Genomic DNA, 60,948 nt, shown 5'->3' on the forward strand with positions numbered 1-60,948 from the left:
TAATATTTGGTTGATTTTGAATTGGTCTTTCTATTTTGTTATCATATCATTAAAATAAAAAAAATTATTGAACTCAATAGAGTCTATAACTCAAGTCATGAGTTTGGTGAATTTACTCAAGTTGACTAGAGTCAATCTAATATGTCTTCATCTCAATGTTTAGAAAACAGTATCATCTTGATTTTTAAAAAACTCAAACCATTTTTTTACCGATCATGTAGGTTGCCTTAAGATTTGCGCACTTGGAATTTATTTTTGGCATTTGTTTTTTTTCTATAATTTTATTTTTTGTTCAATCCATAAAGTCAATTGAGTCATATCAAGATAACTTTGATATATTTTTATTTGAAACCCAGATTAGATAAGAAATTGAGTTGGTAGTTTTTAAATTTAACTTGGACGGGATTTAATTATAATGTGAATGAACTCCTTCACCACTTAAACATTTCTTTTATGTTTAAAGTTTTTTACTATCACTAGCAGCGTTGCACAACTAGTATGTGAGTGTGAGTGTGTGTACACTAGCTATTTGACTCGCATGTTTATGCATGATAAAATAAAGTTCACCTGTATAAAATAAAAAGAATCATTCAAAAATTAAATACAAAAGAAATTATTAAAAAAAACTTTATTCAAAAAAGGTTTGCAAAACCTACAATGTAGGCTATGAGAACATGATAAATTGATAGAGAATAAATTAAGGATAACCACAAAATCTTCAAAGGCCAAAGGATGAAACCAAAGAAAAAAACCACACAAAAATTATGATTAAAAGAATGAGGGAGAAAATTGAAATAAAAAATAAATTAGAGAGCATAAAAAAAAAATTAATTTTGAGGCTTAATTTAAAAACAAATAAACTATAACAAAAGGAAAATCAAATCAAAACAATGAGGGATAAATTTAAAAGAATAAAACAACATAAACTTTGTTTGGATGATGAAATTAAAAACCAACAAAGTTTTAACAAAAGAGCCAAAAGAAAAAAAAATCAGAAATCAAAGAGAATATGGATTGAATTGAAAAAAATAATATATGATAAATTATAATCTAATGACAAAATAAAAAAAACTTTTGTAATAGAACCAAGGGAAAAAATAAAGAATAAAAAACACAAAGATTAAAATCTGCAAATATAAAGATAAAAGGACGAACATACACTTTCTCTAGAAGAGAGATAAAAAAAAAGAAAAAAAAAGAAATGATTGTCAGTAACAAACCTACCATCATCCACAACTAAGGACACGATAAAAAGACAAGTTTGGCCACCAGATGACGCCCCACATGCCACCCAAACACCACAAACATAACTCGCTCGTTGACGCGTAAACGACACACACCAACAACTTCTTCAAATAAAAAGAATAGTTTCCCAACTTAGGGAAAAAAATCAAAATGCATTTCAAGAACATGAGAATCACAAAACAAAAAACCATCATGAAAATACACAATACCCCTAGACACATGGGTTGATTTTTATATTTTCTAAGGGTATAATCATATTTCTACTGTATTCTAAAATGTAAAAGAAAAAAAAACTTTTGGTTAACAACTCTATTTTTTTTTTGTTTTTTTTTATCTTAGGGGTAAATAAATAGTCTAACTATTTTAAAATTTTTGATAAGACTAAATCACCATTTGCTAACAATTTAAGAAACTTACAACTATTGGGGTAAAATCTCATTTTATTTATAAAATTTTTTGGAAAATTCAAACATATTTCTAAATAACTTTTTAATGGCTAATGGATTTGAAAAAGACTAAATTACTCCAAGACACTTTTTATTTTAATTCAAGGGTAAAGTAATAATTTTAGAGTAGTCTTGTGTGGTACAGTGGAAAACCCTAACACTATGTATTTTTTTTTAATATATATATATAAGGAATACGATGAGGTGGGGTATCGATGGGCCTTGGGCAACTATCTGTGTCTCCCACTGCACATGACTTGTCACGCTAGCACATATTTATATTTGGACGATTAATTCGATAGACTCGACTCTCAATCACTTCAGAAACTCGTCATTACTATTACTAAATGTGTAGTTTTTATGTAGAAATCCAAGGGTAAAGTTCGAATACGTGACTTGTCCATTAACATGCACAAAAGATAAGAAAGATTGACAGTTGATTTGCCCTAAGCACCACCCAATCAGGACGCATAGGAAAAGAAATAATCAGACTTTGGACCACAGAGTCGTCCAGAGACTAGTAGGTTAGGGCATGTGACACCGGGGAACATGTTCTTGATGTTTGTAAAGTGGCAGAAATCACCAGCTTTTTCATGTTGAATCAAGATTTTAATACATGTAAATTTAATTAATGCCTGGATTTAATTCTGAGGATGACCCATCATGGAGATGATTTTTATTCATTCCCTCTTCCAAGTTGCGAAGATCAAATCTTGTAAATTGAATCCGCCCAGTTCTTTCCCACCTCAGACTAACTATTTACATCATCAGTTTTATTCTTTCTTCTTTTATTTTTGGTAGGAATATATGATCATCAGTTTATTTTATTCTAAGAAAAAAAACCCATTTAAAATTAAAGATAAGAAATGCAAAGGTTATTACTATTTAGCAGCAATAATTATTCTCCTCGCTAGAATGTTCCCTTGCCACAAGTTTCTAAAGGGGGATAAAGACAGAATAGTTTGGCTTTAACGTCAGGAATTATCATGCTCCATTTGCAACTTGCCAAGAAACATGGAGAAGAAGAGCAAAGCAAAGATTCAAAGCAACCCTCAACCCTCAACACACATCTCTTATCCTTATTATTACTGTATTATTAATATTTCTCCCTTTCCGTAACCTGTCAACATACAACTATTAAGATGGGGCGCCGGTGGGTTGCTATGCTTTGAAAATATTACTTTTTTTCTATTCCAGCTGAACCTGGAAAAAATACCAAGACCCTAGTACGTGTCAGCACCCCGGATAATCCTTTCCTTTATCTGTCATATGAGATTAGGTTTACTTAAGAGAAAAAAGACCTGGAACTTCATCGGCATGTCCATCTCTGTTTCCTGTGCGAGTTATTTCGATTGTTGTTTCGGTGTTTTTGGTGGGTTTTGCTCCATCCCACTGAGGTTTGTATCCTAAGATAGAAGGAGGGAAAAACTGGGAAAGGAGAGGGAAAAAAAAACACAGGATTGGATGGAATATATATTATATTATACCCCAGCCATGCCATTTTTGGGGAGTGGGAATTCTTGAGGTTTGTGCTTTCCCCTTTTGGATGGAATGCAAGATATGGTGGTGTTTCCAGTGAAGGAGTCGTCTCTCCTTCTCTATCAGTCAAACAAAAAAAACCCATATCAGAAGTATCATTTAGTATTATCTCGTAGAAAGCATCTTTCTGCAATAAATAAATAAAACAAAAAACACTTTATTTAAAAGACTTGGTGAGTGCTCATGCTACGCGAGCTTGGGCAGGCGTTTAATCCACGCTAGCTGCAACCACATGAAAACATATTCCATCCTTTTAGTGGAGGAGGTTCCGTGATCTTGTTTCTTATCTGCTATGAATTCTCAAGTAATAAGAGACTATTTATGAAAACAGGCTTTTCACTTGTTTTCAATACAGGAAAATTGTTTTTATTTCGGATAGGTGGGAAATAACCATATGGGAAATTAATGTTCTTATACACACATGCACACACACGCACACGCACATAACGCGCAGACACACACTAACCTTTATAAACCATTCTTTGGATTTTATCTATATCAATTAAGTAGTCAGAAATTTGAATTTTATCAGCAACTCCTTCTTTATTTTAATTTATTGAAATTCTATTACAAAGTAGTGGAGATTTTATAATATAAGTTGAGAGCTAAGACTTTCATTTAAGAGATTATATTAAAGAATATATACATATATATATGACCTGATCTATTAAGATTTGGATTGAATGGTTCTATTACACTCTCATGTATTAACCTTTTCCTATTTCCTCCAACATTAACATTATCTATTTCAAAAGGGCTCACTTTCTCCTTCCTTTTCCTCTTTAATTATATGTTATTATTTTTGTTGATTATATTTGGAAAACCTTTGTTGTGGTAATTTTTCTTGAAAGAAGTTATATTTATTATTATAATGTTATATTTTTTTTTAAAATAGGATTTTATTGTGATAATCAATGATGATGAGCTGATGATAAGGATGGATGTGTTCGTGATGATACATTCAGAGATAGATAGAAATTTAAGTTATTGATTAATGAAGGTGGTGATTTTGTTGTTTTTTAGATTATGGTAAATTTAAAATCTTAAAATTAATTGATCATTATGATAATTGGTTTCCTCCTAGATATCATGGTACGTATTTATTATATAATTGGTGATTAAGTTTTCAATATATTTTTTGCATTAAATTGAAAAATTATTCATTAATATATTGAGAATATATTTGTTATTTATTTATTTATTCTTGACAGAAATACTAATAGAGTTGTTGTTGTTGTTTTGTTTCCTCTAAAATATCATTTTTAAAATATAAGTTTTTATTATAATAATTATTAATTAGTATTATTAGTTAGTATGGCTGTTTTCTTAATTATATCTTTAAGAAAGAATAAAACTTTAAATAATTATTAATTAGTATTATTAGTTAGTATGTATGTTTCAACGAAAAATAGTTTTTTTTTTAATTAATGTGGATGTTCAGGTTAACTTGTGTGCACCTCGACTAATTTCACGACGCTGAAGTTAACGACCATGTAAACCTCTAATGATTCTAAGATTTGTAAGACTCGAACTGATGATTTTTAAAAAATAAATTTAAAATCTAACCAGTTAGATACACCATTATAATTAAAAAATAATTTCTTAATACTACTATGGAAATCCCATGGGGATCCATTAACGACCTACCATTTTCTTATGGTGATTCTATAGAAATTTATGTATGCATGTATGCATGTCAGGAGGTAATAATGAATATAAAAGTCGAGAATTTTTTTTTTATTCTGACTTCTTGGCGACAGACATATCTTTGACCGTAGCTAGTTGGTCGTGGAATTACATGAGATCTATTCAAAGATAAAGTTTATTGCTTTTTTCAAGCTATTACAATGCATCAATTTTTTATTCTGACTTCCTTTTTTTTTCTTTTTTTTTTCTCATAAGCTATTAGAAACCAGATTCATTGGATATCTTAAATTGTCTTTAATTAGTATTCCATGAAAAAAGCCATAGATATAAATAGAGAAGAAAAGTGTGGGTCAAAAATAAATATATAAAATATTTTTTTTCTTGGATAATTTATTTTTTATCTCTATTATTTTTATTTTTTTATCTCAAACCAATAATGCATTATAAATGTTTGTGGGATATTATGAGATATTAGTTAGCATGTAGGTCATTGCATACACTCTACCAATGTATCTAGGGTATTTGACATATCTTTTATTTTTATTTTTAACTTAAAAATATTAAATTGATTTTTTTTACAAGTTTAATGTGTTGATATAAAAAAAAATTAAAAAAATATTTTAATATATTTTAAAATCAAAATATATTTTAAAAAACATCACATATTACAGTCTCACAGGGCTGCTTATTGAAGTCAATCACGAAGGAATGTCAAAGGATGTGAGAAAAAAAAAAAACCCAAACAATGCGAATTCGAATCAATTCTCGTGCAGCTTTTGTTAATTTCCATGCAGTGAACCAATATGTGTCATCCAGAAAAAGAATGGCAAGTGATGCCAAAAAGTGCCCAGTTGATCTAAAATGATATGAGATTACTTTTGTCAGAAAAGAAAAAAAAATCGATATAATTTAGATAATCTTTAAATGAGTTTGAGTCTTTTGCTATCCATAGATAATCTTTAAATGAGGTGTCACATATCTACCCAAACAAATATTAATAATTACTCCTTAAATACAATAAAATTTCTCATTTTAAAATCCAATGTTTGAGAATATACGCTATGTTTGGTTGAAAAATAATTTTTTAATAAAATATATTTATTTGTTTATAAAGTTCATTTTTAAGAATTTATGTATAATTTATTACAAGATTACTATATGTTGCAGTGAACATCTCAACAAACTATATATATAAAAAATAAGAATAAGAAAGAGTCGTCTTATTATCTAATTTTACAATAACTAAAAGATCCTAACTAGTTTTTTAAAAATTTTAGGTAAGAAATTGGTATGTCATAGTGAAGTTAACAATCACCATGTGTGTGTATTCTACTTAAGTAAATTGTTCTGTCGCGGGTACGCGGCGTCGCGGCGGTTTTCCCACTTTAAAATTTAGGAAATGTGTATGGTATCTATCTGGCAAATGTGGGGAGACAAGAAAATATTGTCTTTTGTTGGTAGAAAATGGAATGGGAGTCGCCACCTACTATTTTGGTCACTAGGAACCCTAACTGGTCTCAGAGATCGGGCACGGGGACTGGTTGCGTAAAGGGAAGGTATTAGCACCCCAAATAGGCCATACCTAAGGTAAGCTGCATTGTTTATTTGTCTGATAAAATTCAAGGTCTCGTTGTGTTTCCTAGTTGTTGGTCCGTCTATGGTTTAAGAAAAGTCCTCCTCAATAAGGAGGTCCTTATCTTATCGGGTAAAACCTAACCGTTCTAACGTCTATGTAAAAAAACCATATTTTTAATATCAGGAATACGTTTTACGTATAAATTCGTAATCCCAAATACTAAAAGAAGACAAAAAGATTTTTTTAGAATTTTTGAAATATTGGCCTAGTTCTCATGGCTTGAATAAACTGGTTATTAAAGCCAAAATGCATGCTAATACATATATTGTTTTGAAATTTCCTTTGTTGTGTGAAAATATGATGTTATAATATTTATATATATATATTGGAGAGACTAGGCCGTATGCATGAAAACAAAACATTTTTTCTTATTATTTTTTTATGTCTTGACAAAAACCGGGTATTTTAATACCGGATTTATATCTTTACAGTATAAAAATACAAATTGATATTGATTGAAATACAATAATAAAATTACAGAAAAATCACAAATTCTTTGAAATAATTTTTAAAGAAATTTTATTTTTATTATTTTTTTATTTTTTGGGTCGGACCTAGCTTGACCCATGTGGCTGGGCTGAACCCAACAGGCCTTACCAGGTCGCGAATTATATTTCACGTGAACAGTGAAATAGCATTTCACTGCTCACGTGAATTATTTTGACATGAACAGTGAAATGCGAAATGGTCTATGCACAGCGACGAGAAAGGGGACAAACCTGGTGGTGGAAACAATGTTGAAGACGATGGCGAACACTCCTAGTGATGCTGATGGCGATGGTGAGGCAGCCAACGAGGTCTTCTGGTGGTTCTGACGGTGGTTCCAGGCGGCAGCTTCTCCTCCTTTCTCCTCTGTTTCTGCTTTTCCTCTGTCTGTCTCTGTTTTTGCTTCTTCTGCTTCTTCTCACAGTACAGGGTTGTTATCAATGACGGGGAGGGAGGCAGCAGCTGGCAGTGGCTCTAGGGTGGCGCTGGTGGCGGCGGCCTGGGGAGCTGATTCTGGAGAAGGGAAAGTCTATGATGACGCCGGTCCCCTCGGCTGGTTCCTGGTTCTGAAGAAAGTTGAAGTTGATGATGCTGGTGTGTTTTCTTCTTATTTTTCTCTACTGGGTGGACGTCTTCACGCCGGGTTCTTCTTGCTTGGTCTGGCTCCTGTCTGTTTTTCCAGACTTTATTCCCTCATGGCCCCTGTTTCTCCCTTTTCTTGTTCGTTCTTCCTCTGTTTATATTTTTTGTGTGTTTTCCTTTCCCTTCTGCCTCCTGTCTCTATCGTCTCCCCCTCTGTCTATCTCTCCTTTCGGGTTTTTTTTTCTGTTCTCCCCTCTCTTTTGTTCAAAAAACTTTCCCCCTCTTTTAGTTTTCCAGCCCTCTCTCTCGTTCCCTCAAGAAAAACTCCCCCCCTTTGTTGCTTGTGTTGAGAGCAGTATTTATAGGCTAGAGGGGCGCGGGCTGCTGTTGCGTGTGGGGAGCAGGGCACGCGGCAGCTGGTCGGCCAGTGGGCGCGACTAGCAAGGCGCGCAGCGGGTGGTCGGCCAGTGAGTGCGGCTCCCTCGATTTTGGCAGCATGCGGGAAGAGGAACAGTGTCAAAACGACACTGTTCAAATTCTTTTTTTTATTATATATTTTTTTATTTGTGTGGACCCAAAAATGGGTTACAACAGATGCCCCCTATTTATAATGTTTACGGAGCAGCATGGGTTTTGCGTAGTAAGTTTTATAAAGATAAACCCAAAACGGAACTCCCGAAACTGATCTGGTTGAAGCTTGATTGATCTGAAACTTGTCTTTTACATCAATCTCAACTTGGAATCCCATCTGGCGATTCCTTTTAACCAACATGAAATGTGAGGTCCCATCTGGCGACCTCCTTTAACCAATATCGAAATACGAGATCCCTTCTGGCGATCTCCTTTAACAAAAAATCTTAGAATCCCATCTGGCGATTCCTTGTAACCAATGTTGAAATACGAGGTCCCTTCTGGCGACCTCCTTGGATGAATATCGAAACACGAGATCCCTTCTAGCGATCTCCTTTAATCAACTTGGAATCCCATCTGGCGATTCCTTTTATTCAAACGAAATATGAGGTCCCATCTGGCGACCTCTAAATAGCGAAATACGAGATCCCTTCTAGCAATCTCCTTTAATTAACTTGGAATCCCATCTGGTGATTCCTTTTTTAACCAACATGAAAAAATGAGGTCTCATCTGGCAACCTCAAAATAGCAAAACACGAGATCCCTTCTGGCGATCTCCATCAATTTGAAATCCCATCTGGCGATTCCTTTTATTCAAACGAAATATGAGGTCCCATCTAGCGACCTCCAAATAGCGAAATACAAGATCCCTTCTGGCGATCTCCTTTAATCAACTTGGAATCCCATCTGGCGATTCCTTTTTTAACCAACATGAAAAAAACGAGGTCCCATCTGGCGACCTCCAAATAGCAAAACACGAGATCCCTTCTGGCGATCTCCTTTAATCAACTTGGAATCCCATCTGGCGATTCCTTTTTTAACCAACATGAAAAAACGAGGTCCCATCTGGTGACCTCCAAATAGCGAAACACGAGATCCCTTATGGCGATCTCCATCAACTTGGAATCCCATCTGGCGATTCTTTTTATTCAAAGTTGAAATACAAGGTCCCTTCTAGCGACCTCCTTTGACCAATATCGAAATACGAGATCCCTTCTGGCGATCTCAAACAACTTGGAATCCCATCTGGCGATTCCTTATTACCAAAGCTAATATCGATGTCGTTCTTCCTAATGGCAGGGTTCAAAATTTTTCATTTTCTCTCTTTTTCTTATTCTTCTCGTTGTTCCAGAATCCACTATGGTTCAAAACCGTGATTCTTTGCTATCATCCGCTATGATTCTTTCTTCGTCTCCAATCTTGTTGGAATGCATTAAGAACTCCTCCTGTAATGATCCAAAAAACATATATGCAATGATTTATGAGTAGATGCCATGCATGCATTCGTACCTGGTTTTGAAATATAGGCCCCATCCTCTTCTTCTAGTTCATGAGACTCCCTCTTAACATGAGCTTGCTTTTGAAGTCGTATGCTGGATTCATCTCTCGTGTTGCCTCCTATCATATTCTTGGAGAAGAAGTCTCTGACTTTCTTCAAGTAGTCCTTTTCCCAAAATGTATGACTTGTCATTGCCTCTTTGTCATACTTTTGTCAAATGCTTTAGCTTGGTTTTCAAATCTATAGGCTTCCGTACAAATTAAACACATAAAAAAATTTCATGAAAACATCTCGTATTGCCCCCAGTATAGGGGGTGATCCTAGTCTGGGCTTTTATATAGAGGAGAAATTCCTTCAGCCAGTGATAAACTTTTTAGTGAGTGATGTGATAATAAACAGAAATGCACTGTTGGAATTAATGCAAAAAAATGATTGTTTGTGAGATCAATGCAGAAAAAAAGAAGTTAATGGCCAAACTTTGCTTTATTGATTTAGGAGCATAATATCTTTTTACAGAGTCAGAATTCACAAGTCGAGCTAGGTCTTCTCCATCCATTTTAGCCAACTTCAGCGCTCCTCCTGAGAATGCCTTCTTTAGTACGTAAAGACCCTCGTAATTCGGTGCCCATTTGCTTTGATCATCTCCAGGTAGTGACAAAAGTTGTTTTCGCCTTATCCTCCGGAGCCATTTTTATCTGGTTGTATCCTAAAAAACCATCCATAAAGGAATATGTGGAACTCCGGGCAGCGTTGTCCACTAAAACATCTATGTGTGGTAGAGGAAAATCATCCTTGGGGCTAGCTTTACGCACACTCTAATCTCCCCTTCCTTCTTAGGCACCACAACAATGTTAGATACCCATTGTGGATATCTAAGTACTTCTAGAAAGCCAGCATCCCATTGCTTCTCGAGTTCTGCCTTGACCTTGATCCAGACATCTGGGTGGGCCCTCCTCAGCTTCTGCTTGACTGGCTTACAACCTTCTTCCAATGGTATCTTATGTACTACAATATTTGTATCCAAACCAGGCATATCTTCATAGGACCAAGCAAAGACATCTGAATATTCTTGTAATAGGGTGATCATTTTTATGCTTAGTTCAGCATCAATTAGGGTACCTATTTTCAACTCCTTCTTGAACTGATCACTGCCTACATTGATGGTTTCGAGTTCTTCTGCGGCGGGTTTCCAAGTCTGTTCCTGTTGTTCTACTAGCCTGGTGAATTCACTGATATTGCTTTCATCCCACTCTTCTTCTTCCATAGTTATCACATGTTCGTTCAAGTTTGGCCATTTATTTTTTATGCTGAATGTATGTGATGTTGTAGAAGATCCGCTTTCAGGATTCCTGAAAGCGGAAAGTGTTTGGTGTAAATGCATAAAAAAAAAAGGCAATTTATGAAAAGTGCATGATCTCACAATTTATTTAAAGAAAAGGTAGGCTCCATGACAAACACGAAATCTAGCTGACAATTGAGCCTTGATTGTCGACTAGAGAAAATAAAAGCAAACCAAAGCAGTGACAAAAGCATGTTAAGACAACCAAAGTAGGTTTATATTTTAAAAACTACTGGAGCTTCTTGGATCACCCAGTTCTGAAACTTCTCGCTCTGAGCCAACTTGCGCACAAAGATCTTGGCAGAGACTTCTTCTAGGGTGTAGACCGTTAGTTGTGGCAGTGTTTCGTCTCCCTTTCTCGCTACCATCTTCATGTCATCTCTTTCCACCTTGTTTTCCCCAAGGTATTTATGCTCATATTTGACAGCTTTTGATCAAGGCTTTCGGCTTCTTTATCATGTTGCATTATGTATGCAGCTTTTGGGAATGACACGCTAAGGGGAGGGATTTCTAGCTTTTCTTTTTCAGGCTCTCTTCCTTTAATTCTAGCTATTCTTCTTTCCCTTCTCCAACCAGCAGCCCACCGATGATCCTCCTTGTTAGGTTTATATCCTAGCCCAAATCTTTGATCAACACATGTCATCTTTGCCGAATTAACACCTTCTGGTATCCTGGTCTCTCTTTCTTTGATCGAATCCCTTGGTTTCTTAAAAAGAGTTGTCCCCTGTCTGTATCAGTCGTCTCTATGGCAATCTTTCTTTAAGCAGAAAGCGTGTTAAAGCTAGATACCCAAGGAGCAAAAGAGAAATGGCTTTCGGGCTAGGATCTCTTGAAAGTGCTTTTCCTTTCCTTTTAACTAAGACAACTTCCCCTAACTCCCAACTCCTAGCTGCCTAGCTCCTTAGCTGCTGCCACTGTTGCTGACTGACTTTGGCTTCCTTCTTCGTGAACTGTGTATTTCTATTCTACGTCCGGTTCAAGTTTTTTTCGACCTCCCCTACTACTTATTTTGTTTGATTCAAAAGGGGAACAGCCCACCCCAACTAGTCGTATGGGGTGGGGTGCTTGTGGTAAGCTGCCTTGGATATGAGGAATTCCTAAAAAAAAGGCAAAGTCGGGTATTTGATGAAGATCTTCCTATCAATAGATAGGGATTTTTGTTCGATATAGGGGACAGTTATGGACACTGCTATTTCTCTCTCCATTTTTTTATATCTCTAAAAAAAAATTCTTTTGATGATAAAAAAAATAAGAAAAGGATACATAGACATCTAAAGGGATGTCTATTCTATTCCTCTTTTTGTTTAGAGAAAAAAAAAAGATATCTCGTTCATCTATCTTTTGTCTATCTATCATTGATTCTATCTATGAATCAAGTCGAAAGACTTTGTTTTGGGGTTCCCCGAAGCCCCTGGATCGAATAGGGTTATATTGAAACGGGATCCCGCGTTCCAAGAAGCATTGAGTTGCCATCCTTGCTGCTTCTGAGATCCTTGGCCTTCTCAATACTATGTTCTCTGGCACCCAGTCAGTGTTCACAATCTCAAAAGCATGGATATTGTTATCTTTGCAATCATCTGCCTCTATAAAAGGTACCGCCACATTCTTTATCATGGATATTGTTTCTTCAGCTTTGACAGTTACCAACATCCCATTCATGATATACTTTAAGCATTGGTGCAATGATGAAGCTACGACCCCCGCTGCATGAATCCAAGGTCTTCCTAACAACATGCTATAGGAAGGATGGATATCCATAACTTCAAGTGTTACTAGGAACATTTGTGGTCCCACATACAGCTCCACTTCTAAAGTCCCAATTATTGGCCTAGGTGAGCCATCGTATGCCCTAGCCATCATAGTACTCGGCTTCATATGAGATTCATCGATCAGCATTTCTTTCATAATGTGTTTTGGCAACACATTAAGAGCCGAGCCATTATCAACGAGTACTTTTCCTATGATGCAATCCTTGCATCTAACCGTAATGTATAAGGGCTTATTATGTCCGGTACCTTCAGCATCAAGCTCGTCAGCCGTGAAGTACAGGTAATTAGTTGTGTGGATCCTCCCCACGAGATGCTCCATGGTTTTGTGTTCAATGTCTTGGGGTACATATGCCTCATTCAATACCTTTTGCAAGGCATTTCGGTACGGCTCAAAGCTGAGTATCAAGGACATAAGGGAGATCCTAGCTGGAGACTTTTTTAGTTGATCCACTATGCAATATTCGCTATGCTTGATCAACTTCAGAAATTCATTTGACTCCTCTTCCGTTATCGGCTTATTAACTTCTAGTGCTTTGTCAAGATCTACTACTTATTTGCCCTTTGCCTTCCTCAACTCCTCGGGCGTAAAGCAACGACCACTCCGAGTCAAACCACTAATCTCAGTTTGGAACAAGGGAAGTGGAGTTTAAACGTTAGAGGCATAACCATAATTGTAATGCATGGCATTGTGGTTTCCTTTTGTGCAGGAAGGTTTGACCAAGATTAGCCTTGGTGGCCCCTTAATTGTTTGTTGGATCCTACATACTCCTGTCATCTCATCTTGACCTTCCATCATACTCACCTCACCGCTGCTCTTCATGGGTTCAATCCTCAACTCCCCCATTTTTAGCATTTTTGCAATCTTTTCGCAAAACTCGATGCAATCCTCAATATGATGTCCATCTCTTCCATGGAATTCACAGTAACCACCTCCCTCCGAATGGCTTTCCATATTTGCCTCTAGAAAACTGAAACAACTAAAATGTCTTTCGATACAAATTTTATTTTATTTTTATTTCATGATTAATGTCCAAATAAACCCCTGTTTACTGAGGGGGTTTGTTTATTTTTTTTTCTTTTCAAAATTGGTCGAATATATATATATATATATATATATATATATATATATATATATATATATATATGAAGAAAGTAATCTCAGATTTTATGTATTAAAACTTAAATATTTTCTTGGTTTGAAGTTCTAAACACAAAAATGCATTTATAAATAAAAAATAACATTACGATGTATTGAAGAATTGAATTTATTCCTCCATGAAATTCGATAATTGTAGTTCTCAAAAGTATTGAAACCATAATCTGTGTTGATTCCTCCATATATACTGTTGCATGACATATTCTGAAAGCCACGGAATTGGAATTAATTTCTTGTACGTGGCACTCTCCAACTCGTAATGTACACTAATAAAAAAAAATCATTATACTCTTTATGATGGTTACATATCACTCTTTATTTAAATAATGCACTTGAAGATTATGGAAACAAATTACAATTAGAAAATACTTGAGTTTCTTTAATCTTATCTTGTTGGGATTTTAATTACTCCTCAAATCTACGAAGATTTAAAATAAATCAATGAAATTAACTAGTACTAAAGATCTTAATAAAAATGATAAAAAAAAAAAAAAAAAAAAAAGAAGAAGGAATTGTCCTAAATGGACTAAGTTCAAGGGGGGAGTACCTCCCTGGTATGGTTCAAAAGTAGCTGCACATAGAAAAGGGTAAAGAGTGTATAAGGTTGGGCCGTGTTTGGTAGGATTTTGTGAATTGAAGATTTAGACCTAAAACCCATGGAGCCCGCCATCAAGTATATAAATAATACTATGGAGTAGCAATAACATTGACTACCACCTTAAAAAAAAATAATAAAAAAATAAAAAAATAAAAAAACCTTGAATCATGAAAAGAAATACGACGAGGGAATTATGTGGTTTCGCTCTACTGTTTTAATAAGGGATTAGAATTAGGATAAGGATTGTTTTTTTAAAGTAGTTTTAATTTAAAAATATATGTTTTTAAAATTTTTAAAAAGTTATTTTTGATATTAGTATATTAAAATAATATGAAAATATTAAAAAATTAATTTTAAATAAAAAAATAAAAAATATTTTTTTTTATAAGTTAAAGATTTTGATTCACTCAAGTGTGTATTCCTATACACAAAGAATTCTGATTCCTTACGCTATATGATATCAATTTCATATATATATATATATATATATATATATATATATATATATATATGGGGCTAGCTAATAAATTATTTCAAGAGAAGTTTCCAGAACTGTTATAGCAGATGATAAACAGAAATCACAATTCGAAACCCATTAAAAATAATTTGAACATGCTCGACTTCAGAGTTGTAGAGGCTTGTGAGGAGTGATTATTTTTCATAAATTAAAATTAAAATTGAAACCGAACCGGAACCGGTTCAAACCGACCGGTTTTAGTTTGGTTCTGTTATTTTAGAACAAAAACCGGTTAAAACTGATTTGGCTCGTTTTTTCCGGTTTGGAGTTCGGTTTTTTCAGTTTCAGACTTATAAAACCAAAACTGAACCGAACTAGCTGTTTTTTAAAAAATTCTAATCGATTTTTTTTTAAATTAAGTTTTTTTAGTTATTTATTTTTAATTTAATCAGTTTTTCAAATTTTTTATTTATCCCTACCCTCAAAGTGTCTTCTTGTTTGAAATTGGAGGAAGAGGCAGGCTTGGCGAGCGTCGTTCGCTGCCTAGTTTTCTCAGGCTTTAGCTCTGCAAGAAAGCCCAGCATCTTCATGGGCTTAAATTAATTATATGAACGTGAAGATAGTCAAGCTGTGGAACAGTAGTGGTTTTTTGTTTTAAAGTAATATATATTTTTAAAAATTTATTTTAAAAACTAATACATCAAAATAATTTAAAAATTAAAACAAAAAAAATATTATTTTTTTAAAAGTACTTTTTAAATATAAAAACAAATAGGTTCTAATAACAAAGTATTGAACAATGTAAGTCTACAGTAAATTTCAAATCATGGATTTTACTTGGGGCCCATTTGTTTAAGCAAGTGCATCCTCTTAAGCACAAACGACCACCAACTTTTAAATTTCAATTGGGTAAATTTCATTTTACCGCCTCATGTATATGGATTCTATCAATAAGGTCCTTTGTTTGTCTCAGTTGGGAAAACTAACCACAAAAAAAAAAAAAAAAAACCCTTTTCTTTTGTAAGATGAAATTTCTCCAGATAGTGTATGCTAGTTTTGTAGCACGAACTTGTCAGATAATTTTGTTTTCAAGCGCAAGAAAAATAAATGTGAAAGTGTTGTTTACACCAAAAAAGTTTATAATCACAAATAAAAAAAATATTATGCATGTATTTAATTAAATAAATTAAAAATAATTTATGATAATAATGCAAAAAAAATAAAAATTGATGATAACTATAAACTAAATTAAAAAATTAAAAGATAAATATGTATCAAATATATAATTATGGGCAATAAACTCAATTGTGTTAAATAACTTTGTTTTTTAAATTTTTTTTTATGAATCGGATAATAATAATAATAACATCCAAGCATAATTAATGTGTTTTCTTAAAAAAAACAAATCATAATTCAAATCTTAACACATATTGGACGACTTTTTATATATATATATATATATATATATATATATATATAAAAAGTATTAAGATAACATCATATTTTATTTATTTGGATAAAATTAAGTTAATTAACGAAATCTACAACTCAGATCATGAAACTAGAATAAAACAATAAAAAAACAAATCTAAATAAGTTACCTAATTCTCAGTCAATAACTATTGGAGGAAAAAATTGAAAATAAAAATATTTAATTTTAAAAAGAAACCTTGAGTTAACTTATGTTAACTTATCAAACTCATAACTTATATCATGTACTCTATTTCATGTAACCACCTTTTATTTCTAGATATTTTTTATTTATTTCTAGATATTTTTTATTTAATTACATGCCAACCATTTGCATGAGATTTATTTTTTAATATTAATCAATTTTTTTAAAAAGAAAAAATAAAGGTGGTTTTTGGGACTGAAAAAAAAATGATGATTTTTTTTCATGTTTGATAAAAAAAAGCATTTTTTTCAAGTCAAATACAAATAAAAAAAGCCTTTAAAAAACAAATAAATGATGAAATGATTTATTTTTTTTAAGTTTAAGGGATTGAAAACACATTAAATGAAAAATATAAAAAATAAAAACAAAAGGTGAATAAGGCCTATATATATATATATATATTGGAGGGCAGCAACATGCCTTTCCTCTTTTTTTCAGATCATGTAGTGGAAAGGCCATGGAGATTGCATAATGCTGTCTTTTCTAGCAGTAAACTTAGTTCTGTAAGTTTACTATCATAATTTTGTGATTTTGTGAAGGTTTGCAACTTTTTTTATAATGAAAACTATCATTTTTTTTTCATATTTTAGAAACCTAAAAATTATTGAAAATAGACTTAGTAACTCAAGACTAATCCAAATCAGACATGAAAAGATTGTCTGCCTAAACACTTTAAAGTGATAGATAGATCCACATACAGCATGGTTTGTGGGCTAATTAATTAATCTAAGTTTAATTAATTTGAACTTCATTGTGTGAAAAGAAACTTCAAATTGAAAATGATCAGAGATAGTGCTGGATTTGCTCCTTTATTATTTAATTTGGAGTTGTTAATGTTCAAAGGAAAATCTTCGATGGATAGAATAAGGGAATGGAATGAATTTTCTCGATGATGGAGACCTTTGATAAAAAAAAATACTAAATACTCTCATAAGTTTTCTTTGAAATTTGTAAATACTGTTTGGAGAGCTATTAATTTTATTTATTTTTTTATTAATATGAGTGTCTGAACTAACTTGTACACATATCAACTAATCTTATAGGCCTTGAAGTTAACGACCATGTAAGTCTCTAGTGGTCCTGAGATTTGTAAGACTCAAGCCGGTGACCTCTGAGGAGCAAACTCAAAGCCTAATCAGTTAAGTTACACTCCTCAAGATTGATATTGATATGAAAAGTTTTGGAACCACGTCGATTTGCATTTCTAAGTTAGTATGGTAATAAATAAAAATAAATTTTATATATCTTATATAAATTCATGATATCCATTATTTCAACTCTATATACCACTTAATATTCAATTTGGAAGTGTTTTCGCCCCCTCAAAGTTACTTTTAAAAAGTTATTTAGTCCTTAAATTTAATATTTTTATAAATAAGTCCACAATTTGGAAGTTTTTAGTCCTCAGAGTTAAAAAAAAAAAACTTTAGTCTTGATGCTAAAATACACTTTGCAATCAAATCCCACGAGTTTTACTATATTAAGATCAATAGAGTGAAAGGGTGTATAGAGACCCACCTTTTGAGTTTTTATCTTACGTTCTTAAATGTATTAATTTGTTAAATATTTTCACTTGTACATGGATTATATAGCAAGCAAGGGTTACACTAGAATGGCTTGATAGAGGAGTAGTTTTGTAAGGAAGCACAGCCGCCTGGCTTGAAAGGAGAAAATGTTGTGGTTATTTGTTGAACATTTGAGTCGAAGTACCGAAATCACCAATTTCATTCTTAAATCATATATAGTGCTTTGAGTAAGAACTAATCACCCTCAAATTCTTCTATTTTAGCCCAATTACAACCACTTTCAAAAGTAACACTCTGAGTGAGAGCTCTTGTATCATTATTTATTCAATGAAAAATATAATAAATTAAAATCCACAAAAAAATTTATGATTTTATCAAAATAAATAAGAAAAATTACATCAAGTCTTCTATGGTTTTTTTTTTTTTTCTCTCTGTATATTAAAAAAATATGAAGTCATTATTTTTTCTTCTTCTTGTTTTTCTTCCTTTTTCCTTTCCAATCCTCAGCAACCCACAAGAAATAACTGAAGTTATTATGCTTGAAATTCAAGTGAATCATCACTGCAACTGAATTAAGGTCTCATCTACTAAACCAACCCAACAAATGTTGGAACCGAAAAGATTAGACATGGAATCAATCTTTTTGGGCCAAACAGCTGCACATTCTATATGAGTTTGTAGTGACAGTTCCCTCAAGAGAGAAGGGTATGCTATTGCTCGCAGCAAGGACATTTGAAATGAATGATAAAGCATTCCCCTTTCTCAACACAAACAGATTCTTCGTGTAATCTTTTATTCAATCATTATGCATCAAACAAATGATGAATTACTTTTTGGATAAGTGTAATTGTATTAAAGAAAAAAGCTATAGAAAAATACAAATAGCATATCACAAGATGTACCTTAGATTATAGAAAAAATACTAAAAGCTAAATAAAACTAAAAATAAAACAGCAAACAAGACTATATGGATAGTAGTTGTTAAACCGTTGACTGTTCGTGAAAAACTTAGAATCAGTTGACTAGTTCTACAAAAACAGCAGATATGATAAGTGGGACTCCAAGGGCAGCAAACTAGAGGTATCTCATGACTCTTGAAGACACCATATGAACCTAAGAGTAGCTAGAATTTGGCATTTTGGTTATAGCTTAACCAACATGGACATGATAAGCTCAAAGATTTTCTCACTAACAACATGATGAGGATAATGTGCCTGGTGAAAAACATAATTATCCCTCTCATACCAAATGAAGTAAATTGTGGATGAGAGTATTAACTATGCTAGTAGATGCAAGAACTTCATCTTCTGCTTATAGTACATGTATGTCCACTAAAGCAAAGGTCATCATGTCAAATAAGGCCAACTCATAAAAGTCCTGCTCGTGATAGCCCCTCGTACCGTAGTAATGAAAGGACACTGAAAGAACATATGGTCACGTGTCTTGATATACAAGCCACAAAGGATACATATCGAAGAGTCGATGATCTGATAAGCATGAAGTATGTCTATGGTATGTAAACAACCCATAGAAACAAGCCATGAGATAAAAGAGTATCTTAGAATATGACCTAAAAACTAGAGGAGGTTATGTATAGAATCTATGGGTCTCATGTCTCTAAAAACCTCACATGCCTAGTCAAAGAGTTAATGATCTGATAAGCATGGAGTTTGTCTATAATGTGCAGACAATCATAGTCTGTCTATGGTGGGTTTCTGAGATGTTTGAACCAGTCGACTAGTTTTTGCAAAACTGTTAGTCTGGGGTGCTGGTTTTATTATGGCAGTTGTATTCAAATGAGATGTAACCTCATCGGGAATAATTATTAAGGAGTTACATATATGCAAAACATCACTTCCATTTTGAATCTTCATTATATCCTCAACATTTCCTTAACTGAAGCATTACAAGAATGCCCAAATACTTTGTAAGTGTCATAGGCTTGAGGTTTTCATTCATACCCAACCATGACTATGATAGGGTCTGAAGATAACCTGTATTTTAGCTGAAATTATGAACCATGGGTAACAACGCATTTAGTTCAATACAGACTTTGGCATAGTCAAACCTGATGTTGTTAAGTGTTTGTTCATCACAAGCTAAAGGTTTTCCAACTATGTTAGCAGCCATTCCTAAGCCCATTTCATTCTAAAAGGGAAAAGGGAACCTTTGGAGGTGAACTCATGCAGTTTAAGATTTTATTCTTGTAAAAAAAAAATTAAATGTGCCACATTTGGAGGATAATGGTATTTCCCCCAAACATCCAATGCCCCTTTTCCATAACTGGGTGGGCATCATCCTCTATCTTGATAATGGAAAATTAAGAAACCTTATTATATTGTCATGACACTTTCAAGACCACAATTATTCCATACCCATAAGGAAATAGAGTTGGCCATATGGTAAGGAATCCTATATCTAGGGTCCCATCAAGCATTGGTTCCATTTTGGCATACTCTCATCAAAGACATTATCTAGAATTTTCAAAATACTACCAATTTCTTATCGTGTAAAAGAGGTTTCTTAACTCAAGTTGTTGAGTTTGACACTTTCATTCTATTAGCTCATTAGGTGCTAGGGGTGAAGGTGGTGGTGCTGATGTTCTTTAGTGTCATGGTGGCAATATAGGTGGTAGAAGGGTTTTTTTTGTGGTTTCGATTTAGAGATAATTTTGATGTTTTGAGGAGGTTGAGGGATGTTTAAGGTGTTGGTGTTATTTGGGTTAGTGTTTGTCACATGTGGGCGAGAGGCGTCGGGATGTCATTGGAGTCGCCACCTAATTGTTTGTTATAGGATCACTAGGAAACTCGGGTGTATCAGTTTTATCACAGATTCTAAGGCTAAGCGACTAGTTGTGGTTAGGGAAGGTATTAGCACCCCTAGCATACCTTACTTGAGTTAAGTTGCATTGTATGGTTTTGAATGTGGTTAAAGGTTTATGATGGGTTTCTAACCGGTAGTCTATCTATTAGCTTAGAATTGAGATTTCTTCGTATGAATAAATCTGATATTTAAGAATTTATTATGGGCTCGTGTATCCAAATAAATTCGTATGAAAAGGGTTTTTTTTAATTGATATTGCGGTAGAAAGAAAAAAAAAATACTCCTAATTAAAATTGATAAATATTTAGAATAATTCTGAGAATTTTATGGTTAACTCCTGATATTCAAATACCAGCCTTACTCATATGTCCAATATTCTATACCAGAATATTGACCATTGATTCTCATGAATTAAAAAAATTAGATATTTGAAATATTGGTCAAATTCTTATGGATCCAATAAAGTAATTATTAAATTCAAAATACATACTAAAAAAAAACCAAAAAATGCCATGTATTTTATTTATTATATTTTTCTTAAAAAAGATATGATTTTTTATGTATAATTTTTTTTTAGAGAAGTGGTCATATGTAACATGTGTGTGTGTGCGTGTGTGAAATGAAAGCTACCCAAGAAGTTTAAAATGCATTTATCAAACACACCCTTAAACCAATTAAATATTCAAAATCAAACCAAACAAAGCCTAAGGATTGACCCAGTTTTGACTCGACTGAGTTAACCCTATCAGGTTGACTCAGAAACAAACTAGAAAAGAAAAACAAAAACCAAAGCATATTAAACTCAACAAAAACATAAAAACTAAAAAATCTTTCAAACAAAATGATTTTGTTTGCGATTATTTACTAATAATCAAGAATATGAATAACATTCATCGAAAATTCTATAAACACAACTTTCAAACCATACCAGATCTTGAACAAAAAAAGGTATGATTTTGTTCATGATCATGCATAAAACAAGAATTGGGAATTCATTTGCTTCAATTATCATCAAATCTACACGATTTTGTTAATAATTGGTTTCGGTTCAAAACCAAAACCTTATGATTAAAACCCACTTAAAGATGTTATTGATGTATAAAACTCCTAGATTATTTACTAATAATGACAGATGAACTCGCACAAACTAGAATTTAATCAAAACAAGCTCTAAAACTAGTAATTAAGACAAACTTTATGGGATGAATCTTTAGAAACCAAAACCCATAAAAATGCTAGAAAACCAAATCAATCTCAAAATGATCATTTTAGGCCTTTAAAACATGCTCCTTTATTCCCACAGACCACATTGTCAATGATGAGTATATTGGAATAAAAAAAAACAAGAAAACAAAAACAAAACTAAAAAAATGCATTAATTTTCAATCTCAAAAACTACCAACTCAAAATAAAAGGCATGCTTGAACAATTTGGGCTTCAAAATTCATCTTGTCATTCCAAGGACTAAACCACAACTCTAGAACTTGGAACCATGCCTTCATTAAATAGAAAATACCCTCCTTGCTGCTATATTTGGCATTTATCAAACAAACAAACATGTAATATAATATATAAGAGCAATCATTAACATGTCAAAACATTCAAAACATTACATTTAAACACAAGAAATCAATTTAGCAGGTCTCATGGACTCCACTTTCAAGGTTTGAATGTATATACCCTCTAAGCTTGAAACTCTCCAAATCATAATCGATTTCTGATGTTGCCTTTCTTTCCCTTTATCTCCAAACCTAACCAAACAAAATTGAAGCTTTGAAATCCTACTAGATTGGATTTCTTATACCTTAGCCAAAGTTTCTTTCTTTTTCTATCTTTCCCTTCTTTTCCTCCTCTTCTCCTCCTTCTTACTCCTGGTTACCTCTCCTTTTACAGGTAGATTCAAAGCTTCTAGATGGATTTATTACGGTTCTAACAAACTAAAACTAAGCTGGTTTTACCATAGAATCAATGGTTTTGGGTTTAGATGGTTTTGTAGCAAACTTGAAAGCCAAGGTGAGGGGTTTTCAAGTGGGAATACATGAAAGAGTTAGATGGTTTTTTACAAATAGGTGTCTCAATCAAAGTTGATTGGGTTGGTCACTTTAGTTGCTTTGCCAGAACAACTTCGACATCAACGTTACTTGAGACCATCTGAACTAGGTAGAGGGGGTGCATACCTTTCGATTAGATCCGTTCTTGTTTAATTTGGAGATCTGTAGCTTCACATTCATCCATTTAAAAGCACCCACTCAATTAGTGTAACAATTGAAACTACTGTGTTAGCTTACTAAGGACAAGATGTTATGGAGATCAATAAAAAATATGGGATATAAACGTTTGATTTCAAAGACATGGGGTTATAGAGGGGTGTTTCTCAGTTGAATGGTGATAGTTACAGCCTTCGAAGTGGTCGGAAATGCTATATTCATTCGCATGAAAGCGTCCACTCGATCAACCAAAAACTAAAAAAGAAGATGCATAGTATCCTGAATGATGTCATATTGGTTAAACCCTACCGATTAGGATTTTTTTGATTTAGGATTTAGCACTTTTCAATTTGATCCCTATTCTTCTAATTTCGTTTAATTTTACCTGTAATCTCCCACTATACTCCTAATTTCATGCATTTGCATCCTTGCTAGATTTAATTGCCAGTCTTAAATTTGAGTTTCTTTCACAAGTTAGTCATTGGTCTCTAATTTATTCAATTGGACCCCCAATTGATCATCAACAAGACTATCATCGAAAATATAAAAATTTAAATTTTCTTCTAAGTCAATCGAAGGAGCAACTTGATATGGTTCAACCAACTCACTAACTTGAAAGACTTCATCTCGCATACTTGCGTCTTCGTTCTCATCCTGAACAACCTCGACACAACCCCTGGGTTTTGTTTTTAAAACGGATAACCAATCAACTCTTGATCAGTCCTTTTTAAAGGAAGGGGTGTATGTGTAAGAAACTTGTTGACATTACGTTGCAGAGTCTAGCTTTTGAGTTGATTTCCACCAAACCATAGTGAGCTGATTTCTCTGTCAGCGATGCCATACCAATAGCATTAGAATAAAAACACTCTATTCTGCTCGCTATGATATTGCAATCCGACGATTTCTTTTTTTATCATAGTAGTCAACTTCAAACTCACTACAAGTCGATCCCTTAACAGAAACACCATTGTTATATATTTTTCTTCCATGCCCGTATTCTTCAATATGAAACATATATCCATTGACAAAATACTCGTTGTAGCACTTAACTTTTCTTTTAGGACCCAGATTTAGTAAGGACAATGAAATAGCAGCACTCCTTTCCATTTGATAAACCTTGCATATTAAGTACAATAATGAACAACAAATGAGAATTCTATAATGAAATACAATAACTTGCAAGAGATAATAAGTTTGTGATAGTACTTATATGTGTTTTGAACCATGTGACAAATTGTTCATCTTGTAATCGAAAGATTTGGGATTCGATCACCTGTGAGTTATTGGACAGTAAATATTGTCAATGTTGCCTACAAGGTTTTCAATATTATATGAGTTTATGATATTACAATATATAAATAGTATATTTTTAACAAAGTTTAAGTAGTACATATACTTATTGGATAAAAGGTCTCAGCTCATCATAATTAAATAGAATATAATTGTGTGCTTGTTTGAATTCTATCTTAGACAAATATCTTCCCCTTATGATATTTTTAGGTGTGAGTCGTCCAGAATTGGAGAATATTAACAAGTTTTCATTGGAAGGCACTTCACCATCATCATCATATTGTGGAACGCGGTTGATTCTCACTCTCAAATGAGGTTTGAAATAATACGAGATAAATGTTGAGGTCTCCTCAACAATATAGGCATCATATATCGAAGCCTCAACATGTGCATTGTTCTTAACCTTTTTTTTAAGATTGAACAAGTACCTGCATAGAATTAAACAAATATTTTTCAATTAAAAAATTGAAAATGCTTTATAAATTACATTGCATCTATAATATCTAACCTCTTGAATGGATACATCCATCTATATTAGACTAGTCCTCCAACTTTTGCCTCATACAGTAGATGTATGAGTAGATGCTCTATGGAGTCAAAAAATGATGGAGAGAATATCATCTCAAGTTTGCATATTGTCTCGATGATATTCATTTCAAGATGTTCAATGTGATTTGTATGCAAATTCCTGGAGCATATATCTTTAAAGAAATGATTAATCTTCGTGAGTGCATCTCATAAACCCTTTGGCAACAAATCACGATAAGTTAATAGAATGAGTGTTTGCATAAACACGTGGCAGTCATGGCTCTTCATTCCATATAACTACACTCTTCTAGATTAAGCAACCTTGATATGTTCGAGCCATGTCCATCGAGAAAACACAGACTCTTAAGCCATTGGTAGACTAGTTGTTGTGCATTTTTCTCTAACACGAAGCTTGCTCTAGGTTTTGCGACCCATGACCCATCAAAAACCAACTCTATATTTTTACGGTTATAGAACAATGTTATATCCATTCTAACCTTGATGTTATCCTTTGTCTTCCTCTTCACATCCATGACGACCTACCTTTCTTTTTCAAATCATTCATTGATGTGGAAAATATTCTCGAACACGTTTTTTTCTATGTGCATGACGTCGAGATTATGGCGGAGGAGATTGGTCTTCTAATAAGAAAGCTCCCAGAAAATGCTTCACTTTACCCAATTGTGGGTCAAACCAAAACCAGGAAACTTCTGCTTACTAAATTGGAAACCAAACATAATGGCAGCGTACTCTAATACAAAATCATGCAATTCTTCACTAAAAAGACGCGGGGGTGCAACATCATTTTCAACTCTGCTAATAAATATTATACATTCATACTACAAGATTGTTTGAGAAATAACAATAAAACATGAACATACACTAACGAAATACATATACTAAAAAAATTAAATAATAAAAAAATTGATAATTTAATGTTAAAATTAAAAAAGATAGATTTACTTAAAAAAATGATAAAATCCATAATAAATTAGAACATGGATATTATAACTACTAAAAATAAAGAAGGATGATTTGTGTTGAGAAGTTTACTTGCAGTTTGGAAGGGAATAGTTTATCTAGATGTAGGGATGAAAAAAAAAAAAATAGAGAAGAAAAGGATCGGTAGCGTGGGTAATATATTAATTTTCACCGATGGTAATTCTACGAGAGTCACTTTTGAAAAGATGTTGAATGAGCTAGAAAACTTGACGCTTAAAGAATTGGAAGGTTTCGACAGAGGAAAAGTTCAGGCAATATCTAGCCTTGTTCAGGCAATATCTAGCCTTGTAGGGACCACTTCCGGCAATGTTTGAGCGCAGGGATATGGTCGCTAGTGTGGGTGCCACCGCGTCTATAGATAGGTTGCGTAGGTGCAGGAAAATATTTCCAGAACTGTATTAGTTTGAGAAAAAAAAATAGTCCTCGTTTTGCTATCGTTGAAAAAAGAGAGAAAATCATTGTAAAAAATACATGACATTTTGGCTGGAATAATCGTACTATCCTAGCAGTTCGTAAATGTTTCTCTCATTTTTTTATTTTTATTTTTTAAAAAAATCATTGTTATTTAATTACGAAAGTCAGAAGTGCACAAAAAACGTGCTGTCTGCGTGCACAACTTTGAAGTGATAGATAGATCCACGCAGCACAGAGCATAGTCTGTGATGATCTAATTAATTTAGGTAATCACGTTTTACACCTTATTTGCGTGAAAAAAGAAGCTTGAAATTGAAAATTGTCTGAGACACCTTTTCCAAACCCATGGATGAAAATCCCCCTCCTGTCACCACCTCATGCATGCAACACGTGGGAAACTATTAATGAAAGCGGCATTGAAAACCAAGGGCGTTAGATTATCGATTATTGTAGTGAGCAATTCTCTATTTTTGAATGACAAGGATGTTCTATTAAGTTTGCTGTTGCTGTTGATGATTTATTTTTTTGATGTTTTTAAATTTATTTTATTAAGATAATTTTTAAAATATAGGTAGTGTTGTAATTAAAGTTTTGATGTATTTTCAAGATTTTCTTTTTGTTTCTCTCCTTACTATTTAATTAAATTGAAATAAATTACCAAAATTACTCAAACATTGGATTTAGAAAATCGATCAACAAGTTGGTTCTTTCTTAATTTTATCCTTTAATCTAAATTTATGATATTACGTTTTGATTTTAATTTTTGTCTTGGTCATTTTATAAAAAATTAAATTTATTTTGAATTTCATCCTTCAATCTAAATTTATGATTTATTATTTTTACCAATTTGGTCCTTATTTTTTTATTTTTTTCTTTCGTTAAAGAGATTTTTCTTTTCAATTTCAACATTCAATTAAAAGTTTATTTTTATTTTTATGTCAATTTTGATTCCAATTCTTTTTATTTTTTTTTCTTTTGCTAAATTGATTTTTCTTTTCAATTTCACCATTCAATCTCATATAAAATTTATTTTGTATTTCAATTTTGATTCTTATTTTTTTAATAACTATTTATATAATCCTTTTGTACAATTGAAATTATGTTTTGGGAATCAAGGTTCATGGTTTTTCTAGATATGATGCTTCGAGTCTAATACACAAGTCACAAGTTTAAAAAGTTAAAATAATTTGATATTATTTTTTGAAAAAAAATAGACTTTATAATTCTTTTTATTGTTTCTACCAAATTATTTCAATCTCATGATCTAAACTGCGAGTTTGGAAGGATCGATATACCGAGTTGACTTATCCCTTATAACCGAGATTATATGTTTATCATGCTAGTTCAGATTGATTAGGGCCGGATTTTTATGTTCTTCTTTGACCTTATATTGTTCTTTCATATTTAATCGCTAGGAGAGTCAACCCGATAAACCCAAGGGATTATATCTTGATACCTCATTGCATAATTGTTTTTTCAAAACAAAGTTATTTCATGCTTTTTTTAAAAAAAAAATGACATTGTTACGTAATTTTTTTTTAAAAATAATAAATTAACATTGGTCAGCCCACCTGACCCGTAAACTATACCTTTTGTTATATATACAAAACTCAAGTCGGATATTATAACTATGTATAAATACTAAAAATACTAAATAATTGCCTAAAGGAACAATGCAATTCATTATTCATATATACACATAACATTTCATTTCTATTTTTTTTTCATTGCAGTCATTAGATTTTACTTTTTTTATAATTTTATCCTTCTATGTTATACTACCGTGGTTTTATTTGTTGAGTTCTTTTTAAATTTGCATCTCAAACAATACGTCTTATTACCAATTTTATCCTTCCATTTATATATAAACTTGCTTTTATGATTATAATAATGGTTTATTTAAAAAAACAATGCTTCTTATTAAACAAAATACATTTTTTCAAAAACAAATACAAGAATAAATAAATGGAAAACCTCAAGTAATATTCCCACCACTACCTTTTCGATAATGACCCTTCAAATGTGACTCACGCGTCAGCTCAATAATGAAAGAGCTTGAATTCACAACTATTGATGTGCCGACACAGCAGTCCCACCTCACCATTGAATGGAATTTAGCGAGTAAGCTTGTATAAAGGCTGACATGAAAGATATTGAACAGTCATCAATACAATTATCGCCTGCCTAACCATAACCCCCGCTCCCTCACTACCTTCACCATCATGACATCTTTAGCAGCAACTATCCCTGCCATTAATGGCAATCCAATTCTCCCTTATCTTCCAAGATCAAACACTAACCGCCCATTATTGTCTCACAGGCCCATGACAGTAGCAGTCACAGCAACTTCCAATGGCACTACTTACAACAAGTCTTACTGGACCTCTGTAAATGATGAGATTGATGCTCATTTGAAGCAGGCCATTCCCATTAGGCCACCACTCTCAGTGTTTGAGCCCATGCACCATTTGACCTTTGCTGCTCCCCGGACCACTGCTCCAGCCTTGTGCATAGCGGCTTGTGAGCTCGTTGGTGGCAACCGGGATCAAGCCATGGCTGCGGCATCTGCTCTCCGCCTCATGCATGCTGCTGCACTTACTCACGAGCACATCCTATCGACAGGCAACAGGGGCAGGATTGGTCACTCTTTCGGGTCCAACATTGAGCTTCTAACAGGAGATGGGATGGTACCATTTGGGCTTGAGCTGTTGGCTAAGTCTGATGATCTCACGCAGAACAATTCGGAGCGGATTTTGAGGGTGATCATTGAGATCACGCAAGCCATGGGTTCACAAGGGATGGCACTTGGACAATATAGCCAATTTCAATATGGTCAATCAGACTACATTGATCATGTTTGCAAGAAAAAAGAAGGCGAGTTACATTCCTGCGCTGGCGCAGTTGGAGCAATATTAGGAGGGGGAACCGAGGAGGAGATAGAGAAGCTAAGAAGGTATGGTCTTTATGTGGGCTTGATGCAAGGAGTGCTGTCTAATTGGGTTGAAAGACAAGAGGAGGTGTCAATGGAAAAGGTATTGAATGAGCTAGAAAACTTGGCACTTCAAGAATTGGAAGGTTTCGACAGAGGAAAAGTTCAGGCAGTATCTAGCCTTGTTCAGGCAATATCTAGCCTTGTAGGGACCACTTCCGGCGATGTTTGAGCGCAGGGATATGAGTTTTAGTCAGGAATAGTGATGCGAAGGGGGGAGTGCCGGGGGTAAAAAATAAGATGGTGATGTTTGTACTATATTGTATTGATTATTTGTTTAATAAAATATTTAAATATTTGTACCATGTCAGTATTTAATTTATTACATAAATACTATTTATTATTTCATATTAAATAAAAAACAAGCTTTAATTTGATTATTAAAAAATCTAAAAATTAAAGGAATAAAAATAAAAATATCTTATGTTAAATTTTATCAAATCTTAAAATTACTAAATTAGATATACAAATCCTTTTTATAGGGGCCATATTATTATTTTCTTACTATACCTTCGACACCTTTGACTCTTAAATTAAGTCATGCTCATATTATAAAAATATATTTGTTATTAAAGAGGATTTTATTTTTTCTAATCGAGATATTTTATTGTCCTATATTATTTTTTATTCTTTTTGGGCTATATGATTCATAAAATTTGTATTATTATTATTATTATTATTATTATTATTATTATTATTATTGATAGAATAAGTTAATATTTTCTTAAGATCAATTTAACAAAATAATTTATCCAATTTTCATTGATGTTAATTTCTATTGATATCCTATATAATTAAAATAAACTCATAAAAGATTCATAAATAATTTAATACTAATGTTATTACTATTGTATAAACAGGGCTTATGTACAATTTTGTTTACATCATACATTTTATTTATTCTTGAAATATAAATAGATTTTATTTAAATAAAGTACCATTTTAGACAAAATAAATATATAAATAAAATTTAGAACCTTTACAATAGTGGTAGTAACTTTGTAGAAAAACCATTGTAATTTTGTAATATTAAAATACAAATATCAGTGTGTGAAATTCACTAATTTATCAAGTTTTATTTTCTCTTAAAATTTTGCTACTTCTTTTAATTCTATATATTTACTAAATATTATAATAAAAAAGTGTTCGATTATACATTATTATATTTGTATTTTAATATATGATTTTATTTATTTGAAAGGATAACTGATTCATCTATCTTTGCTTGGCACGTATTCACTTATATTTCACTTTCATATTCCCTTACAAATTAATATTTTATCCATTATATAGTTTTGACAATATTTGAAGGAAAAAAAAACTAACACTATCAAAATTTTGCAATTTGCAGAAAGAATATTTCGTCAGTAAATATGCATTAATTCTGCTGGCCCGACTTCTATAAACGAGACCACATATGATTACTATTCATAAGAAAGGCTTTTCATTTTATTGACTATACGGTCATGGCGAAGCCCCCATCTTCTTCTCTTCCAGCACTTTTATTTTAGATAAATTGTATTTAAACTAATTAATTTTTAAATCTATCTTAAATACTTGATTTTTCATTTTAATTTAATTTTTTTAATTTTTTCTACTTTATTTATTATATATTTTTTTAAAAAATAAACAAGTTATTGATAAAATAAGTCTGTCAATATTTCCAGAGACTTGGAAAAGAATTTATGGAAATGTCACTAACACTATTTACTCATCAATAGATTCATCATATCAATAATTTAGACATAAATCACCGATAAAATTTTAGTTCCATGTACAATCGTTAGAGTTTGGTTATCTCAGCACTAGTCGTTTTGTCTTAACAGTAAGATGGTTCATCCAAGCTTTAATTTGTTGGTTTAAAATTGGCTAGAACTCCAAAGATTGAGTACTCGGAATCAATTACAAGCATCTAACAGTGGAAACTCTTTAGTCAATTTGCAACTCTTCGATCGTAGTATTTGAGACATCATAAACCTGGTTTCTATCGGCTCTATTGGATGATCCTGCCTCTAACTACAAATTCATATTGAGTTTTGGATTGATCGAAGGATTGTTATCGTATCTCTCCTACAATTGAGTGTAATATGTTTTTTGAAAAAAAAAAATAGGCTAATTAAAAAAAAATTAAGAAAAGAAATTGTTAAAATTCAACATACCATGAACTTCTAAGCTTAGTTATCCACGAGTTTCTGCACCTTTTTTCAATAATTAGCATTTTGCATGTAAGTTTCTATAAAAAGCTTCATCGGTCTTGATTCGCGTCCAAGACTATATAGCCTTCAAAAAAAAGTTGTTAGTATTTCATATAAATCAACAATTAAAAAAATAATATGTAATAAAAAAGAATCTCACCATCCACTTTGTAAGCAAAATGAATGGAATTGATTTGCTGTTGTGCATGGTAATGGAATCATGAATCTCCATGTTCCAGTTCTCTGCACTAGACTATGATTGCCATATGAAACACTTGGATGTCATGTGCTGAATATATTCTGCTCATATAGCCTCTAAGACATTCATCGATCTAAAATCCCTCCAAACTGCCACTTCTTTCCAACCTGGAAGATATCTTTCTTTAACATATGTTTTTTGCTTTTTTTTCCTCTCATACCAATAATCACACAACCTATATGGTAGAAAAGAATTATTGGTTAATAAATAAAAAATAAAAAATAAAAAATAAAATTTTAATATGTAAATAAAAAATATATCATTTTGAATTTAATTTTTTTTATTAGAATGTAAATATGTATAAAGATCAAAAGTAACTATGCTGGTAAGCCAACAATTCCATATACATGTACAAGAAAAAAGAAAAGACAAAAAGGGAACAAACTCCCAAAGAAATAAAAAAACAAGATACAACCAAACCATACAAAAAGAGGCCGATACTCCAGATAAGCAATATACATGATATAAACAAAACCAAAAACAATAACAAGCTCCTTACAGAAACAAGCCATGTAAGGCCAAGTATGACAATGAGCCACAAAGATTAAAGAAGAAACCAATATAAAATTGGAGGTGTTTAATCTAACCCAAGAGTAAAAAAAAACATCGTAATAGGCACAAAAACAATGGCAACAAACAAGAATAGAAGAACCAGCAAAATGAATAAGTTCTTTAGTCAATTTTATCCTTGATTTCAACCAATTAACTTTGTAAAAATTGAATTTGATCCTCTAAAATTTTAATCTTTTCAATTAGACCCAAATTGGCCTCCCAAACTTGACGTTTCACCAACTAAGTCCCTAATAAAATTAATATGACCCATTAAAAGTATAATTAAGTCCTTGCACCTAATTAAATCTTTTAATTTGACTCAAATTATTTCTTAAACATAATTAAATTTTTAATTTGGCTTATAATTAAATCAAATTGACCTATTAAAAGTCTAATTAAGTCCTTGAACTTAAGTTTTATGTGGATTCTTCCAATAATCATTTAATTTTACCTTAAATTTGTATTGTCTCTTTAGTCTTGAGTATAATGAAATGTGATAAGGTTCATAATTCCATCTAAAATTTAAACTTGATTCTTCTACATATTTCAAACCTTTCTCGATCTTTTTTTGCCAAGTTGCTAGTTTTCTTGTTATTATTGCTTTTGTTTTTTGTTTTTATTTTTAAAGGAAAAGGTAAATTTGGGGGAAGAACCCAAAAATAAGTTATGACACTTATAAAGAAAAAATAGAAGGCTCAACAGAATAGTAAAGTTGCTGTGATTTGGTTAGGTGAGGAAAAAGAATGCAAATGTCTAATTGAGTTCCTTTTAAGTTAAATTTCTAATTTAGTAATGGAGTAAGGCTGGATTTGCTAAAAGGCCTCATAAAATTTTTTTTTATTAAAAAGCCAACAAACAAGTTAAACCCAATAATATATTGTTAAAACCCAATTTAATATAAGTTCATTATTAAAAAAAGATGTCCATTTTTGTTGTGCTAGGTTTACCGATTTTTCCACCAAAAATATGAGCTTAACTGAACCGAACCAGTTTAATTTGAAGTGGTTTTCAATTCAGTCCAGTTATGAAAATAATTGAGATTTTGTAAACACAATCCAAGAAACTTTTAGTTTGAGACTCAATTATAGGTTTTCTAAAAACATATTATATTTGTATATGATAAAGTACTAGAAATCCTACTCAATATTTGAACATTAAAATTGAATGGAATTGATTTTGAAGAAGAATAAAGGAAAAATAAAGAAAATAATGATGAATGAACTAAAACCATTTGTTCTTATCTATCTACGTAATGAAAAGATAGATTTTGAATAAAATGACAATGATTTTTTTTTAATTTAAAAATGGATAATTGAGAAATAAACCAGTAACAATAATAATCATTATAGAAACTGAAATGATAATACTAAATATTAAATAAATAAACAAGACCAAGACCAAGTCCAAACAAATAAACAAATTAACTAAATAAATAAAAAAAACACTTACATTAAACAAATATCAATAAATAAATATGTTGTTTTATAAAATAGTTTAAAACTGGAAGGAGAAATTTGCACTCAATTACTTTTTCGTCGACCATATAAAACATAAATGAAATTAAATAAGATAATAAAATAAGATCAGCATGGACAACAAACACATATAATCCATAAACTAATTCCCGAGGAAATCAGCATTCTATGCCGATAATGATTGTGATATGCTCCCCAATCCAGCCACAAATAAAATAGACAACAAGCAGAGAAGCTCTCTTGGCTTTATAACTTGTCTCCCAGTACGTAACCAGGACCTGTCCAGCATCCTCCAAGCCATACTTGATGAACTGCTATATCATTTAGAAGATCTTCGAAATGCTGCATGTTCACAAAAAGGTACAAGCATTAGATCAGCTAAAAGCATATGAGCAGGAAGTAAAGAAGTAACTTAAATCGCATACTTGATGAACTGCTATATCATTCATTACCTTCAATATCTTCACTTTGTTTTTCAACTTCAACAAACTTGGCTATCTTCCTCTTATGAATTGAAAAAATTGGCCAGTTTTTGTGATACAGATTGCTGACTTTCATCCAAGGATTCTTCATTTCCACCATAATCATCGTCATTTTCAAAAACCAAATGAATCCCACATTTCTTCAGCTCCACCCCTTCAATCACAGGTGGTTTTCGCTTTCTTACCTGTATCTCAGAGCCATCTTTCAACATTAAAACCAACGGATTGAAATGTGAATATCGACATAAGTGGATTTGATCTTCATGAGTCTTTGGTATTCCCTTTAAGTACAATGTGGTGCTGAAAATAGGTTTATTCTGATCCAGTAGATTGACCTGAATGTCTGGTACAACTGGGAAATATCTCAACTGCTCTGGTATCTGACGGTCGAGAGAGACAACGACACCTATAATCACAGCTTTGATTTCACGGTTTCTTCGCTCTGAAAATTTTACGTCTTCTTGAGAAAACCAATCTGGGATTTTGCTCCCAGGCATGCTTAGGTTGCGTATATTCCTCAAGCAAACCTATAATAATAATGAAAAAGAAAGAAAGAAAAAAGTAAGAGGCAAAACCTTGTTACTCTAAAACTGGCACATATAGGTACAAGATAGAGAACCTTGGATAGCCTTCTCTTTACTTTCAAGGAGCATGCCTTGCAATTGCTCATATATAACCGTTTCAAGGATTTCAAGCATTCAATGCCAGGAATATCCACCACTTTCTCGCAATTTGTCATGTTCAGCAACGTTAAGCTTCCCAAGTTTGAAACATCCGACATAGTTTCCAATGCAAAGCAGTTGGAAACATCCACTTCTTCTAAGCTTGAGGGAAGCGGAGGGAGAGACTCAAGTTCTTCGCAGTGGGGCAAGTGAAGCTCCCTTAGAAGAGAAAGGCCACATAAACTAGAAGGAAGACTGCTGAAATTGTTATGGCCAAGATCCACGATCTCTAATGATGACAGTTTCTCAAAATCATCAGGAATTTTACCTGATATTCTCCAAGCACGGGCATTTAGTTCTTCTAGAAAGGATAGCTCGAAGAAGGAACTTGGGAGGACAACCGAGTGCTCCTGTGTGCTGGGAGATTCAAGTGGCTCTTTTCGCATTTTCAATATCATTAAGCTAGAGAGCTTTCCAAAACTTTCAGGTAGTACTGTAACAGCTGTCTTCTCCATTAACAAGTGGCATAAAGACTTCAACTTCCCAATAGAAACTGGAAGCTTTTGGAGCTTTCTACACTGATGTAATCTCAACATCACAAGGTTTTCCAGCATCCCAAAGGATTCAGGCAACTCATTAATATTACAACCAAACAAGTTTAAGGTAGTAAGACTCAACATGCTCCCAATTGATTCTGGCAAAGATCTAAGAGATGTACACTTCCTCATGTAAAGCTTCTCAATCATTTTCAAACCACCAATCTGCTCAGGAAGATGTGAGATTGATGTCTCATCTAGCTCAAGTTCGCTGATAGAAGCTAGTCCTCCAATGGAATCAGGTAATTTGCTCAGGAAACCACACCCTCCAGCTAATAATGTTTTTAAATAAGGTAATGAACCGATTGCAGGAGGTAATTCCTTGATTGCACTCCTATTGATGGAAACTTCGGTCAATAACTGGAGATTGCCAACAGATTCAGGAATCGCAGTAAGTGATTGACACCACATCAAACTTAGTTTCTCAAGGTTTGACAAAGATCCGACAGAATCAGGGAGTTCTTCTACTGCAGATTGATTGAGAGAAAGTTCCTTCAGAGAAATCAGGTTTCCCAAGTGTTTTGGCAGCCTTTTTATGAATTGGCATCCATTTAAACTAAGCTTCTCCAGTTTTGTAAGGCGGAAAATAGATTCGGGCAGCACTGATATAGCAGTTTGATCAACAAGAAGTTGTTTTAAGGAATACATGCTGCCTATTTCCTGTGGCAATTCTTTTAACTTTGGACAGTTAGAGAGATTGAGGTTCTGAAGAACTTTTAGCCCAGACACATCACTTGGAAATTCAACAAGGTTTGAGCAATCATTCAAGTTCAACTGAAGTAATGTCCTTGCATTCCCCACTGATTTGTGAACCTTAGTTAGCCGAACGCAACCCTGGAGATTAAGTTTTTCCAAGTTTTTACATCCAGATAAATCAGGACAAGCCACAAGATTATAGCAACGGTGAAGATCCATAACCATCAAGTTCTTGGCCACCTACAACGATGAATTTTAAGTAGCAAATATGAGTTACTAAGAGGAAAACGAGATCATTTTCCATAAGGAACAGATTGCAAATACGTACTAGAATGAATTCAAATGAATTGTGATGATGACATTATTTACAGGAGACGAGGGTATTGGTCTTTTATAAGCATAAGGTTCAACCTCTTCTTAAAAGGTATTTTTCAGGACAAAACTCATTATGTAATTCTAAAGAATTTATTATATACGAGTATAGATACACATCATCATTGGCGTTGTCTGTAGAGACGTCAGCCATGTGCAACTATCAAAATCTCTTGTTTGAGAGTTATGATGATGTCATTATCCCATATTAGCTAGGAGATGAACGCCTACAACGCTTATAAACACAAGGTTCAACCTCTTTTCCTAACAGGTGTCTTTTCAAGACAAAACTCATTGTACACACATCATCATGTTGTAAAAAGATCATATATGTTGGATAGGATCCCAAAACAAATCTCCCTTTGGCATGATTGAAACAGGAAGACCTGATAGTTATTTAACATTTTCTTTAAGCCATTACATGTACTAGATAAACAAATCATACCTTGTTACTGGTCCAACCCCAAACTCGTTCAATTCTACTCTCTGAAAGATCAAGCACAGCTAGCTCATGAAGAGCATAATCAGAAGGAAGATTTTTCATTGGACAATTTTTCCACTGAAGCCACTTCAGGCCAGCAGGAAAATTCTTGAACTTCCCTTGCAGTTTTGCATGATTGATTTGCAGCAGTCTCAGATTAACCATTGATTTCAAGCCTTCAGTGTCAAGTATCATATCTCCATCCTCTTGTCCTTGCCGAAGAAAAATCTTACACTTTTCAATCCGTCGAGTTCCCGTACATTTCTTCTTTTCAAAGTCCATAACTATACCTTGTACAATTTCTGTTCCCTGTTGACAGTCATTAAAGGAAGACATTCCAGAATAAGATTGGAAACGAAGATTCAGATCCTCTCATGTTTCTTTCAGAATTTAAATTGGATGAACATGATTTGATTCATAAAAAATAATAATAACTCAACTTTTTATTATTTTATTGTTCTCGCCTAATCATAATTATTGAATTCAAAATCAAACATTTTTCTAAATTAACATTAAAAATCCAAATCCGACATTTTATAATACTGTAAGGAAAAAAAGAGCACAAACAATCTAGGAAAATAAAAATTAAACACCTTAAAGTTTGCGAAGAATCACATATTTTTCCCGATTGAATCACTTGGAAACAAAATCCATTTTCCTATGAAAGAAATGAAAGCATTTTTCGGTTTGAAAGAGGGCAGAACAATTTTGGTACGAGACTCATGAAAAACTAATTAAATGACCTCACTTCGTTACTCTTCGATAGTACATATATATTACTTATCAAGATATTATATTAATATTTAGAATGCTCTATCAAAAGTGGTTAAGGTTAAACAATTATTTAGAACATAGAATATATTGATAAGAAAATACATAATATATATAATGATATTGTTGGCAAAAAAAAAAAAAAAAAAAAACGTAATGAACAAATCTTATATGTTAACATACACCCACAATAATATTTACAGAGAAACAATATTGAGTTGATGAAACTATTCATATAGAAATAATATTATAAATTTCACCCATGAAAATATTAATATGGGCCACCGGCTTAAACGCCCCCACCCTCCAAAAATACCTTTTAATGACCTAGGCCGAGTCCTCGGAGCTCACCTTAGGTGCAAACTCATAGACTGGATGGATCAAACCCCTAACTTCAGCCTAGTAGGAACCTATCAGTCTTACAATCATCTGATCTACTTATGCGGGGGTAAATCTCAACCTTTAGTTATATATTGAGCTTTTAAAGGCTATGAAAAAAACGAGGATGAAGGTGTATGTATAAAGTAATGAGTTGCACCTTCTTGCGCATCAGCGTTGACATGATTTCACCGCGATCCCATAGCCTACTACGCCCTCCGGGATCTGCAAGGTTTTCATGTTGAACAATTTGTCTTCCCATGTCTCTGAGTTGATCATGCATCCATAATTCATCATCTTCACGAATCTTAATGAGACATTTTGATGTCAGAACTGTGATGACTGTCTCAGCACTAAAGCCACAACCCTTCAAAATATCAATTGCTTCCTCTCTTTTCATTCCCATTTTAATAAATAAGCAAGCAATATCAAGGAAGACATGCTTTTCATCTTCATCCAACTCATCATGACTTATTTGCAACACATCCTGAAGATTATGTGGCCTTATTCGTTGCAGTTTTTTCAGGGCATCTTCCCATCTATCCAACCCTCTCTCATTAAACAAAGTAGAACCAAACACTTCCAAAGCCAGAGGCAGTCCTCCTGTGAGTGACACAATCTCCTTGGATATATTCAAGTATTCTTCTGTGGGTTTATCTTTTCTGAGTGCATGATAACTAAAAAGTTGTAAGGCTTCCGGGTAACCTAACTCTCTAACGTCGTAAAATTCATTGACAAGGTGTTCAGCTAGAACATCTTTGTTTCTTGTTGTAACAATAACTCGACTTCCTTCACCGAACCAGCTTCTATTCCCTGCTAGTGCATTCAGTTGGCTTACATCATCCACATCATCTAAGACAATTAGTACCCGCTTCTCATGAACCAGCATTTTGATTACGTCAATACCTTTATTAATATTATTTACAAGAGGCCTATTTGGGGAAAGATCACCAAGAAGTTTGTTCTGCAGTTTTACTAGACCACCATCTTCTTTAGAAATATCTTTAACGTTCAAGATGAAACTACGACTCTCAAAATGACCAACAAGTTTATTGAAGAGAGCTGTGGCAAGAGTTGTTTTACCAATCCCGCCCATACCATGAAGTCCCAGAACTTGAACGCGATTTGATTTATCATCTATGAACCTCTTCTTGAAGTCTTCTACACGGGAATCCAGTCCAACGGTATAAGTAGCTATACCCACCGGGGTTTTTCTCAATTCTGTCATAACCCTATTCCCCAAACGCCGAATCAACTGATCTTCTGATCTGTAATAAAATAATATATAAAGCTTTGGTAAGGTGATCAATTAGCAGAGTTGGCTGTGTTTTCCTACAAAAGTGATAACTCTACATAATTGCAATGATAGGATCCTTGGCCATGATAGTAAATCCCATGAGTTGCTGCTTAAAACTGGAATTCTCTTTAACGCTATTGGAAATCCCAGGTTCCACCCAAAAGTTGTAAGTTGCAACAGGCTTCGGCCTGCCTTGTAAAGACCAATTAACTAGCTAATGTGAATCCATTATTAAAGCTCACTTTCTACATGAATGAAGCTCAAGCTTAACTCATTAAAGCTCTTTCTTTTTTCTTAGAAAACGATCATGCGTGCGTGCTTTTATTAATGGAAGATATCTAAAGATACAAAGAAAAGAACTCTAGGGAAATGATCGAGTTATAGCATTAATTCGGTTTGTGGGACATGTTTGTAAAGAAACTCATTTGCATGTTTATGAAATTTAAGAAGCAAAACAACTTGTTTAATTTCATGTAATAAACTTATTTCATATGTAATTAAAAACACTATTTTTATCAAATAAAATTCAATAAGAATTTAACAATAACATTGTGCTGGTTGGCACGGGTAGTTTCAGGTTTTGGTTCCTTTCTTTATTTGAGACTTTATTGCGCCAACAAAGTAAGGGTGGGAACCAGGGTAGAATCGGGTTTTAGTTTTTTTTCTTCTTCTTCTTGGAGGCATTCCGTTTATGTTTTTCTGAGGGGCTTGGCTGGGGCAAAAAATCACAATCGTTGCTGCTGTGAGAATAGCTTGGATGTTGGTGTGCAGGCTTGGCATTGCGTCTTCGTCTTCTCGGATATGTGCTTCTGTGATTTAGCTGCATTTGGCTCTTGTGTCGGCTCCCTGCTGCAAGTCGCTGGTGGTTGGCTTCTTGCTTCACTTGGGCTCTGTTGTTTTCCTGGAGTTGTCTCTGGGAGGATGCCATGCAATCATAATCGTGCATTTAATGCAAGACCCGATTGGCTAGGCCCTTTTTTCCTTCGATTACATTGGGAGGGTTGCCGCTTTCTCGGCTAGATTGGACGTTCTTAGGTGAGTTCGATTTTAGTTTGTTGGTTTCGGTTCCTTGGGATCTTGCTGCCCTTTTTATGTTGGCAAGGGGGCTGTTGGTTTGCGATTGAAACACTATGCTCATTTGGTTTGGTTTCGGTGAGTTATTTTGTTATTTTAAAAAGAAATGTTCTGTCGCTTCATTTTCTTATTTGTTAATAGTTTGGCATACTGCTTGCATTTGGTTTGCCATTCTTTCACGTCTTTTCTTTGGGGTCTGAAGGGGCAAATGGTTTTAGAGTCGGTTTTTCATTGCAATTTCCTTTCGTTCGGATCTTTTGGGTCTGCATGTTTTTCTTTTGGGGTTTGGGTAATTCCCAGCTATTGCTTTGTCTTTCCATTGTTTGTTGTTGTCCTTCTGCTTAGTGGTCGCTTCTTTTTTTTGGGTTTGAATGTTGCTTCCGGATTCCATGTATCTTTTTTGCTCTAACGTTTTTCTTTTTAAATAAATGTCTTGTTTGCAGCTCTGATTTCTGTAAATTGAACTGGGAGGTGTTGGATTTTGATCGGTTCTTGGTTGGCCTACTTATTTTTTTCCTTGGTGTCTTGCATTGTGAGTTGTTTTCTTTTCGCTCTGGCTTGATTTGGTTTGCCTTGCCAGTCACTTGATTTTGTTTGTTGTGTTGATTTTCTCAGTCTTATTAATCCATTTTCTGTTTTTTCGTTTCACGTTTTTGTTTGGTGCTTGCATGTGTGGTGTTGTTTGAGGGGTATGTCTGGCTTTTTTAAAAAAAATTGTTTCTTGCTGGTTTGGGTTGGTGTTTGGGTGTGGTCCACGTTGTCAAGCGGTCTTTATTGTTGCCTGTGTGTGCTGCAAATAAGGCTTTCCTTTTCTGCAAATGTTGTCTGTAGCTTTGTTGTACCAAAAACGTTTGATCCAATGTTGGTTCTTGATCGTCAAAGTGTGTATGTGTGTAGGGTTCTGTTGGGGAAGTATTATTGTGTGTGTGGCTTGGAGTATATTGACTTCTTGTCTTTTTTTGTGCCGGGTAGATTTTACAGAGCAACATTCTGCTGTTGAAGCAGGGTTGCTCTGAATGGCTTGGACGGGAACAGGGTGTAGGGCAAGTTTGGATTGCCTCCTTCTTTTGAACAACACCATTTTGGATTCTGTTTTGTTCATCTGGGTTGGTGTGTTTTAGAGTGTTAATATAGGGTGGGTGAGGGGGTATAAGCTGGATGAGTTGGGGTATGCTTGCTAGGCGTTGGGAAAAGAATTTATGGGTTTGTTTTGTGCAAACAAACTTGGACTGTCTTCAACTAATTAATGATAGGCTTGGCTTCAAATGAAAGGGGAGTGTTAGGCTTCAGATTGAGTGTGTCGTTCTCTTTTTTGTTTATGCGAATTGAATTGTGTCTTGTTCGGTTGGGCAGGAATGTGTTGCACAGTCAGATTATTGTTTGTTCATTTGTCATCAAATTTGTGCGAAATTCCATATTTTTTATGATAAATTATTTTTTCAGTTTTTCATTGCTTTTCTTTGCAAAGCCAAAACCATATTGCACCAACTTTCATATAAACATAAGATTTACTTACCTCTGTAGATTTCATGCATTTGCCTCCTGTAACTTGCGGTTTTATTTAATTAAATCTACAACTTTAGTTCTATCTACCTGCAATATTGTTTCTAATTAAGCTTCTACATTATCCGGTATAAAAAAAAATACCCATCCATTCTTTATTTTATGCATGTTTTGAGGATTATTATAAGGCTGTCAACTAATTTGTGGATCACCTTAGCACTTTTGGGATTTTTGTTATCTCCAGCGTAATCTTTTGTTTGCATCATTGGCCTTTATATGTATTTTCCCACCCCCAAGAACAACAAAAGGACCAAAGAGAAGGGTGTGAAAGAAATACATCACCTGGTGTCATAAACGAAACCAGAGATACCACCAACTTTATACATGGCTTCTCTCCACTTGCCCACCTTCTCCTCCCCAAACCTCTCCATGTGATTCATAAAATCTTGTTCTAGATGACCCTTCTGTCTCCTAACATGGGATGGATCAACTTGGTAGAACACAGGCAGGATCAGCCTCCTCAGCTCGCATATTCTAGCTAGCTCCTCAAGACACCAATGAGAGTTGGCATACCTTGGTGAAAGAATAATGATCGATAAGGCTGAATCTTCAATGGCCTCCATCAGAGGAGGAGCAATCTCAGCTCCCTGAGTCATTCCAGAGTCATCTAAGAAGACTCTGAAGTCTTGTTTGCTTAATGAATCGTAGAGATTTTTGGTGAAGCCGTGGCGGGTGTCTTCTCCACGAAAACTTAAGAACACATCCCAGTGGAGTCTGAGAGCTGCCGGAGAGGATGAAACGATCAGGCTATTGGCCATGGGGCATGGCTATTTGGTTCTTTCTTTATTTTCCTTAACCTTTTATCGTGGTCATGTAGTTGGTTGCATTATAACTCGGTCCGTGCTTCCCGTTATATGGCGTGTTTGGTATTGCGGTAGCTTTTGTGGTTGTGGTGTAAAAAAAGTAGTTTAATAAAAAGTGCTTTTTATGAGGTTGATTTAAAAAAAAACTGGTGTTTGGTTAAAATTATAGTTGAAGTTGTGGTTTAAAAAAAAACAGTTTCTTGTGTTTGGTTAAAATATTGTGGTTGAAATTGTGGTCGAAAAAAAAGCAGTTTTGTGTTTGGTAAAACTGTGGTTAAAAAAAAATTTCTTGTTTTTTGTTAATATGCTTTGTATTTTATATTTGATTTGAATTAATTAAAAGGACATAGATAAACGCATATATATAATTCCAAAACATAGGTGTTTTGTAATTATGATTACATAACAAAATGAAAAATCCTCATACATTAATGTACTCCTTTATTGTTCCATTAAACTATTTGCAATTCCATCGCGTACAAAATCCATACGTGAAGGCCTCTGTGAGCCTTGAACGGCCGAAGCCTGAACAATATCAGATAAAAAGTCATCTGGAATTAAATTGGGGTTGTGATCATACTTGGAAAAAACTGCATCATCTTGCGAACTCCTTCTAATATAGTTATGTAGTGCCATTGATGTAACTAAAATCTCAACTTGTGTCTTGTATGGATAAGCAGACATGTTTTGCAAAATTTTCCACCTCTGTTTCCATACCCCAAAAGAACGTTCGATCACGTTACGTAGTGACGAGTGTGCACGATTAAACACTTTTTTCCGACCACTTGGTTGTCCACGACGCCTAAATTCTTGGAAGTGATACCTCTCGCCTTTATAGGGACCCAAATACTCATACTCGTTTGGATATCCAGCATCAACCAAATAGTATTTGTCTGCAAAAAATAACATGTAATTTTAAACAAAACTGGAAAAAAATTACATTCCTTCAATTACCAAATCTTCAATTTGGTCAAAATCACAACCTTCCAGAGGTTTTGGAAATTTGATATTGCTACTGTCAATAGCCTCAAGAAAAATACATGTATCGTGTGCACTGTCTTCCCATCCTGCCCACACGAACATGAATTGCATGTCGAAACTACAAGCAGCCATGACATTTTGTGTTGGTACACCTTTTCGTCCAATAAATGGAATTTGATTTGCAGATGGTATGCAGGCACAAACACGTGTTCCATCAATTGCACCGACACAATTCTACATGCCACAAAAACATTTATAATACTCATAAACATTTATAACATATTTCATACTCCTCTGAACAACTTAATTAAACTAGTTAATTATAAAAAAAATCATCTTACCTTGAAATGTGGCATAAATCTTGGATTCATAGCAATTTCTCTTGGTGTGCTCGTAAATTGTGGATCTACTGGTTTTATGACTTCCACAGCAAACAAACGTAATGATTTAAGCACTTCTTTAAAATATCTACTAATAGTTTCACCTGAATGCTGGAATCTTTCCTGCACTTGTCTATTTGACGCCCCAACTGCTATTGTAAATAGAAACATTGCCACCTTTTCAATAACGCTCATTCTTCTTGACGGTTTTAAGCCATGGTGCGTTTCTAATTCGGTGCACAAACTCAACAAAGTGGTTGCGTCCATCCTGAACATGTTAACACTTCGTTTCCAATGACCTCTTAAAACCTCCGACAAAAATGCATCCCTGTGTTATAGGAAACCATACATGGTTCTTTATACATATAATTAATATAATACGTGTTTATAGCTCCAGCTGTGCATATAATTAATTTTTTCCTATCAAAATGCCTCCTTCTAATAAATGCTTCGTCACCATTACTGTCATCGTTAACGTCGTCGTCGTCATCATCGTTAACGTCCTCGTCATCATCATCGTCATTACTGTCGTCGGAGTCGTTTCCATTACTATCATCTCTGGCACCATCAACTGAAGCACCACTACCTTCACAACTAGGATAATTAATTTGGTCTACAATGCGGTTCATTACATTATCATAATTACCATCAAAATCTTCATTAAATATGTCATTAAATCGTGGATCATCCATAACTTCAATTACATGTAAACAAGAAAAAAATTATATGTTGTTAATAAAAAACTTTAAATAATTAAATATCATTCAATAAAAAAACTATCAAAGAGTTGGTGCGACATAAGTTTTTTCCATACCTGTAAAGCCAGCAAAAAAGAAGTATTCTACTTGCTTGTATAAAATGCAGCTGAGAGGTTTGAGAAGCTTGTTATGAAGAAAGCTACTTCAGTGAAAAATATGATGCAAACATTCCTCTTTATATAGAAAAATTTCAATGCTCTTTACGTCTATTTTACAATTTTTTAGCTTTCAACATAAGTACATTCACATGTATGTATATGCTGTAAAAGTAGCATATAATGTTACTTTTACAGCTCATATATGTACACCATCCTAACATGTAGTCTTTCACACCAGAGTTAAAAGGAATAAAAATAGAGTTAAAAGTTAAAAACCAGCAGCAAGACCAAGCTTTCAGAAAAGGAAGAAACACCAACAGCATTAGTCCTATCAGACCTCACGGCAACAAAGAAAAAAACATCAATAGTAACTGCAAAAGGGGTTTCTTTTCAGACATCACAAGCTCACAGTAGCTACCCCAATGGAAAAAAATATTGTCAAGTAAAGAATCACCAGCAGCATGTCAATGTCACAGTAGCTAATCCAATGGAAAAAATTACAGCCAAGGAAAGAATCACCAGCAGCATGTCAATCTCACAGTAGCTAATCCAATGGAACAAATTACAGCTAAGGAAAGAAACACAGCAGCATGTATTATTAGTCCCATCAGACCTCACGGCAGCAAAGAAAAAAACAGCAACAGTAAACTGTAAAAGGGGTTTCTTTTCAAACATCACAAGCTCACAGTAGCTACCTAATGGAAAATATGCAGCCAAGGAAAGAAACACCAGCAGCATGTATTATTATTCCCATCAAACCTCACGACAGCAAAGAAAAAAATACAGGGAACAAAACAGTGAAGGTAAATTAACAACCAATTCCATTAAAGGGTCAATCATTTAACATTAACCATTGAACATTGTAATTCCTAGATAAAATACAACATTACTACCAGCAATTTCTCATACAAGTCTGTTAACTCCCGAAAAGCAGTTTAATAAATATAACAGTACATAAATTATCGCAAATGGATATGCTCATATATCGTTACATGAAATGTGGAATAATATAATGTCTCGGACAAACTTCGGTAAATGGAAACTACTCTTTTAAAAACCGGCATCCCATTACTCTGCAATAAAAAAATAAACATGTATAAATATCCAAAGCACTTGAACATAGTTAATTGATTAACAGTTAAGAAACTTAAATCATATCATGTCAGCTAAGCACGTTTAGTTCGTGCATACATTCGTTGCAACCATCTCAACTTTTGTTGCTTATCACCCATACTAGCCCACATTTCTCTTTTCCTTCTTAAACTGAGATACTCCGTAGCGAAGTCATGAAACTCATCTTCAATTGAAACTCCAGGAATTGAGTGCAGCTCATCCATCACCTTGCGAATACTACAACCTTCGCGATCCATATTCAAAGAAGTCGAATCACTCTTAGTCGACATACTCTCAAGTAGATGATTGCACCTTGACAGCAGTTGAACACCAATTCCAGCTGTTTTCTTCTTTCTACCTCGCACATCATAATGATCTCGTTCTTTTCTTTTGCCACCGCTTGTTGTGTTGCTGCTGTTAGACATATTTATCCCTCCAACCATTCGAGCCATGTCAGTCTGGAAATCTGGAATCACATCTTCCTCCAAATCACCACTGCCCTCTTCCAAACCATCATGAGCAATGTCGGCATTGCTTGTACCAGGATCGACATCACTACCAGCAGGTACACCTGATGAAGGAGCCCATGCATACGCTCCAGTTGCGACAATGTTAGAATACATTCGGTCAAATTTATTCTTCAACGACGGCTCAATACCGACATGTCTGAATTTTTTAGCTCCTCTAATTTCCTGGATATAAATTAAATCAAGTAATGAAGGATCAAACTACTAAAATTTTGGGGTTGGAATTTGACAACAATAAAAGAAATTGTTAGGATGACAAGGAATGTACCTGAATTTTTTGTTTCCACCACTCATCGCTAGCTGCAATTGTGCCTAACTCACTATTCCAGCCAACACCAGTTTCAGAAACCAGCTTATTCCATATCCTCCAATCCTTTTTGCATCAATCCCATTTGTTTTTCAACTGTGTTTTAGTGAATGCATGGCCAGTTTGTTCTTTGAATGATGTTATAAGAAATTTCCACCCCGTTTTATCGAAATGAGTATTAGGTCTCATTCCCATATCAATTGCCTTAATGCATATATCACAAAATATATGCAACATTTCCTTTGTCCAAGCAGCCTTATCAAAAGATTCATGTAAACCCTCGGTTATAATTTTTCTAGGTATTTAAAAGATGAGAAATTTAACCAATAGTAAAATGGGTTAAATTAAATTAAAGAAACCTAATCAAGATAAAAATAGTGAAATTAATGAAATGAAAAGTGAATATAGTACTAAATCATTGAAAAGAAAAACATTTGTGAGGACAAAATGAATACGTAAGATTAAGAGAGGTCAATATTCAAATAACAGAAGGTTGAGAGTTTATGTATAAATGATAAAAAGGGGTGGGGATAAATGTGCAATTAACAAGATGTTAGAACTATAAATATCATTCTATTTTCTCTCTTGGAGTGACTGGCAAGAGTAAGAGAGAGTTTAGAGAGAGGCTGGAGAGAAGATATATTGATGGTAAATCAACCGACAGCTATAACTCCACCTTCCACCGTTGGATCAGCACAATATTCGGGTATGTTGTTCTCATCCATGTCGTATACATTGTCACCGTAGGGATTTTCTATATCAGTTCCCGTTTGAGAGATATCAAGGGAGGAAAATATTTGGGAAATACACTTCTGGACAGTCTTCTTTGTTGTCTGTTTTCTCCTTCGGCCACCGTTGGATTAGGCTATAACTTGAATATGTTGTTCTTCCTGATTTTGACTAGATTCTGAATGGTGGAGATCTGAAACAAACATTTGGTATAGAAGTTGTATATCTCGCACAGTAGGTCTGCAAGTTTGAGGTCAGTTCGGTTAAACCCATATTTCTGGAAATTTCACCATTTGATGAAGTTAATATTTGGATATGTTATACTCATAATAATGCATTATAACTTGACAGTATAGATTGTTTGGAATATTATTCGTTTGTTATTTATGGTTTATAGGAACTGTGTCAAGGACTGTGTTTAGAATAATATTGTTCGGAAAGTTTGTAAAATCGACAAGAATGTTTTATTTTGACGTTAAGAGGGAAGATTGAAATAAATAAGATAAATTGGCTCTTATAAAGATATTCTTTTTTTTTACAGTCTTAAACGATATATGATATGACCAGGGGTTGAGATGATAGAGAAAGAGTTAAATTGTGGATGTTGTGTGTAAATGGAAAGGTTGATGAATCTGGATAGATTCGTCTCCTAACATTTGGAGAGAATTCGAGTAGAAGGATGAGAGAATTAAGATCAAGTTTCTCATAGTAATTGTAGTTTTGGATGTTAGCTAACTAAGAAATTGGTCTTGCTCAATATGGAGCTGTAGAACCCCAGCTATGAGTCATCAACCGAGATTGGGTCTTGACAGACCCTGTAGGGTAGTGTTTGTTAATGAGCAATTTTGACTATCTCAAAGGCAGAACTGGGTTCTCCTTCCTTCAAAGAACTTGTAGCCTCGTGTATTAGCTTTCCAACGAGACTAATCTTGCTTGAAATAGAGTTCTATAAGTCTAGATATAGTTAAAAATCTGATGAATGTTCAGACAGTAACAGTTCAATGTCTAGATAGTAACAGTTGGACAGTAACAGTTCAATGTATAAACAATAACAGTTCAAATGTCTAGACAGTAACAGTTCAAATGTCTAGACAGTAACACTTCAAAGTGTAGACAGTAACAGTTCAAATGTTTAGACAGTAACAGTTCAAATGTCTAGACAGTAACAGTTCAAATGTCTAAACAGTAACGGTTGGAAAAGTCAAACAGTAACGGTTGGAAAAGTCAAACAGTAACAGTTCAAAAGTCAAACAGTAACGGTTGGAAAAGTCAAACAGTAACGGTTGGAAAAGTCAGACAGTAACGGTTCAAAGTCAAACAGTAACAGTTCAAATTCAAACAGTAACGGTTGGAAAAGTCAAACAGTAACAGCTCAAAGTTAGACAGTAACAGTTGGAAATTGGACAGTAACAGCTCAAAGTTAGACAGTAATAGTTGGAAAGTGGACAACAACAGTTCAAAGTTAGACAGTAACAGTAGACTTTCGCGTGAATACTATATAAAGGAATTGAGTCATACGAACACTTGCACATTGAGATACTAACTCTGAAAATATACATGATATATGTATGTATGTTATTATGAGGAAATGAACATGCATAAGAAAGTAACATATGAGTAATGGATGAATATGGATTCTTTATAATAGCGGCTTAAAGGAATGATAACTATGGTTGGATAAAGGATGACAACATTAATGGGTGTAATGAGAAAAACGTAAGATATAAAGAAAGAAATGATTGAAAGAAAGATTTATTAGCTATTGATATGATTATTATAAAACATATCCTTGAATGAGAAGAATTTATGAGATGAGTCTGTGACTGTAGGAGGGACCACCTTGTGGTGCAACAGCAGCAACAGGGGAGCACAAGTAGAGCTTTTACTGCAGGTAGGTGACTTTCACCTTCCTTTTAAATAATGTTGAATAATAAAAATACTTTATCATGAATATTATTGTATTGTGTTAATTTAGATACCAGACTATCCAATGCTTAAATGTTAACAAATGAACGATTAGCTTCAGTTAAAGGCATCTGAAGAGATGACCTTGAACATTGAAATACCTTATCATGAACGTTGTCGTATTGTGTTAATTCAGATATCAGATTGCCAAATGCTTAAATGTTGATAAATGGTTGATTAGTTTCGGCTAATGGCATCCGAAGGGATGACCGGGACAAACGATTGATTAGCTTCGGCTAATGGCATCCGAATGGATGACCGGGACAAATGAATGATTAGCTTCGGCTAATGGCATCCGAAGGGATGACCGGGACAAATGATTGATTAGCTTCGGCGACAAACGATTGATTAGCTTCGGCTAATGGCATCCGAAGGGATGACCGGGACAAATGATTGATTAGCTTCGGCGACAAACGATTGATTAGCTTCGGCTAATGGCATCCGAATGGATGACCGGGACAAACGAATGATTAGCTTCGGCTAATGGCATCTGAAGGGATGACCGGGACAAACGAATGATTAGCTTCGGCTAATGGCATCCGAATGGATGACCGGGACAAACGATTGATTAGCTTCGGCTAATAGCATCCGAATGGATGACCGGAATAAATGAATGATTAGCTTCGGCTAATGGCATCCAAAGGGATGACCAGGACAAACGGTTGATTAGTTTTGGCTGATGGAATTCGAAGGGGATGGCCGGGGTGAGTGAATAGTTAACCTCGATAAAAGATGTCTTAAAAGAATGGCCGGATTTAAGATTATAGTTGATTGCAAGAATTGGTGTATATATATATACTGCAAGTTATGTATACCAAGAACATGAAGGAACTACAAATGTCACGCTTCAAACATGAGATAATATTAATGCTTCGTTAAACTGCCATACCATTTTCTTGTTGTTGTTGTTGTTATTATTATTATTATTAAGTAATTGCATTCTTGTAAATGTTTTGTACTGCAGTAAGGACGTCATACCAACAAGGTGCCTAGGAAACCCGATACATGGGAACCTACTTTTGTAAGGAATCATGTAGTTGCATTCTAAATCATGATGTATTTTATATGAATCAATGTACTGAATGTATAACTATTATTAGATCCTCTTAGATTATATTCGTGATGACTATTTGTAGGATAGAATACAAACTCATGACTATGCATGTATATTTTAAATGCGAACTTCTAATCATGCAAACATAATATTATAAGTTTATGTAAGATTCACTTTTAAATGAAATGTTGATTGTTGTTGATGTATGGATTATATATTGATGATGTGAAGGGAACATGTTCGCCGATTACCAACACGATGTGTGTCAAGTACAAAAAAAAAAAATTACTGTTGTTTTGGGCTTGTAAAAGTCGTGCTGTTACAATTCAAGACCTTACATGATATCTTTTAACACATTTAACAAAAGTTTGAAATCAATAACTGATATGAATTACAAAAAACAGCAACAGTAAACCGTGGACTTAAACACTAATAAAACACTCAATGTTCAGCATTTACAAAAGCTGTGTGGTTAGCAACAAACATTAACCATGCATGTATTTGAATGAGAATGTTCATGTTAATTTGTAATGAAAACTAATTGCAACCCATTTATTTCAACTGTTCAGAAAACTAAGTTTCAGCCATGAGATAATTTTTGAATTATCAAGCAACACTTCATTGCCATCATGCTGTTTGGAAGCTAAAAACAGAGGGAAAAAAATAAACAGAACAGAATCTATTTCTACATTTAAAAAAACCCAGCTTTCTTTCGCAGCATGCAAACACAAAAAAAAAGAAACTCAAAATTCTGATTTTGACTGCACAAGTAGAAATAAACATAATCCTACACGACATGCTAACAGGACACTCATTACGATTACAATAAACACTCGCACAGTAAAGGCATCAACAGCTCAAACAGAAACACTATCAATGTGCATAGCAAACATATCAGACCATGCAGAACAACACATAAATGAAATTTCAAAGCATGACATTGTTTCCAGTAAGCAAATAATCCAGCAGCAGCACTGTTAGCTGGTAGTAGACATAAAAAACGAAACCAGAACAAAGAACAGCAGACAAGCAGTATTTTTAGGGCAAAATAGAAATGGGGCTGTAGCAAGAGAAAAGAGAGGAGAACAGTTTGGGGAAGGAAATTGGGGTTTTAGTTCATCAATTACATAGATTTGCAACCGAAACAAGAAAAAAATTTGTGAGGTTGTGAGGACCGTAATTGACAGTGGTTACTGGGCAAAGTTTCGGTGGTGAGAGAGAGGTGAAACGCATGGAGGACCAGTTTAGGGAAATGTTGAAACTGGGCGTTATTGATCTACAACAACCTTCCACCATCAATTTGTTGGGTTTTTTTTTTTTACCGTTGGGAAATTGAGAAAGAGGGACAGAGGACAGTTGGGAAAGTAAGGGGTTGTTCTTGAAAGTAATTGTAAAATTATCGGTGATGAGAGAGAGGAGAAACGCATGAAAAGCAATGTGTAATTGCTTTTCACTTTTTGCAATTGAACCGTAGTTTTCACTGGGACCCACATACAAATAACTTGTGGTTCGTGGTTAACCAAACATATATGACACTGCTTTTTTTTTTCAACCGCAGCCGCACCAGCATATCCAAACACCATCTAAATGGTAATATCCAAACACCATCTAAATGGTAAGTAGGAAATAAAATCCAATTACAGTAGAGAGAGAGAGAGAGAGAGAGAGAGAGAGAGAGAGAGAGAGTAAATGGTAAGTAGGAAATAAAATCGAATTACAGTAAAGTCACATTGAATGAAATCCTCCATGTAAGTAAAGAGGTCACATAGAGTAAATGGTAAGGCTTACATATTATTTACACTCAACCTTAGCAAACACCAAAGCAAATAATTAATACACTCAGAGCAGGTTCTAAAGAGTTCTGCCTTTCTCATCTTAAAAAAGATTAATTATTTTTGGGATGTGAGAAATCTTTTGCCAATCTTCACCCATCTCCTCCTTCCCGTAACGTTTCCTTAGATTGGGGCAACTACTTATGAATAATTCCTGTAGAGGCGCTGCCAAAACATAGTCTGGTAGTGCTCTCAACAATGGGCATTTTTGAATTCTCAACTGTCGAAGTTGTGGCATAATGGATATTATTGAAGTTGTGGTGGCATCTTCTTCTCCTACTCTCCTTTCAATTCCTTCCCACTCTAAGAGATTGACAATCGCAAATCTTTTTAATTTGGGGAAAGCAGTTACCCTTGCAATTTCTCCTTCATTAATACTGGCATTCTCATCTTTTTCCATACCTAAAAATCCACCATCCAACCTTCTCACCTTCAACGACCTCAATACCAGGCCTTCAAGGTTGGGCAATCTACCCAACGGAGGCAAGACCTCCAGGTTCGCACAATCAAAGAGTTTAAGCTCCTGTAATCTGGTTAATGTCATCATCCATTTTGGCAAATCCAACCCTCCGTACCTAGTTATGGTTAGATTTTCCAAGTCTGACGGAGGCCGTAAAGCTTCAATTAAAATGCCGTTCCCCCGGGTGTTTTCGAAACCCAATTCCAAACGAAGCAGGCGCTTCTTATTCTTGAGTTGTGCTTCTGCAGCGTCACTCGCATCTTCTATACCTCCTCCTAGATTCCGTATACTAAAGCTCCCTCCAATGTGATTTAAGTTTTTTAATTCTCTTAGATTAGCTGCTTTACTTTCATTCTCACCACCACCACACACTTTAAACACATCTAATGTTCGAAGACATGTTATCCTCTCTATTCCCTTTGGTATGAAGTCCACACCTGAACCATGAATCCGGAGATGCCTCAATTTGATAAGTTTTCCAATCGCGTTAGGCAATTCCTTGAGAGAATAACACCAAGTAACGTGTAGGGATTGCAGATTGCATAAATCACACATGGTTTCTGGCAGGGACTCCAACAATCCACAAGATGCCAGATTTAGGTGTCTCAAATGTATCAATTTCACTACCTCGTTTGGTATTTCTTTGATTAGAGACCTTGCCAAATTCAATGACCTGATGCATGTCAACTGCTTGAATACATCAGGTAGTGCAGCTAAAAGCGAAGGGTCTCCAGTGTGGATCAAGAGGCTGCGAAGACCTTTTGCTTTGTGAATGGACTTGGGAAAAGAGGTCTCCTCTGACAGCATCATGCTTAAATGACGAACCCTTTCAATTGAAGTCTCCACTGTTGCTTCTCCAAGTGTATTGACATCCACTGTTAGACATTCATTTTTTGTCATATATTGGGCAAAATCATGCACTATATCATGCATCTTGAATTTCATTCCTTCAAATATATCCGTCTCAAAATCTTGGAAGAAAGAGCGCGCTGCCAAGACATGAAAGTACCGCTCTCCTACAAGCTCCATATCTCCACCTGAAGTCTCCTTGATGTAACCTTGAGCCATCCACATCTTCACCAATTCATCTTTGACCATCTCGAAGTCTTTTGGAAACATGGCACAGTACAAGAAACATCGTCTTACCACAGAAGGTAAATCGTAGTAACTCAAAAGCAAAGGTATAAATATTCGACTTTCAACCTGATCTCTATCAACCTCATCTAGCCTCCACAGTTCGCTAGATAAAACACGTTCCCACTCTTCTCTTGTTCTTTTAGACTGCATTAGACCTCCTAATACCTTGGCAGCTAGAGGCAAGCCCTTGCACTTGTTTGCAATTTTATCGCCGATATCTGTCAATCTTTCGCGCTCATCTTTGCTTCTTTCCTGGAATGCCACGTGATTAAATATTGACCTGCATATCTCATCAGACAATTTCTCAATGTTGATCCGGTGGTCAGTTCCCATCATCGTTGCCACAGCGTCCTTACGAGTGGTCACTAGAATTCTGCTTCCTCGAGCACAGCCTGTGAGAGATGGTTTCAGTTTTTCCCATTGTCCGTGATTTTCTGTCCAGACATCATCAAGGACAAGAAGGAGCCTCTTTCCCTTAATGGATTCAGAAACCCCTTGCAAAAGGGATTGCAATTCAACCAGATTCGTTGGTCTCCCTTCAAGCTGCTCAAGGATAGCTTTGGCTATTCTAACCTCATCAAATGGTTCTGAAACACACACCCATATCTTTTTCTCAAAATGAGCCGTAACCTCAGAATCATTAAAAGCTAGCTGGGCGAGAGTTGTTTTTCCAATTCCGCCCAGCCCTACTAGAGAGATGACATCCACGTCCCGTGCTTCTTGACTACTTTCAGCCAGCAACTTGCTTCCAACATTTTTCTTTTCACCATCTCGACCAATCACGCTTGATTCATCAACAAAGGAGGTAGTTGTTAGTCGCTGGAGTTCATCAGTGGCTTTGTACAGATCAAAGCCATACTTAGCTCTCTCTTTAGCAATGTCATCCACTTTTTCACTAACTTCTTTGATCTTCAGGGCAATGTCGCGACGTCGAACCACTTGATTGAAACAAAAGCAAGGAGATCCCAGGAAGGAACACCGTATCTTCTGTCGGCTGTGAGTATTTTCTTCAGCTTCCTCCATTTTCCATCTAAGAATTGCAGTGCTCCATTCATCTAGCACGTCATCCATATCATAACATGCATCTTTGAGCTTGTCTACCCAATCTCTTACAGCCTTATCCTTCACTTGTTTTCTATCTGCATCTTCAAGGACAGATTGAATATCAAGGAGATTGCTTTTCAGCTTGTCGACTTCTTTCTTCACACCCACTACTAGGTTCACCTCTTCTTGTACCTATTAGTTTACAAAGGAAAAGAAAAGTTAAGCATAGGAAACATCTCTGTGATTTGAAGACAATTTCACACCCCCTACTAGGTTCACCTCTTCCAGTACATATTAGTGTAGAAAAGACAAGGAAGTTCAAGCATAGGAAACATTTCTATTAATTTTGTATTAATATATTTTATTGTGAAATGGATTTACTATATTAATAATTTATATAAAAAACATTTATTAGAAATAATAATATTTCTTTTTTCTTTTTATCATCATTATGATGATATCAGTATGCACTATGCTACTGTACAAGAAGGTATAAAATGAATCTTAAATGGTAAAACGTTAAACCTGAACGTGTATATATATATATATATATATATAATTAATATAGGCATGGAAAGAGTTTAATGTTCTCACGAGAGAAGGATTTCTCCTTTGAACCGACATAAAATCTGGTTTTTATTTTACATTAAACTATAGATATTTTACCTTATATATATATATATACTCGCTCGGTAATCCTTTGAACTTTTTATTGATTATTTTACCCTTAATATTTCTTGTTTTGCCTTTTTCGGTTTTCCTATATTTGGAATGATATATTTTCTTTAGGTTATTTTTGGAAATATGAAAAATAATAAAACAAGAAAAAGAAGATTCTTTAATAAAATCCAAATATATACTTGAGGATTTAAAATATTATTTTTATTTATTCAAGTTAAAAGTATTCCTTTTATGATAGGAAGAAAAAAAGGCTTGAACTTTATATATATTTCTTATCTCTGCTAGGTAAATCAGGTTATTGCAGATGGTAGAAAAATACCTGTTGAGCAACGATCGTGGTTAACTGCTCCAAGATCGGAGATAGAAGTGCCTCAGCCATCGTCTGTTTAGTTCTGATTGGAAAGAGAGAGAGAGAGAGAGAGAGAGAAGCAATGATGACGGGATGAGCCGAGAGAAAGAGAGGGTGAAGAGAAGGAGGCGGCTGATGATTGTGAATGGAAGTTAGTTTATATACTTAGGGTTTGGCGTTGCAGGTGAAGCTTGTATTTTAGAGTCTCAACATTTTTTTATTTTAGTGTCTCAAATTAAGTTAGTTTTTATTAGTTTTTTTTTATTAGTTTTTGGAGAGCACAACTTGTAGGTTGGAAAAAAAAAAAAGGAAGCTTGTATTTTAGTGTCTCAATATTTTTTTTTTTTAGTTTTTGTAGTGTTTCAAAATTTGATTTTTTTTTTAAATGTTGTTGAAATACAAAATCAAACACTGTATAAATCATACAACAAGGCATGTCCTAGCAAATAAAACTCTCTCGTATCGATGCAGATGAACCTGCCTTTACATATTGTTGCTAATTCTTCCTAGAAAATCTTGAATTCAAACCTCCTTTTCATACCATAAAAGATTACATATAATTTGAAAGAAATATATAAATCATATCAAATTCCTTCAAATTATTAAATTGAATCTTTAATTTTCAATTTCATCAAATTATTAAATTGGATCTTTAATCTATTTTATAGAGGGTTTGGTGTCGCTGCATCAACTTAATTATGACATTATATATAATGATCATTTCTGATAATTTTGTTACGGGTTGAAAATATTTAGTTACAGTAAAAAGTGTCCTTAAATTAAAGAACTCTAAGATGTGTGGGTTTTTCACTGTAGTAGTAGGTTTTTTTTTACATGTTTTTTTTTTTTGCTTTTCGTTTTTACCCAAAATTGATTTCTTCTTCATTTTTTGTTTTTTTTTTAAAAATTTTTTTGTTTCAAAATTAACTTTGCTAATTTTTTTAAATATTGAGCTGGTTGAAAATTTAACTATGTAGTTTTTTTCTTTAAAACATTAAAACATACTCTAAATGGTGTAGGGGAATCATTGTTCCCCCCACACATTTTACTGTGGATTACAACAGTAATCCACAGTGATTCTTCCCTCTTATTTTTTGTTAACTTTTCTCTTTTTTCTTTTTTTTTTCGTTTTTTTTATTTTTTATTTCAAATTTTTTTTTTCAAAATTACATTTTTTTTCAACTTTCCTAATTTTTTCTTTTGTTTTTTCCAAAATTATTTTTGTTGATTTTACTTTTTAAATAGTGACATGGTTAAAATTTTTGCTTTGTAATTTTTTTCTTAAAAATACTGTGGATTGCTGCGATGTTTTTCCACATAGTTTTTCTATTTTATTTCTTTATTTTTCAAAATTATATTTTTTAAATTTTTTTAATATGGAGCTGATTGAGAATTTAGTTTTGTAATTTTTTTTCTTTAAAACATTGTTGATTGCTACAGTGTTTCTCCGCGTGGTTTTTTTCTGATTTTCTCTGAAATTATCTTTTTTATTTTATTTTTTAATATTGAGCTGGTTAAAAATTACAGTTACAATATGTGAGGAAAGCACTGTAACTTTCCTCGAAAATTACTGTTGGTTGCTACAGTGTTTTTTCCCACATGGTTTTTTTCTGTTTTTGTTATGTTTTTCCCTAAAATTATCTTTGTCAATTTTATTTTTTAAATATTAAGCTAGTTAAGAATTACAATTACAAGTAAATACAAGTTTTTCCTCAAAAAACACTATGGATTGATACAGTTTTTCCTCACATGGTTTTTTCCAGTTTCTTTTGTGTTTTTTTTTTTGTAATATTTTTTTCCAAAATTATTTTCGTCGATTTAATTTTTTAAAATATTGAGTTGGTTAAAATTTAACTTTGTAATAAAGCTTAATCATATGGGGAAAGTATTGTAGCTTTGCTCATAAAACATTGTGGATTGCTACAGTGTCTCTCCGCATAGTTTTTTTTGTTATAATTTTTTTCAAATTATCTTTTTTAATTTTATTTTTTTAATATTGAGTTGTTTGTGAATTACAATTACAAGTCATTACAAATAAGGCTAAATCATGTGGGGAAGCACTGTAGCTTTCATCACAAAACACTGTGAATTGTTACAGTGTTTCCAACATGATTTTTTTACCTTTTTTGTGTTTGTTTTGTTATTTGTTTTTTCTAAAATTATCTCTGTTGTTTTTTTTTATATTGAGCCGATTAAGAATTTAACTTTGTTATTTTTTCTTTAAAACACTGTGAATTGTTGCAGTGTTTTTCCATGTGATTTTTTTATGATTTTTTCTAAAATTATCTTTATCGATTTTTTTTTTGAATATTGAGTTGGTTCATAATTATAATTACAATAAAGCTAAATCATATGAGGAAAGCGTTGTAGTTTTTCTCACAAAACACAGTGGATTGCTACAATATTTCTCTAAATAGTTTTTTAGTTTATTTTATTGGGAAAAGCGCTATAGTTTTCCTCACAAAACATTGTCAATTGCTGCAACGTTTTTTCTCATGGGTTTTTTTTTCTTCCAAAATTATCTTTGTTGGTTTTTTTTTAATATTAAATTGGTAGAGAGTTTAGCTTTGTATTTTTTTTTGCTTTTTATTAACTGAAAAGCTAAATCATGTGGCGAAATCACCGTATCTTTCCTCACAAAACACTGTAGATTGCTACAAATCATTTTGTTCAGTCTCTAAGTTTTTGATCACCAACATAACTTTTTTTTCCGTCATGAAATATTTGCTCCATCATACCTTTAATTTCTATTACTTATCTAGCGTTGGTTCACAATTATAACATTATCAAGTGCATTTGTTTTATAAGCTCGCGGCAGCGCACGGGCAAATCATCTCGTTGTGGATTGCTATAATATTCTCATACATTGTTTTCTTTTTTTTATGATTTCTTTATTCTTTTTTTTTCAAAATGATCTTTTTAGATTTTATTTTTTTTATATTAAGTTGGTTGAGAATTTAGCTTTGTAGTTTTTTTTTAAAAAAAAAACAATATGGATTGCTACAGTGTTTCCCCTACATAGTTTTTGTTTTGCTGCAGTGTTTCCCCATATATTTTTTTAAAAAATTATCTTTATCGAATTTATTTTTTCAATATTGAGCTGGCTGATAATCTAGCTTTAACTTTCCCTATATGTTTTTTTTATATTTTTTTTCCAAAATTGTCATTTTTTACATATTTTTTTTTTGTTTTGTTTTTTTCAGAATTATTTTTTGTTGATTTTATTTTTTTACTATTGAGCTGATTGAAAATTTAGTTTTTTTGTCTTTTTCTTTAAAACACGGTAGCTTTCGCCACGTGTTTTTTTTCGCTTTTGTTTCCTTTTTTGTACATTTTTTTTTCATTTCTTTTACCCAAAATTGACTTCTTTTTTTTTTAGATAGCCTTTGTCAGTTTTTTTTATATATTGAGCTGGTTCAGAAATTAGGTTTGTAGCTTTTTTTTAAAAAAAAAATACTATGGATTACTACAGTGTTTCCCTTACATGGTTTTTGTTTGGCTACAGTGTTTTCCCCACATGTTTTTTTTTTAAATTATCTTTGTTAAATTTATATTTTAAATATTGAGTTGGTTGAGAATTTAGCTTTAGCTTTAGCTTTCCCCACTTTTTTTTTCTATTTTTTTAAATTTTCCCCACGTTTTTTCATTATAATTATAATTATATTGTATTATATTATATAACTGTTTTTTTTCTTTTGTTTTTTCTTTTTATTTTTTTTTAATGAATTTTTTTTGTTTGATTTAGTTTGTTAATGTTAAATTTGTTTTATTTAGTTATCAGATTTTCATAATACGAATCTCGGGTTTGATGGGTTAACCTGATTTGACGAGTTATTTTTTTCATTTAGTTTAGTTTGTTAAAGTTAATTTTCTTTCTATTTAATTATTAGACTTTCATACTTTCATGACACGTATCCTGGGCTTGACGGGTTAACTTGGTTTGATGGGTTAACCCGGTTAATTCTAGGTAAACCCGTCATTTTTTTTTCTATTTAGTTATCAAACTTTGATGACGCAAATCTCAGGTTTTACGGGATAACTTAGTATAAAAGGTTAACCCAATTAATTCAATGTTTTTTTTCTTTTTCTTCATTAGTTTTTTCCTTCCTGTTGATTTTTTTTGTTTTTTGTAATTAATCTATTTAATTATCACACTTTTATGACACGACCTTATAGCCAGACCCACATCCAGTATTCTTGGGTCCGGTGTTACAGTCAGACTCACTTAAACTTGGGTCATGCAAGTTTAATTTTATTATTAATATTATAAATATTACTCTTAGGTCAGGCGTTGCAGCCAAACCCAAGATTCTTGGGTATAACTTTGTAGAAAAACCCAAGATTTTTAATTTTTTATTCTTTTTAATATTTTTTATGCAAAAAAAATAACCTGCGGCATCGTGCGGGTATCAAAGCTAGTATATTTTGAAGAGCCGTTACATATTGTTTTTTGTTTTTTTATAGTGTAATGATAGTAAAATATGATGTTAATTTTAGCAACACAGACTAACGCAATAAAAAGAATTGTTATCTAATAATTAAAAAAAATTAAAAATTCTAAAATTAATATTAGTTTTTTAAAGATTCAAGTATTAGGTTAAACATCATCCTTAT

General features: G+C 33.5%; 5 protein-coding genes across 5 annotated transcripts; 1 reads left to right on the forward strand and 4 right to left on the reverse strand.

Annotated features, from left to right (window-relative positions):
- The first annotated feature begins 28,420 nt into the window (after nt 1–28,420).
- Nucleotides 28,421–29,568, forward strand: LOC133676302 (heterodimeric geranylgeranyl pyrophosphate synthase small subunit, chloroplastic-like). Its single transcript, XM_062097959.1, has one exon. It carries the CDS (start codon nt 28,497–28,499, stop codon nt 29,433–29,435), a length of 939 nt encoding a protein of 312 aa, XP_061953943.1. The 5' UTR covers nt 28,421–28,496; the 3' UTR covers nt 29,436–29,568.
- Nucleotides 29,569–33,694: 4,126 nt separating this feature from the next.
- LOC133675222 (disease resistance protein RPV1-like) lies at nt 33,695–42,882 on the reverse strand. Its single transcript, XM_062096536.1, has 6 exons — nt 42,399–42,882; nt 38,343–39,450; nt 36,998–37,342; nt 34,846–36,420; nt 34,197–34,753; nt 33,695–34,086 (listed from the first exon to the last, which is right to left on the reverse strand). The coding sequence occupies exons 1-5, from the start codon at nt 42,872–42,874 to the stop codon at nt 34,250–34,252; spliced, it is 4,008 nt and encodes a 1,335-aa protein (XP_061952520.1). The 5' UTR covers nt 42,875–42,882; the 3' UTR covers nt 33,695–34,086; nt 34,197–34,249.
- Nucleotides 42,883–43,360: 478 nt separating this feature from the next.
- Nucleotides 43,361–44,972, reverse strand: LOC133676021 (protein ALP1-like). The gene is made up of 4 exons (XM_062097595.1): nt 44,713–44,972; nt 44,242–44,608; nt 43,903–44,134; nt 43,361–43,812 (listed from the first exon to the last, which is right to left on the reverse strand). Exons 1-4 carry the CDS (start codon nt 44,970–44,972, stop codon nt 43,361–43,363), a joined length of 1,311 nt encoding a protein of 436 aa, XP_061953579.1.
- Nucleotides 44,973–46,302: 1,330 nt separating this feature from the next.
- LOC133676022 (uncharacterized) lies at nt 46,303–47,808 on the reverse strand. The gene is made up of 3 exons (XM_062097596.1): nt 47,746–47,808; nt 47,045–47,149; nt 46,303–46,941 (listed from the first exon to the last, which is right to left on the reverse strand). The coding sequence occupies exons 1-3, from the start codon at nt 47,806–47,808 to the stop codon at nt 46,303–46,305; spliced, it is 807 nt and encodes a 268-aa protein (XP_061953580.1).
- Nucleotides 47,809–52,530: 4,722 nt separating this feature from the next.
- On the reverse strand, nt 52,531–56,472 carry LOC133675344 (putative disease resistance protein RGA4). The gene is made up of 2 exons (XM_062096697.1): nt 56,305–56,472; nt 52,531–55,496 (listed from the first exon to the last, which is right to left on the reverse strand). Exons 1-2 carry the CDS (start codon nt 56,362–56,364, stop codon nt 52,707–52,709), a joined length of 2,850 nt encoding a protein of 949 aa, XP_061952681.1. The 5' UTR covers nt 56,365–56,472; the 3' UTR covers nt 52,531–52,706.
- Nucleotides 56,473–60,948: the final 4,476 nt, after the last annotated feature.

The sequence above is a fragment of the Populus nigra genome, chromosome 16, assembly GCF_951802175.1.
Source record: "Populus nigra chromosome 16, ddPopNigr1.1, whole genome shotgun sequence".
Lineage (NCBI taxonomy): Eukaryota > Viridiplantae > Streptophyta > Magnoliopsida > Malpighiales > Salicaceae > Populus > Populus nigra.

What these genes read in the sequence shown, in the direction of transcription:
- LOC133676302 (XM_062097959.1), top strand. Translation starts at nt 28,497, where the DNA reads ATGACATCTTTAGCAGCAACTATCCCTGCCATTAATGGCAATCCAATT.
- LOC133675222 (XM_062096536.1), bottom strand. Translation starts at nt 42,874, where the DNA reads ATGGCCAATAGCCTGATCGTTTCATCCTCTCCGGCAGCTCTCAGACTC. An exon ending in GGGGTTGGACCAGTAACAAG is followed by an intron (nt 36,421 to 36,997) that starts GTATGATTTGTT and finishes TCATCGTTGTAG; the next exon opens with GTGGCCAAGAACTTGATGGT. An exon ending in TAAAGAGAAGGCTATCCAAG is followed by an intron (nt 34,754 to 34,845) that starts GTTCTCTATCTT and finishes TTATTATTATAG; the next exon opens with GTTTGCTTGAGGAATATACG.
- LOC133676021 (XM_062097595.1), bottom strand. Translation starts at nt 44,972, where the DNA reads ATGGATGATCCACGATTTAATGACATATTTAATGAAGATTTTGATGGT. An exon ending in GAAGCATTTATTAGAAGGAG is followed by an intron (nt 44,609 to 44,712) that starts GCATTTTGATAG and finishes CCTATAACACAG; the next exon opens with GGATGCATTTTTGTCGGAGG. An exon ending in ATTTCCAAAACCTCTGGAAG is followed by an intron (nt 43,813 to 43,902) that starts GTTGTGATTTTG and finishes TATTTTTTGCAG; the next exon opens with ACAAATACTATTTGGTTGAT.
- LOC133676022 (XM_062097596.1), bottom strand. Translation starts at nt 47,808, where the DNA reads ATGGATGAGAACAACATACCCGAATATTGTGCTGATCCAACGGTGGAA. An exon ending in TGGAAGGTGGAGTTATAGCT is followed by an intron (nt 47,150 to 47,745) that starts GTCGGTTGATTT and finishes TGATGCAAAAAG; the next exon opens with GATTGGAGGATATGGAATAA. An exon ending in GGTGGAAACAAAAAATTCAG is followed by an intron (nt 46,942 to 47,044) that starts GTACATTCCTTG and finishes ATTTATATCCAG; the next exon opens with GAAATTAGAGGAGCTAAAAA.
- LOC133675344 (XM_062096697.1), bottom strand. Translation starts at nt 56,364, where the DNA reads ATGGCTGAGGCACTTCTATCTCCGATCTTGGAGCAGTTAACCACGATC. An exon ending in CCACGATCGTTGCTCAACAG is followed by an intron (nt 55,497 to 56,304) that starts GTATTTTTCTAC and finishes GTAAACTAATAG; the next exon opens with GTACAAGAAGAGGTGAACCT.